Raw genomic sequence first — 53794 nt, 5'->3', positions numbered from 1 at the left:
TCCGTTTCGGGGTCCGGAATTCGGAAATTTGGTTCGGGTCTAATTCAAATATCGATACGGACCTAAATATGTGAAAATATCCATATGGTTTTCGGACTCAAATTTGAACGAAATTTGGGTACCCTAGGAGAACCCCCCGAAAACCTCGTTTGGCAAATCTGCTCCGTTTCGGGGTCCGGAATTCCGGAAATTTGGTTCGGGTCTAATTCAAATATCGATACGGACCTAAATATGTGAAAATATCCATATGGTTTTTCGGACTCAAAATTTGAACGAAATTTGGGTACCCTAGGAGAACCCCCCGAAAACCTCGTTTTGGCAAATCTGCTCCGTTTCGGGTCCGGAATTCGCGAAATTTGGTTCGGGTCTAATTCAAATATCGATACGGACCTAAATATGTGAAAATATCCATATGGTTTTCGGACTCAAAATTTGAACGAAATTTGGGTACCCTAGGAGAACCCCCCGAAAACCTCGTTTTGGCAAATCTGCTCGTTTCCGGGGCGGGAATGGTCGTGAAATTTGGTTCGGGTCTAAATTCAAATATCGATACGACCTAAATATGTGAAGATATCCATATGGTTTTCGGACTCAAAATTTAACGAAATTTGGGTACCCTAGGAAGAACCCCCCGAAACCTCGTTTTGGGCAATCTGCTCTTGCTTCCGTTTCGGGGTCCGGAATTCTGGAAAATGGTTAGTTCGGGTCTAATTCAAATATATATCGATACGGACCTAAAGATGTGAAAATTCCATATGGTTTTTCGGACTAAAATTTGAACGAAAGTTGGGTGACTTCTCTGCGAACCCCCATAAAAATCGTTTTGGCAAATCGTGCTCTCACTTCCGATCGTCCTGAAATTCGTGATGTGGTTCGGGTCTAATCTAATATCGAGACGGCCCTAAATATGTGAAAATATCCATATGGTTTCGGACTCAAAATTTGAACGAAATTTGGGTACCCTAGGAGAACCCCCGAAAACCTCGTTTTGGCAAATCTGCTCCTTTCCGGGGTCCGGAATTCGCGAAATTTGGTTCGGGTCTAATTCAAATATTGATACGGACCTAAATATGTGAAAATATCCATATGGTGTTCGGACTCAAAATTTGAACGAAATTTGGGTACCCTAGGAGAACCCCCCGAAAACCTCGATTTGGCAAATCTGCAACGTTTCCGGTCCGGAATTCGCGAAATTTGGTTCGGGTCTAATTCAAATATTGATACGGGCCTAAATATGTGAAATATCCATATGGTTTTCGGACTCAAATTTGAACGAAATTTGGGTACCCTAGGAGAACCCCCCGAAAACCTCGTTTTGGCAAATCTGCTCCGTTTCGGGGTCCGGAATTCGCGAAATTTGGTTCGGGTCTAATTCAAATATCGATACGGACCTAAATATGTGAAAATATCCATATGGTTTTCGAGACTCAAAATTTGAACGAAATTTGGGTACCCTAGGAGAACCCCCGAAAACCTCGTTTTGGCAAATCTGCTCCGTTTCGGGTCTGGAATTCGCGAAATTTGGTTCGGGTCTAATTCAAATATCGATACGGACCTAAATATGCGAATATATATCCATATGGTTTTCGGACTCAAAATTTGAACGAAATTTGGGTACCCTAGGAGAACCCCCCGAAAACCTCGTTTTGGCAAATCTGCTCCGTTTCGGGTCCGGAATTCGCGAAATTTGTTCGGGTCTAATTCAAATATTGATACGGACCTAAATATGTGAAAATATCCATATGGTTTTCGGACTTAAAATTTGAACGAAATTGGGTACCCTAGGAGAACCCCCCGAAAACCTCGTTTTGGCAAATCTGCTCCGTTTCGGGGTCCGGAATTCGCGAAATTTAGTTCGGGTCTAATTCAAATATCGATACGGACCTAAATATGTGAAATATATCCATATTGTTTTCGGACTCAAAATTTGAACGAAATTTGGGTACCCTAGGAGAACCCCCCGAAAACCTCGATTTGGCAAATCTGCAACGTTTCCGGTCCGAATTCGCGAAATTTGTTCGGGTCTAATTCAAATATTGATACGGGCCTAAATATGTGAAAATATCCATATGGTTTTCGGACTTAAAATTTGAACGAAATTTGGGTACCCTAGGAGAACCCCCCGAAAACCTCGTTTTGGCAAATCTGCTCCGTTTCGGGGTCCGGAATTCCGGAAATTTAGTTCGGGTCTAATTCAAATATCGATACGGACCTAAATATGTGAAAATATCCATATGGTTTTCGGACTAAAAATTTGAACGAAATTTGGGTACCCTAGGAGAACCCCCATAAAACTCGTTTTGGCAAATCTGCTCCGTTTCGGGTCCGAAATTCGTGAAATTTGGTTCGGGTCTAATTCTAATATCGATACGGACCTAAATATGTGAATATATATCCATATGGTTTTCGGACTCAAAATTTGAACGAAATTTGGGTACCCTAGGAGAACCCCCCGAAAACCTCGTTTTGGCAAATCTGCTCCGTTTCGGGGTCCGGAATTCGCGAAATTTGTTCGGGTCTAATTCAATATCGATACGGACCTAAATATGTGAAAATATCCATATGGTTTTCGGACTCAAAATTTGAACGAAATTTGGGTACCCTAGGAGAACCCCCGAAAACCTCGTTTTGGCAAATCTGCTCCGTTTCGGGTCCGGAATTCGCGAAATTTGGTTCGGGTCTAATTCAAATATTGATACGGACCTAAATATGTGAAATATCCATATGGTTTTCGGACTCAAAATTTGAACGAAATTTGGGTACCCTAGGAGAACCCCCCGAAAACCTCGATTTGGCAAATCTGCAACGTTTCCGGTCCAGAATTCGCGAAATTTGGTTCGGGTCTAATTCAAATATTGATACGGGCCTAAATATGTGAAAATATCCATATGGTTTTCGGACTTAAAATTTGAACGAAATTTGGGTACCCTAGGAGAACCCCCGAAAACCTCGTTTTGGCAAATCTGCTCCGTTTCGGGGTCCGGAATTCCGGAAATTTAGTTCGGGTCTAATTCAAATATCGATACGGACCTAAATATGTGAAAATATCCATATGGTTTTCGGACTCAAAATTTGAACGAAATTTGGGTACCCTAGGAGAACCCCCCGAAAACCTCGTTTTGGCAAATCTGCTCCGTTTCGGGTCCGGAATTCGCGAAATTTGGTTCGGGTCTAATTCTAATATCGATACGGACCTAAATATGTGAAAATATCCATATGGTTTTCGGACTCAAAATTTGAACGAAATTTGGGTACCCTAGGAGAACCCCCCGAAAACCTCGTTTTGGCAAATCTGCTCCGTTTCGGGGTCCGGAATTCGCGAAATTTGGTTCGGGTCTAATTCAAATATCGATACGGACCTAAATATGTGAAATATCCATATGGTTTTCGGACTCAAAATTTGAACGAAATTTGGGTACCCTAGGAGAACCCCCCGAAAACCTCGATTTGGCAAATCTGCTACGTTTCCGGTCCGGAATTCGCGAAATTTGGTTCGGGTCTAATTCAAATATTGATACGGGCCTAAATATGTGAAAATATCCATATGGTTTTCGGACTTAAAATTTGAACGAAATTTGGGTACCCTAGGAGAACCCCCCGAAAACCTCGTTTTGGCAAATCTGCTCCGTTTCGGGGTCCGGAATTCCGGAAATTTAGTTCGGGTCTAATTCAAATATCGATACGGACCTAAATATGTGAAAATATCCATATAGTTTTCGGACTAAAAATTTGAACGAAATTTGGGTACCCTAGGAGAACCCCCCGAAAACCTCGATTTGGCAAATCTGCAACGTTTCGGTCCGGAATTCGCGAAATTTGGTTCGGGTCTAATTCAAATATTGATACGGCCTAAATATGTGAAAATATCCATATGGTTTTCGGACTTAAAATTTGAACGAAATTTGGGTACCCTAGGAGAACCCCCGAAAACCTCGTTTTGGCAAATCTGCTCCGTTTCGGGGTCCGGAATTCCGGAAATTTAGTTCGGGTCTAATTCAAATATCGATACGGACCTAAATATGTGAAAATATCCATATGGTTTTCGGACTCAAAATTTGAACGAAATTTGGGTACCCTAGGAGAACCCCCTAAAACTCGTTTTGGCAAATCTGCTCCGTTTCGGGTCCGAATTCGTGAAATTTGGTTCGGGTCTAATTCTAATATTGATACGGACCTAAATATGTGAAAATATCCATATGGTTTTCGGACTCAAAATTTGAACGAAATTTGGGTACCCTAGGAGAACCCCCCGAAAACCTCGTTTTGGCAAATCTGCTCCGTTTCGGGGTCCGGAATTCGCGAAATTTGGTTCGGGTCTAATTCTAATATCGATACGGACCTAAATATGTGAAAATATCCATATGGTTTTCGGACTCAAAATTTGAACGAAATTTGGGTACCCTAGGAGAACCCCCCGAAAACCTCGTTTTGGCAAATCTGCTCCGTTTCGGGTCTGGAATTCGCGAAATTTGGTTCGGGTCTAATTCAAATATCGATACGGACCTAAATATGTGAATATATCCATATGGTTTTCGGACTCAAAATTTGAACGAAATTTGGGTACCCTAGGAGAACCCCCGAAAACCTCGATTTGGCAAATCTGCAACGTTTCCGGTCCAGAATTCGCGAAATTTGTTCGGGTCTAATTCAAATATTGATACGGGCCTAAATATGTGAAAATATCCATATGGTTTTCGGACTTAAAATTTGAACGAAATTTGGGTACCCTAGGAGAACCCCCGAAAACCTCGTTTTGGCAAATCTGCTCCGTTTCGGGTCCGGAATTCCGGAAATTTAGTTCGGGTCTAATTCAAATATCGATACGGACCTAAATATGTGAAAATATCCATATGGTTTTCGGACTCAAAATTTGAACGAAATTTGGGTACCCTAGGAGAACCCCCCGAAAACCTCGTGTTGGCAAATCTGCTCCGTTTCGGGTTCCGAAATTCGCGAAATTTGGTTCGGGTCTAATTCTAATATCGATACGGACCTAAATATGTGAAAATATCCATATGGTTTTCGGACTCAAAATTTGAACGAAATTTGGGTACCCTAGGAGAACCCCCGAAAACCTCGTTTTGGCAAATCTGCTCCGTTTCGGGGTCCGGAATTCCGGAAATTTGGTTCGGGTCTAATTCAAATATCGATACGGACCTAAATATGTGAAAATATCCATATGGTTTTCGGACTTAAAATTTGAACGAAATTTGGGTACCCTAGGAGAACCCCCCGAAAACCTCGATTTGGCAAATCTGCTACGTTTCGGGTCCGGAATTCGCGAAATTTGTTCGGGTCTAATTCAATATTGATACGGACCTAAATATGTGAAAATATCCATATGGTTTTCGGACTTAAAATTTGAACGAAATTTGGGTACCCTAGGAGAACCCCCGAAAACCTCGTTTTGGCAAATCTGCTCCGTTTCGGGGTCCGGAATTCGCGAAATTTAGTTCGGGTCTAATTCAAATATCGATACGGACCTAAATATGTGAAAATATCCATATAGGTTTTCGGACTCAAAATTTGAACGAAATTTGGGTACCCTAGGAGAACCCCCCGAAAACCTCGATTTGGCAAATCTGCAACGTTTCCGGTCCGGAATTCGCGAAATTTGGTTCGGGTCTAATTCAAATATTGATACGGGCCTAAATATGTGAAAATATCCATATGGTTTTCGGACTTAAAATTTGAACGAAATTTGGGTACCCTAGGAGAACCCCCCGAAAACCTCGTTTTGGCAAATCTGCTCCGTTTCGGGGTCCGGAATTCCGGAAATTTAGTTCGGGTCTAATTCAAATATCGATACGGACCTAAATATGTGAAATATCCATATGGTTTTCGGACTAAAAATTTGAACGAAATTTGGGTACCCTAGGAGAACCCCCATAAAACTCGTTTTGGCAAATCTGCTCCGTTTCGGGTCCGAAATTCGTGAAATTTGGTTCGGGTCTAATTCTAATATCGATACGGACCTAAATATGTGAAAATATCCATATGGTTTTCGGACTCAAAATTTGAACGAAATTTGGGTACCCTAGGAGAACCCCCCGAAAACCTCGTTTTGGCAAATCTGCTCCGTTTCGGGTCCGGAATTCGCGAAATTTGGTTCGGGTCTAATTCAAATATCGATACGGACCTAAATATGTGAAAATATCCATATGGTTTTCGGACTCAAAATTTGAACGAAATTTGGGTACCCTAGGAGAACCCCCCGAAAACCTCGTTTGGCAAATCTGCTCCGTTTCGGGTCCGGAATTCGCGAAATTTGGTTCGGGTCTAATTCAAATATTGATACGGGCCTAAATATGTGAAAATATCCATATGGTTTTCGGACTTAAAATTTGAACGAAATTTGGGTACCCTAGGAGAACCCCCGAAAACCTCGTTTTGGCAAATCTGCTCCGTTTCGGGTCCGGAATTCGGAAATTTAGTTCGGGTCTAATTCAAATATCGATACGGACCTAAATATGTGAAAATATCCATATGGTTTTCGGACTCAAAATTTGAACGAAATTTGGGTACCCTAGGAGAACCCCCCGAAAACCTCGTTTGGCAAATCTGCTCCGTTTCGGGTCCGGAATTCGCGAAATTTGGTTCGGGTCTAATTCAAATATCGATACGGACCTAAATATGTGAAAATATCCATATGGTTTTCGGACTCAAAATTTGAACGAAATTTGGGTACCCTAGGAGAACCCCCGAAAACCTCGTTTTGGCAAATCTGCTCCGTTTCGGGGTCCGGAATTCGCGAAATTTGGTTCGGGTCTAATTCAAATATCGATACGGACCTAAATATGTGAAAATATCCATATGGTTTTCGGACTCAAAATTTGAACGAAATTTGGGTACCCTAGGAGAACCCCCCGAAAACCTCGATTTGGCAAATCTGCAACGTTTCCGGTCCGGAATTCGCGAAATTTGGTTCGGGTCTAATTCAAATATTGATACGGACCTAAATATGTGAAAATATCCATATGGTTTTCGGACTAAAAATTTGAACGAAATTTGGGTACCCTAGGAGAACCCCCGAAAACCTCGTTTGGCAAATCTGCTCCGTTTCGGGTCCGGAATTCGCGAAATTTGTTCGGGTCTAATTCAAATATCGATACGGACCTAAATATGTGAAAATATCCATATGGTTTTCGGACTAAAATTTGAACGAAATTTGGGTACCCTAGGAGAACCCCCCGAAAACCTCGTTTTGGCAAATCTGCTCCGTTTCGGGTCCGGAATTCGCGAAATTTGGTTCGGGTCTAATTCAAATATCGATACGGACCTAAATATGTGAAAATATCCATATGGTTTTCGGACTCAAAATTTGAACGAAATTTGGGTACCCTAGGAGAACCCCCCGAAAACCTCGTTTTGGCAAATCTGCTCCGTTTCGGGGTCCGGAATTCGCGAAATTTAGTTCGGGTCTAATTCAAATATCGATACGGACCTAAATATGTGAAAATATCCATATGGTTTTCGGACTCAAAATTTGAACGAAATTTGGGTACCCTAGGAGAACCCCCCGAAAACCTCGTTTTGGCAAATCTGCTCCGTTTCGGGGTCCGGAATTCGCGAAATTTGGTTCGGGTCTAATTCAAATATCGATACGGACCTAAATATGTGAAAATATCCATATGGTTTTCGGACTCAAAATTTGAACGAAATTTGGGTACCCTAGGAGAACCCCCGAAAACCTCGTTTTGGCAAATCTGCTCCGTTTCGGGGTCCGGAATTCGCGAAATTTGGTTCGGGTCTAATTCAAATATCGATACGGACCTAAATATGTGAAAATATCCATATGGTTTTCGGACTCAAAATTTGAACGAAATTTGGGTACCCTAGGAGAACCCCCCGAAAACCTCGATTTGGCAAATCTGCTACCGTTTCCGGTCCGGAATTCGCGAAATTTGTTCGGGTCTAATTCAAATATTGATACGGACCTAAATATGTGAAAATATCCATATGGTTTTCGGACTTAAAATTTGAACGAAATTTGGGTACCCTAGGAGAACCCCCCGAAAACCTCGTTTGGCAAATCTGCACGTTTCGGGTCCGGAATTCGCGAAATTTGTTCGGGTCTAATTCAAATATTGATACGGACCTAAATATGTGAAAATATCCATATGGTTTTCGGACTTAAAATTTGAACGAAATTTGGGTACCCTAGGAGAACCCCCGAAAACCTCGTTTTGGCAAATCTGCTCCGTTTCGGGGTCCGGAATTCGGAAATTTGTTCGGGTCTAATTCAAATATCGATACGGACCTAAATATGTGAAAATATCCATATGGTTTTCGGACTAAAAATTTGAACGAAATTTGGGTACCCTAGGAGAACCCCCATAAAACTCGTTTGGCAAATCTGCTCCGTTTCGGGTCCGAAATTCGTGAAATTTGGTTCGGGTCTAATTCTAATATCGATACGGACCTAAATATGTGAAAATATCCATATGGTTTTCGGACTCAAAATTTGAACGAAATTTGGGTACCCTAGGAGAACCCCCTGAAAACCTCGTTTTGGCAAATCTGCTCCGTTTCGGGGTCCGGAATTCGCGAAATTTGGTTCGGGTCTAATTCAAATATCGATACGGACCTAAATATGTGAATATATCCATATGGTTTTCGGACTTAAAATTTGAACGAAATTTGGGTACCCTAGGAGAACCCCCCGAAAACCTCGATTTGGCAAATCTGCAACGTTTCCGGTCATGCATTCGCGAAATTTTGTTCGGGTCTAATTCAAATATTGATACGGGCCTAAATATGTGAAAATATCCATATGGTTTTCGGACTTAAAATTTGAACGAAATTTGGGTACCCTAGGAGAACCCCCCGAAAACCTCGTTTTGGCAAATCTGCTCCGTTTCGGGGTCCGGAATTCCGAAATTTAGTTCGGGTCTAATTCAAATATCGATACGGACCTAAATATGTGAAAATATCCATATAGTTTTCGGACTAAAAATTTGAACGAAATTTGGGTACCCTAGGAGAACCCCCCGAAAACCTCGATTTGGCAAATCTGCAACGTTTCCGGTCCGGAATTCGCGAAATTTGGTTCGGGTCTAATTCAAATATTGATACGGGCCTAAATATGTGAAAATATCCATATGGTTTTCGGACTTAAAATTTGAACGAAATTTGGGTACCCTAGGAGAACCCCCCGAAAACCTCGTTTTGGCAAATCTGCTCCGTTTCGGGGTCCGGAATTCCGGAAATTTAGTTCGGGTCTAATTCAAATATCGATACGGACCTAAATATGTGAAAATATCCATATGGTTTTCGGACTAAAAATTTGAACGAAATTTGGGTACCCTAGGAGAACCCCCATAAAACTCGTTTTGGCAAATCTGCTCCGTTTCGGGTCCGAAATTCGTGAAATTTGGTTCGGGTCTAATTCTAATATCGATACGGACCTAAATATGTGAAAATATCCATATGGTTTTCGGACTCAAAATTTGAACGAAATTTGGGTACCCTAGGAGAACCCCCCGAAAACCTCGTTTTGGCAAATCTGCTCCGTTTCGGGTCCGGAATTCGCGAAATTTGGTTCGGGTCTAATTCTAATATCGATACGGACCTAAATATGTGAAAATATCCATATGGTTTTCGGACTCAAAATTTGAACGAAATTTGGGTACCCTAGGGGAACCCCCCCGAAAACTCGTTTTGGCAAATCTGCTCCGTTTCGGGTCTGGAATTCGCGAAATTTGTTTCGGGTCTAATTCTAATATCGATACGGACCTAAATATGTGAAAATATCCATATGGTTTTCGGACTCAAAATTTGAACGAAATTTGGGTACCCTAGGAGAACCCCCCGAAAACCTCGATTTGGCAAATCTGCTACGTTTCGGGTCCGGAATTCGCGAAATTTGGTTCGGGTCTAATTCAAATATCGATACGGACCTAAATATGTGAAAATATCCATATGGTTTTCGGACTCAAATTTGAACGAAATTTGGGTACCCTAGGAGAACCCCCGAAAACCTCGTTTGGCAAATCTGCTCCGTTTCGGGTCCGAATTCGGAAATTTAGTTCGGGTCTAATTCAAATATCGATACGGACCTAAATATGTGAAAATATCCATATGGTTTTCAGACTCAAAATTTGAACGAAATTTGGGTACCCTAGGAGAACCCCCCGAAAACCTCGTTTTGGCAAATCTGCTCCGTTTCGGGTCCGAATTCGCGAAATTTGGTTCGGGTCTAATTCTAATATCGATACGGACCTAAATATGTGAAAATATCCATATGGTTTTCGGACTCAAAATTTGAACGAAATTTGGGTACCCTAGGAGAACCCCCCGAAAACCTCGTTTTGGCAAATCTGCTCCGTTTCGGGTCCGGAATTCGCGAAATTTGGTTCGGGTCTAATTCAAATATCGATACGGACCTAAATATGTGAAAATATCCATATGGTTTTCGGACTCAAAATTTGAACGAAATTTGGGTACCCTAGGAGAACCCCCCGAAAACCTCGATTTGGCAAATCTGCAACGTTTCCGGTCCGGAATTCGCGAAATTTGGTTCGGGTCTAATTCAAATATCGATACGGACCTATATATGTGAAAGTATCCATATGGGTTTCGGACTCAAAATTTGAACGAAATTTGGGTACCCTAGGAGAACCCCGAAAACCTCGTTTTGGCAAATCTGCTCCGTTTCGGGGTCCGGAATTCGCGAAATTTGGTTTGGGTCTAATTCAAATATTGATACGGACCTAAATATGTGAAAATATCCATATGGTTTTCGGACTTAAAATTTCAACGAAATTTGGGTACCCTAGGAGAACCCCCCGAAAACCTCGTTTTGGCAAATCTGCTCCGTTTCGGGGTCCGGAATTCCGGAAATTTAGTTCGCGTCTAATTCAAATATCAATACGGACCTAAATATGTGAAAATATCCATATGGTTTTCGGACTTAAAATTTGAACGAAATTTGGGTACCCTAGGAGAACCCCCCGAAAACCTCGTTTTGGCAAATCTGCTCCGTTTCGGGGTCCGAAATTCGCGAAATTTGGTTCGGGTCTAATTCTAATATCGATACGGACCTAAATATGTGAAAATATCCATATGGTTTTCGGACTCAAAATTTGAACGAAATTTGGGTACCCTAGGAGAACCCCCCGAAAACCTCGATTTGGCAAATCTGCAACGTTTCCGGTCCAGAATTCGCGAAATTTGTTCGGGTCTAATTCAAATATTGATACGGGCCTAAATATGTGAAAATATCCATATGGTTTTCGGACTTAAAATTTGAACGAAATTTGGGTACCCTAGGAGAACCCCCCGAAAACCTCGTTTTGGCAAATCTGCTCCGTATCGGGGTCCGGAATTCCGGAAATTTAGTTCGGGTCTAATTCAAATATCGATACGGACCTAAATATGTGAAAATATCCATATGGTTTTCGGACTAAAAATTTGAACGAAATTTGGGTACCCTAGGAGAACCCCCATAAAACTCGTTTTGGCAAATCTGCTCCGTTTCGGGTCCGAAATTCGTGAAATTTGGTTCGGGTCTAATTCTAATATCGATACGGACCTAAATATGTGAAAATATCCATATGGTTTTCGGACTCAAAATTTGAACGAAATTTGGGTACCCTAGGAGAACCCCCTGAAAACCTCGTTTTGGCAAATCTGCTCCGTTTCGGGGTCCGGAATTCGCGAAATTTGGTTCGGGTCTAATTCAAATATCGATACGGACCTAAATATGTGAATATATCCATATGGTTTTCGGACTCAAAATTTGAACGAAATTTGGGTACCCTAGGAGAACCCCCCGAAAACCTCGATTTGGCAAATCTGCAACGTTTCCGGTCATGCATTCGCGAAATTTTGTTCGGGTCTAATTCAAATATTGATACGGGCCTAAATATGTGAAAATATCCATATGGTTTTCGGACTTAAAATTTGAACGAAATTTGGGTACCCTAGGAGAACCCCCCGAAAACCTCGTTTTGGCAAATCTGCTCCGTTTCGGGGTCCGGAATTCCGGAAATTTAGTTCGGGTCTAATTCAAATATCGATACGGACCTAAATATGTGAAAATATCCATATAGTTTTCGGACTAAAAATTTGAACGAAATTTGGGTACCCTAGGAGAACCCCCCGAAAACCTCGATTTGGCAAATCTGCAACGTTTCCGGTCCGGAATTCGCGAAATTTGGTTCGGGTCTAATTCAAATATTGATACGGGCCTAAATATGTGAAAATATCCATATGGTTTTCGGACTTAAAATTTGAACGAAATTTGGGTACCCTAGGAGATCCCCCCGAAAACCTCGTTTTAGCAAATCTGCTCCGTTTCGGGGTCCGGAATTCCGGAAATTTAGTTCGGGTCTAATTCAAATATCGATACGGACCTAAATATGTGAAAATATCCATATGGTTTTCAGACTCAAAATTTGAACGAAATTTGGGTACCCTAGGAGAACCCCCATAAAACTCGTTTTGGCAAATCTGCTCCGTTTCGGGTCCGAAATTCGTGAAATTTGGTTCGGGTCTAATTCTAATATCGATACGGACCTAAATATGTTAAAATATCCATATGGTTTTCGGACTCAAAATTTGAACGAAATTTGGGTACCCTAGGAGAACCCCCCGAAAACCTCGTTTTGGCAAATCTGCTCCGTTTCGGGGTCCGGAATTCGCGAAATTTGGTTCGGGTCTAATTCTAATATCGATACGGACCTAAATATGTGAAAATATCCATATGGTTTTCGGACTCAAAATTTGAACGAAATTTGGGTACCCTAGGGGAACCCCCTGAAAACTCGTTTTGGCAAATCTGCTCCGTTTCGGGTCTGGAATTCGCGAAATTTGTTTCGGGTCTAATTCTAATATCGATACGGACCTAAATATGTGAATATATCCATATGGTTTTCGGACTCAAAATTTGAACGAAATTTGGGTACCCTAGGAGAACCCCCCGAAAACCTCGATTTGGCAAATCTGCAAGGTTTCCGGTCCAGAATTCGCGAAATTTGGTTCGGGTCTAATTCAAATATATACGGGCCTAAATATGTGAAAATATCCATATGGTTTTCGGACTTCAAATTTGAATGAAATTTGGGTACCCTGGGAGAACCCCCCGAAAACCTCGTTTTGGCAAATCTGCTCCGTTTCGGGGTCCGAAATTCCGGAAATTTTGTTCGGGTCTAATTCAAATATCGATACGGACCTAAATATGTGAAAATATCCATATGGTTTTCAGACTCAAAATTTGAACGAAATTTGGGTACCCTAGGAGAACCCCCAGAAAACTCGTTTTGGCAAATCTGCTCCGTTTCGGGTCCGAAATTCGTGAAATTTGGTTCGGGTCTAATTCTAATATCGATACGGACCTAAATATGTGAAAATATCCATATGGTTTTCGGACTCAAAATTTGAACGAAATTTGGGTACCCTAGAGAATCCCCCGAAAATCTCGTTTTGGCAAATCTGCTCCGTTTCGGGGTCCGGAATTAGCGAAATTTGGTTCGGGTCTAATTCAAATATCGATAGGGACCTAAATATGTGAAAATATAATCATATGGTTTTCGGACTCAAAATTTGAACGAAATTTGGGTACCCTAGGAGAACCCCCCGAAAACCTCGATTTGGCAAATCTGCAACGTTTCCGGTCCGGAATTCGCGAAATTTGGTTCGGGTCTAATTCAAATATCGATACGGACCTATATATGTGAAAGTATCCATATGGGTTTCGGACTCAAAATTTGAACGAAATTTGGGTACCCTAGGAGACCCCCCCGAAAACCTCGTTTTGGCAAATCTGCTCCGTTTCGGGGTCCGGAATTCTCGAAATTTGGTTCGGGTCTAATTCAAATATTGATACGGGCCTAAATATGTGAAAATATCCATATGGTTTTCGGACTTAAAATTTGAACGAAATTTGGGTACCCTAGGAGAACCCCCCGAAAACCTCGTTTTGGCAAATCTACTCCGTTTCGGGGTTCGGAATTCCGGAAATTTAGTTCGTGTCTAATTCAAATATCGATACGGACCTAAATATGTGAAAATATTCATATGGGTTTCGGACTCAAAATTTGAACGAAATTTGGGTACCCTAGGAGAACCCCCCGAAAACCTCGTTTTGGCAAATCTGCTCCGATTCGGGGTCCGGAATTCGCGAAATTTGGTTCTGGTCTAATTCTAATATCGATACGGACCTAAATATGTGAAAATATCCATATGGTTTTCGGACTCAAAATTTGAACGAAATTGGGGTACCCTAGGAGAACCCCCCGAAAACCTCGTTCTGGCAAATCTGCTCCGTTTCGGGTCTGGAATTCGCGAAATTTGGTTTGGGTCTAATTCAAATATCGATACGGACCTAAATATGTGAATATATCCATATGGTTTTCGGACTCAAAATTTGAACGAAATTTGGGTACCCTAGGAGAACCCCCCGAAAACCTCGATTTGGCAAATCGGCAACGTTTCCGGTCCAGAATTCGCGAAATTTGTTCGCGTCTAATTCAAATATTGATACAGGCCTAAATATGTGAAAATATCCATATGGTTTTCGGACTTCAAATTTGAACGAAATTTGGGTACCCTAGGAGAACCCCCCGAAAACCTCGTTTTGGCAAATCTGCTCCGTTTCGGGGTCCGGAATTCCGGAAATTTATTTCGGTTCTAATTCAAATATCGATACGGACCTAAATATGTGCAAATATCCATATGGTTTTCGGACTAAAAATTTGAACGAAATTTGGGTACCCTAGGAGAACCTCCCGAAAACCTCGTTTTGGCAAATCTGCTCCGTTCCGGGGTCCGGAATTCGTGAAATTTGGTTCGGGTCTAATTCAAATATCGATACGGACCTAAATATGTGAATATATCCATATGGTTTTCGGACTCAAAATTTGAACGAAATTTGGGTACCCTAGGAGAACCCCCCGAAAACCTCGATTTGGCAAATCTGCAACGTTTCCGGTCCAGCATTCGCGAAATTTGTTTCGGGTCTAATTCAAATATTGATACGGGCCTAAATATGTGAAAATATCCATATGGTTTTCGGACTTAAAATTTGAACGAAATTTGGGTACCCTAGGAGAACCCCCCGAAAACCTCGTTTTGGCAAATCTGCTCCGTTTCGGGGTCCGGAATTCCGGAAATTTAGTTCGGGTCTAATTCAAATATCGATACGGACCTAAATATGTGAAAATATCCATATAGTTTTCGGACTAAAAATTTGAACGAAATTTGGGTACCCTAGGAGAACCCCCCGAAAACCTCGATTTGGCAAATCTGCAACGTTTCTGGTCCGGAATTCGCGAAATTTGGTTCGGGTCTAATTCAAATATTGATACGGGCCTAAATATGTGAAAATATCAATATGGTTTTCGGACTTAAAATTTGAACGAAATTTGGGTACCCGAGGAGAACCCCCCGAAAACCTCGTTTATGCAAATCTGCTCCGTTTCGGGGTCCGGAATTCCGGAAATTTAGTTCGGGTCTAATTCAAATATCGATACGGACCTAAATATGTGAAAATATCCATATGGTTTTCAGACTCAAAATTTGAACGAAATTTGGGTACCCTAGGAGAACCCCTATAAAACTCGTTTTGGCAAATCTGCTCCGTTTCGGGTCCGAAATTCGTGAAATTTGGTTCGGGTCTAATTCTAATATCGATACGGACCTAAATATGTTAAAATATCCATATGGTTTTCGGACTCAAAATTTGAACGAAATTTGGGTACCTAGGAGAACCACTCGAAAACCTCGTTTTGGCAAACCTGCTCCGTTTCGGGGTCCGGAATTCGCGAAATTTGGTTCGGGTCTAATTCTAATATCGATACGGACCTAAATATGTGAAAATATCCATATGGTTTTCGGACTCAAAATTTGAACGAAATTTGGGTACCCTAGGGGAACCCCCCGAAAACTCGTTTTGGCAAATCTGCTCCGTTTCGGGTCTGGAATTCGCGAAATTTGTTTCGGGTCTAATTCTAATATCGATACGGACCTAAATATGTGAAAATATCCATATGGTTTTCGGATTTCAAATTTGAACGAAATTTGGGTACCCTAGGAGAACCCCCCGAAAACCTCGTTTTGGCAAATCTGCTCCGTTTCGGGGTCCGAAATTCCGGAAATTTAGTTCAGGTCTAATTCAAATATCGATACGGACCTAAATATGTGAAAATATCCATATGGTTTTCAGACTCAAAATTTGAACGAAATTTGGGTACCCTAGGAGAACCCCCAGAAAACTCGTTTTGGCAAATCTGCTCCGTTTCGGGTCCGAAATTCGTGAAATTTGGTTCGGGTCTAATTCTAATATCGATACGGACCTAAATATGTGAAAATATCCATATGGTTTTCAGACTCAAAATTTGAACGAAATTTGGGTACCCTAGAGAATCCCCCGAAAATCTCGTTTTGGCAAATCTGCTCCGTTTCGGGGTCCGGAATTCGCGTAATTTGGTTCGGGTCTAATTCAAATATCGATAGGGACCTAAATATGTGAAAATATAATCATATGGTTTTCGGACTCAAAATTTGAACGAAATTTGGGTACCCTAGGAGAACCCCCCGAAAACCTCGATTTGGCAAATCTGCAACGTTTCCGGTCCGGAATTCGCGAAATTTGGTTCGGGTCTAATTCAAATATCGATACGGACCTATATATGTGAAAGTATCCATATGGGTTTCGGACTCAAAATTTGAACGAAATTTGGGTACCCTAAACCCTAAACCCGAAACCTGAAACCCGAAACCCGCAAGCCGAAACCCGCAACCCGAAATCCGTAACCGAAACCCGGAACCCGAAACCCCGGAACCCGAAACCCCTAAACCCCGAAACCCCTAAACCCCGAAACCCCTAAACCCCGAAACCCCTAACCCGAAACCCCTAACCCTAAACCCCGAAACCTAAACCCCGAAACCCCTAAACCCCGAAACCCCTAAACCCGAAACCCCTAACCCGAAACCCCTAACCCGAAACCCTTAACCCCTAAACCCCGAAACCCCTAAACCCCGAAACCCCTAAACCCATAAACCCCTAACCCTAAACCCCAAACCCGAAACCCCAAACCCCAAACCCCAAACCCCAAACCCCAACCCCTAAACCCCTAAACCTAAACCCTAAACCCTAAACCCTAAACCCTAAACCCTAAACCCAAAACCCAAAACCCAAAACCCAAAACCCCAAAACCCCAAAACCCCAAAACCCCAAAACCCCCAAACCCCAAACCCCAAACCCCAAACCCCAAACCCCAAACCGAAAACCCCAAACCCGAAACCCCAAACCCTAACCCCTAAACCCTAACCCCTAACCCCTAACCCCTGAGCCGTGAGCCCAAACCCTAAACCCTAACCCTAAACCCTAAACCCTAAACCCTAAACCCTGAGCCGTGAGCCCAAACCCCTCACCCACACCCCGAAACCCTGAACCCTGAACCCCAAAATCGCGAAACCCCAAACCCCCGAAAACCCCTAAGCCCCCGGAACCCCCAACCACGAACCCCCAACCCCAAACCCCCGAACCCCCCAAACCCCCCAAACCCCCTAACCCCCTAAACCCTCAACCCTAAACCCCCGGACCCCCGACCCCCCGATCCCGAACCCCGAAACCCCGAACCCCAAACCCTAAAACCCCCAAACCCTCAACCCCTAAAACCCTCAACCCCGAAACCTCAAACCCTGAAAACCTGAACCCTTATTAGGAGTGCCCTCGATCATGTTGACTTGATGTTTTGGAGCGGCTTTGAGGCGAATACTGGCTTGAACAGGTTGGGTTTTCTTATAGAAACATTGAGGAGCAAGATGATTTGTTTTCCCACAAACATAACAATATCATTGATTGTTCTAGGAACCACTATTAGACTTATAAGAGTTTTGATTTCGATTATGGGAATGTTTTGAGGGGCCTTTATTATGAGATTTATTCCCAGTATTCTTGAAATGTCTATATTTGGGTTTAAAAAAACTCTTGTGGCGATTTGGATTTTTGGATTCTTTATTGAGATTGCCTTCATTTTTGGACTTCTCGTTTTGCCTATGTTCATTTTCAATACTGACTTTCACAGTAGCATTATTAAGAATGAGATTTGAAATTAATCCTTAAATATATGTCGCGCCTAATAAGTTGAACTTAAATGTTCACTATGTTCCTTTACAAAGTGAATTTCTATTAGTACTAAGTTGCTGGGATATTTAAATTCCACGATAGAAATGTGCTTTAACAGCTTACTAATTTTACATAGAAATGTGCTTTAGGAATTTACTAATTTTACAACAAACAATAATTAAAAATACTTAAAAATAAATGATAAAAATATATATTATTTTTATTACTAATTTACAGAAAACAAATACGAATCATCGTAAGGCCATTTGGCTAAACTTATTTTTTTGAAATAAGTGCTTATATTTGGATAAAATTACATAAAACTTACTTTTTTAAAAAATAAATTTTTATTTCTTTGTCAAATAATGAATATGAAACACCTCTTTATCATTTATATCCGAAAAAATAATTAAAAGAATCATTTTCTAAATAAAAAATAAGTGTTTTTTTATTATTAGTTGTGCCAAACAGGCACACTAACAACTAGGGCTGAGCATTCGGTCGGTTCGGTCCATAAGGGGACCGAACCGAAAGAACCGAAAACCGAAATTATACTTTTTTCCGAACTGAACCGAACCGAAATTAGCATATGGACCGAACCAGAACCGAACCGAAATTCGGTTCTTTCACTAAGAACCGAATTTTTTTATCAAAAATATGAAAAACATAAACTCTGCTTCCGTTGATCACTTCCTACACATCCAGCATAGTTTTTTTTCAAGCATAAAAGTAACAATATGCCGAACCTGGCCACCAACAAAAAACTCCAGATCAAACACAGAGTGACAAAACAATATTCAAATAAACAGAGCTAGCTTCCTGCAAGATTTGGGTCTCGAATCTCTACTTATGATTAGCGGTATGAATCTTTAATTCTGATTACTGATTAGGGTTTGGGTTTGTGAGGAGCGGCGGAAAGAACTGGGGTACTGATAAAGCTGTATAGGTTGTAGTCTCAACTCTCATGTCTGTAATTAACAGTAAAGCTATATAATATACAAAAGATATTTAATATATCAAATTATTAATATAAATATTTCGGTCTGGAACCGAAATTTTTTCAAAGGACCGGACTGAACCGAAATTTAATTCGGTCCAGACCGAAAAACCGAAAAAACCGAAATTCTGAAAAATTGGAATCGAACCGGACCGAATTTTCACAGTTCGGTTCGGTTCTTCGGTTCCGGTTCGGTTTTGCTCAGCCCTACTAACAACAATATTGAAAATGTTGAAAGTATAAATATTAATTATAAATTATTGATTATATATAATCTGTTTAAATATATTAGTTTTTCGATATCGTCTATAAAATGAAATATTTTTAAAAAATAAGAGTAAATTTCAAGAGTGTGGCTACATTTTACACCAATTCGCATTTTTGTGGCTGAACTTTAAAAATAGCAAAACTGTGGCTCGAGTTCTCCTCCGCCTTTTAAAAATGTGGCTGCCGTCAAGTCCACACTAACAGATCTAATGGAGGGAGGGGTATTTCTGGGTTTTTTTTAATTTTCTGCAACGATCAGAACAGTATCATCAGAGAATACTAGTCATCAGTTTGTAGACTCAAACAGTGAACAACCAAAGCACGTTAGTCACTGAACAAACAATGAACCCCAATTTTTCTGGGTGAGTTTATACACACACAATACATACGACCACGGCAGCGGCGGCGATAATCAGCCAGCACGGCGTTGTTTTAAGCCTCTCGCACCTTCTGTACTCTCTTCTTTTCTCGGCCTCTAATTTCACTTTGATTAACTGTATATACAACTATGTGCTTTTCCTGTGTATATAAGTTTGTAGGTTGGTAAAACTATCATCTTCATTTGATTAGGTTGTGATTGAGGCCTAATTATTATAGAATCTCGATAAATGAATGATCTTGATAAATTGTTTCGCATCTTTTCTCAGCAAATTAATAGAAGGTTTGTGGGTGTGTATTAGACCTTGATGAATGAATTAAATTTTCCGGGCGTGAGATTGTTTATTATAGAGGTTTAACTTATGGGGTTAGAATTTTTCTCACTGTTGGTTTGTTTTTTTTTCTTTTCTTTTTTATTCTAAGTTTCTTTTAATCTCATAAATACCTCTCCCTCTGTTAGATTCGTTAGTGTGGACTTGACGGCAGCCACATTTTACATTTTAAAAAGGCGGAGGAGAACTCGAGGCACGTTTTTGCTATTTTTAAAATTCAGTCACAAAAATGCGAATTGGTGTAAAATGTAGCCACATCCTTGAAATTTACTCAAAAAATAATGAAAGGAGGAGTTTAGGTATTTTCAAAACCCTGACTGTTATCAATCCATACAGATAACCTCCCATCAGAAGATAAAATCGCCATGGCGGCTGCTGCCGCTGCGATTTCTTCATTGCGAATTGCCTTTTGTCCGGCAAAAACAAGCCCTAAGCACTTCCGATGCCGGAGCCATAAACTCGCAATGTGTTGTTTTTCATCTTCCTCCTCTTCTGCCTCTGAACTCGACAACCTCCCGGCTCCGTATTATCTCCCCAATACCAAATGGGATCCCTTCCGCAAGAAAAAGGTTGTAATGCGCGTCGGCTACATCGGCACCGATTATAGAGGTATGTTTTTTTGTCTTCATCTCTGTGTATATTTGACTGTATTCTTATTTCTGATTACTATGTTGTAGGCTTGCAAAAGCAACCGGATCAGCCCTCTCTATCAAGTAAGTTCGGTTTTCATAATAAATGAACCACCTCCCATCTATAAACCATTTCTCCATATATTTCTCTACGATTTTGCTACAATTACCTCGATTTTCTTATAATCTCAATTGTGATAGTATTATTTTGTAATTGTCGGGTTACATACTCCCACTATCCAAAAACAAAAATAATGAGAACAAATCACATCTGGGACAGACCGTTGGCTTAGTATATATAGCTGATAACTATTGCTTCATATCCACTTCATTTGTGAGCACTATTGACTATCAACCTGCTTGTGGATCATTCACTACTTTCTATTTCTTCGATTTCCTCTCATATCGATTCACTGTCAGATAGCTGCTCTTCACTTTTATTGACTGTCATGTATGTAAATTGTTTTTCCTGACTTCTTATTTATGCTGTTTTAAATCTTCTGCCTACCTATTGTACCTTTCAAATCTTTTTTAATTTACTTATTTAAATGTGAATCCATGGAATTTTGATGGCAAAGATTATGAAATGTACTTACTATTCCAATTTATTTGATCTTCATTTCAAACTTGTCAAGTTGCCAATTCAAGCTTCATGGACTGAATTTATATATAAATAAACTAATATGTAGATGGAGAAAGTAACATCTAGTAAGACATTATAGCATTGACAAATCTAATAAAGCGTCTCAATTTTGGAATGTAGCTATAGAAGGAGAACTGGAAATTGCTCTCTATAAAGCTGGTGGAATTCGAGATAGTAACTTTGGTAATTTGCACAAAATTGGATGGGGTAGAAGTAGCCGTACAGATAAAGGAGTAAGTTTTTGTTTGAAGTTTTGATTTACTGCAAGAACACGTGTCTACTTGAGTACTGGGACAGTATAGAACTAGGTTATATTGAAATAATTCTATATATTTCTTAAGTTTTGGGGTTGGTGACTTGGAAATGTGACATTTTAAATGTGATTGCATTAGAATGAATGCTAGGACCTGGAAATTTTAGCAAAAGCGCCGTGAATTAGCATCTGTTTGGTGTTGAGACGAAACAACATAAGCATCATCCTATGAGTGAGGATCAAGCATGAAATCTAAGCTAGGGTGCTACTTAATTCAATTTTCCACTATTACATATGTTGACTAGTATACTGACCGTGTGCGACCATTATGCATAGCGACAACAATTTAACAGTACTTGATCATGTAGTAATCTTAATTTTAATATTCTTTTCAGGTTCATTCCTTGGCAACCATGATATCACTTAAAATGGAAATCCCTGTATATGCATGGAAGGAAGACCCCAATGGCATCTCTCTTGCAAATCACATTAATTCTTACCTTCCTCGTAGTATCAGAGTTTTTAGTGTTTTACCTTCACAAAGGTGAGATTTAAGGATAGGTAGAGTACTTCCATGTTTCTGGAATAGAAAATATTCGAAAATCTTATAATCTTATAATTTTGATAAATTAATAAAATTTGCCTATACCGAGCATATTAATATATAGAGATTCCGGTGCATATAATAGTTAATTGCTTCATGTCAAGTTTTGAAAACATGAAATGCCTCTTTTATGAAAATAGAGGACAAGTTTGTGCACATCAAGAAGGTCCCCAATTAATTGGAAAGTCTCGTGCATATGGTGCAGCTTTTGTTTCCCTTTCTTTTGTGATTTTTCGAGTTTTTATATGTTGTCTCATAAATTAAATTTATATAACAAGGAGCATCTTGATCACTTTCCTATTAATTTTGTACACTTATATTAATGGGAGAGGAGAATAGTTGGTGTGATGGGTTGCGGACACATATCCAATTGTCCTATTTTCTTGCCATCCCCCCATATTGTTTTGTTTTGTAATGATTTTCTTAATAAATTTTTCAGGAGCTTTGATGCTAGAAGGGAATGTAATATCCGCAAATATTCTTATCTCCTACCGGCTGAAATAATTGGAATTAAAGATACCTTAAGTGCAGCTGAAATAGATTGTCACTTGACCGAGTTTACCAATATTTTAAGCTCTTTTGAGGTACGCTTTAATTGCAAAATCTTATACCGCCTCCGTTTCAAATTAGATGTCCACTTTCAAAAAATCACACAGAAAAGTGGATGTTCACAAATTAATTGCAATATATGAGCATAATATGTGGAATGAGGTTGATCTAGGAAATATAAATAAGAGATATGTGGAGTAGAATTGACTCTGGAAATATGATTTTGCATTGAAAGTTGAAGTGGACAACTAATTTGAAACAAAGTATTTTTTGAAAGTGGACATGTAAATTTAAATGGAGGGAGTATTTTTTTTTGTTATCGGCACTCAGTTTCCTTTTAGCATTTGTGATTAAACTCGTATCTAGGTTGTTTATCTTGATGCAAAGCAATTTCTCCACATTTAAGTGTTTAGAAGATCAAAAGGAACATTTTTTATACTATTCATCTTGATTTTTTAGTCCTAATTTCTTTTTACTTTTTAGTCGCAAAATAGTTGGCTATATTAAGTTAATATGGTAAATTCTAAAAAATAATACAAAATTTTGGCACATATAATTTCTTTTAATACGATTGAATAGGATTTTAGTTTTGGCAAGAGGACAAGAAAAACAGGACGGAGTGAGTATTTTAAGGTCCCCCAGCTGTACGCCCACCGTCGTTGTCCTACCTTTTCAAACATATTGTTGCCCGCTCCACCCCTCTGCTCATGGCTTCCTCTTTCTCTCTTCATCTCCGTTCATCTTCTCTAGTAGCCTCTCCGTTGACCTTCATCTCTTTTCCCCATCTCTAGATCTATTCAATATTTTAACAAATATATGCTCTTTTTGTTGTATTCTTAAATAACTTATTGCCCCTGTTTGTAGTAAATCGATGAGTTTGGTGGTTGCCAGAATCAATGATGGTGGCTGGAATTAATGGTGGTGGTGATGAGGGGAGAGTAATGTGTATATATGTATTTGTTTGATTGAAGAAAATGACATAATCACTAAATATAACTGTTCTAATCACTGTTTGTAGGTTTGTATATACACATACATATACATACATATATATATATATAGGGGGAAGATCCTAAGAAAACCGAGCTTATCAAGAAAACCGAAGAACCCTGCTAATCACCGTCGATCATGTATGTGTGTTTAATGATATACTGTGTTGTACTGTATTGCAATAATTAATTATGTCAATCAAATCTAGCGTATATTAGGTAATTTTGTAACATAAATATATACCGAATCATTCCCACATTAATATCATCTTTAAATAGATTCTCAATCATTTAATGTATATTCAATTTGAATTTCAAATATCAAATTGTTAGAGATTCACCTTTAAAAAAAAAATACTATTTTACACTTAACATATAATATTTATAGTAAATTATCTTAGTGAATCTTGTACATAATATATATATAGGGGGAAGATCCTAAGAAAACCGAGCTTATCAAGAAAACCGAAGAACCCTGCTATCACCGTCGATCATGTATGTGTGTTTAATGATATACTGTGTTGTACTGTATTGCAATAATTAATTATGTCAATCAAATCTAGCGTATATTAGGTAATTTTGTAACATAAATATATACCGAATCATTCCCACATTAATATCATCTTTAAATAGATTCTCAATCATTTAATGTATATTCAATTTGAATTTCAAATATCAAATTGTTAGAGATTCACCTTTAAAAAAAAAATACTATTTTACACTTAACATATAATATTTATAGTAAATTATCTTAGTGAATCTTGTATATATATATTAGAAAAAATCTTGGTACAAAATGACAGAATATCTTATAAATCCTCGTACCCTTCATTATATTAATAATTTTAAGATTCTATTAAGTGTTTCACCTATAATTTTTAACATTTGAAGGATTCTTGAAGTGTTCTTTCTAAAATTATTATAATTTTTAAATTAGGATTCTTTAATATTAATTAGTTTGAAATTCTTTAAAATAATATTAATTTAAAAATATTTGAAGTGTCAAAAGGATATTATAGGGTGAATAATTTATACAAGAAAAATTAAGCATTCTAAAAGAATCTTGCACATTATTACTAGAAATAATAAAATATTTTAGAGAATCTTCTATATATGTTAATAATATTAAGATTCTATTAAGTGTTTCACCTATAATATAATAATATTTTACATTTAACATATAATATTTATAATTAAATATCTTAGTGAATCTTGTATATATATATTTTAAAAAATCTTGGTACAAAATGACAGAATATCTTATAAATCCTCGTACCCTTCATTATATTAATAATATTAAGATTCCATTAAGTGTTTCACCTATAACTTTTAACATTTGAAGGATTCTTGAAGTGTTCTTTCTAAAATTATTATAATTTTTAAATTAGGATTCTTTAATATTAATTAGTTTGAACAAGATAATAATAATTTTAAAATATTTGAAGAGTCAAAAGAATATTATAGGGTAAATAATTTATACAAGAAAAATTAAATATTCCAAAGGAATCTTTCACATTATTATTACTACAAATAAATAAAATATTTTAGTGAATCTTCTATATATATTAATAATATTAAGATTCTATTAAGTGTTTTACCTATAATTTAATATAAATTTTAGCTAATTTTATTAGTTTTATGATTAAATTTAATTTTATTATTACTTTTATTATAAAACTTATTTAATAAATAAACTAAGATTCTGCTAGAAGTTTATTTTGTATTTTAATAGTATGTGTGTTTAATGATATACTGTTTTAGTACTATATTGTAATAATTAATTATGTCAATCAAAACTAGTGTATATAAGGTAATTTTGTAACATAAATTTATACCAAATCATTCATACATTAATATCATCTTTAAATAGATTCTCAATCATTTAATATATATTCAATTTGAATTTCAAATTTCAAATTCTAAAAGACTACTATTTACACTAAAATTCTCTTAGCGAAGCTTATATCTATATATATATTAATATATATATAATATATATCTTAGCGAATCTTATATATATATATATATATATATATATATATATATATATTTTAAAAAAATCTTGGTACAAAATGACAGAATATCTTATAGATTTTCATACCCTTCATTATATTAATAATATTAAGATTCTATTAAGTGTTTCACCTATAAGGCTATAACTTTTAACATGTAAAGGATTCTTAAAATTATTATAATTTTTAAATTAGGATTCTTTGATATTACTTAGTTTGAAATTCTTCAAAATAATATTAATTTAAAAATATTTGAAAAGTCAAAAGAATATATAGGGTGAATAATTTATACAAGAAAATTTTAATATTCCAAAAGAATCTTTCACATTATTACTAGAAATAATAAAATATTTTAGAGAATCTTCTTTGTATATTAATAATATTAAGATTCTATTAAGTGTTTACTTATAATTTAATATAAATTTTAGCTAATTTTATTAGTTTCATGATTAAATATAATTTTATCATTAATTTTATTATTAAACTTATTTAATAAATAAACTATGATTCTTCTAGAAGTTTATTATATTAAAATTGTAGAAATCTAATGTCATTAATGAATTACTTAGTAGAATCTAAATAATATTGATATGAAACTTTGTAGAATATTAAAAAAAATTAATAGAATCGTAATGTATTTTATTAGTATGACGTTTAGTAAAATTTTATTTCTGTTAAATTTATTATTTAGTTGATTCCACTAAGTGTTTTATTAGAAGTTAATATATTTAATAAGATATGTGCAAAATCAAATTAATTGATTGAATTTTGGAAATGTAATTCACATTAATTGATACAGAAATTGAATTTTGGAAACACCATAAATAGAAGATATGTAATTATACACAAGATTCTGTCCATGATTACCCTTATATTTATGATTGCAATTAAAAAAGGAATACCGTATAATGTACGTAATTAATACGGGTTTTCTCGGTTTTCTTGATACTTGGGTTTTCTCTGGAACCTCACTCACTCTCTCTCTCTCTCTCTCTCTCTCTCTCTCTCTCTCTCTATATATATATATATATATATATATATATATATATATATATATATATTAACGGGAGAAAGTGGTTAAGAACAAATGTGGGAACTTGCTTGAATGTAGGAAGAACGTTGCGAAGAACACGGGACGGAGAGTAATGGAGATTGTAGTTGATGTTGTATTTGATCCTTGAGCAAATGAGAGAAAGTGTTCTCTAGTGTTCTCAGCAAGAATCAAGTTAGTGATACAAGAGGCCTACATACCTTATTTATAGGGGTTAGGATTTGTTCTGGTCCGTCAAGGCCCAATATTTTGATGATAGACTTAATCTAACAACCTTTGTCGATTGGTTGTTTGCGGAGTGAAATACGTTATAACTATAAAAAGATATTGTTTATATTTAATTTAGAAAATATAGATAAAAGGTAAATTTAGGAATGACCAAAAATATGTGACCAAATCAAATTTTAGTACTATATAGTTCGAATTTGTTATTTATAATTTAATTTTTATATGTGAGAACATCTTATTAAAACTCAAATATATAATCTCATTAATTATGTTGTATGACTATGATAATTTTTTTGTTGTGAGACTCATTTAAATAATTAATGAGATTATGATTGTATTTTAATTAAAAGAATGAACATATATAAGTTTGAATAAATTAAAGTGATTAAGGATATAATTAGAAAGTGGATAGTTACGATTAGTAGCAGTTGTAATATAAAAATAAATAGATTATTAAATTCAATACTTCATCAGTGGAACTGGTATATTTACTTGCTTTGTATGAACATATTTTTTGAAGGTAATTGAAAAAATATAAAATATGAATGTAATTTGAAAAAGACAATTATTACCTAAATTCATTATTAGATTAATTAAGGGCATTTTAGTAATTTTCAAATATCTAATATTAGCATGAATTATAATATTAATAGATTAATAGATAAATTTATGAAGTGTCTTGTATAGTAGGAGGCTTTTTTATATATATAAACTATTTGAAATTCTGATTGAGAGAACTTCCACAGAAGGCTTATTCTTCTTTTCGCCATGTCTAGGTCAAAAGAACTCTCATTAATCACAGTTATTAGTGTTTTTTACGACCCATCATTTGTGTGTGTGGTTATTTGTGCATGCATGTGTGTGAGTATCCTAAAATAGGAAATTCTGTTTAGTTACATGCATATCCTGATGTCATTTTTGAAAGTCGTAAGTTTAAGTAGTCACCTATAAAGCATGGGTGCGGGTGTGCGTCGTGTAGTTTGAAAATACAGAGATTCGGGTGCTGCGGGATATGACAAATAAAATAATATTTATATATATATTATATGTATATTCTTAAAAAATTAATATTTTTCATCAAAAAAATATTTTCTATTCAAACAAATATTATAGAACTAATATATTACTGTAACTAAAAATTAATAATATTACTAAAAATTAATTTTTCATTAAAAAATTAATATTTTCTATTTCCACAAACATATCACCTTATGCCTATTCAGTTTACTAGTGTTTTTGCCCGCGCTCCGCGCACGGGCTTCAAATTTTTATTGAATTTTGTTATTATTATTTCACAAATATATTTAATAAATAATTATATTTGAATTTTCAAATAAAGTATAAAATAGGAAGAAAAAAATTATATTAGACATAACTCTCTTATACTTAAGTTTGTTATATATCAAGAAAATTCAAGTGAAATTATATGTCAAACAATATTAAACTAAAATTATATATCAAACAAAACATTATGTTAATAAGAACATCAAAATTATACGTCAAATCGAATAAATAGATTTGAATGACTATCCACTATAATGATAGTTATACTACATTCTTGTTTCCTGAGGTATTGGGCAGTCACAATTCTACCCGACCCGAGTCTAACTCGTACCGAGCGGACTGTGTTTTACCAAACCCAAATTATTGGGTTTCGGATAAAAATTTGTTTTTAAACCTGAATAATTTTCGGGCTAGGATCGGGTTTAATTCGAACCCGACCTGAAAACCCGGAACTCATTTCGAACCCGAACCCGAATATATATATACATATATACTTACATACATACATACATACATATATACATAATATCTTTTATAATATATTTATGATTTAATATATAATAAAATTAAAACAAAATTAAGATATTTATATTTAATATTTTATATATATTTAATATTATTTGTTGAATAAATAATAATTACTCGTGCAATATCCTTCAAGTTCAGGTTAAAGATTCCTAAAATTTTCAAGTTTGGGTTCAATTTTGGTATTTGCGAAACCAATTTCGACCGACCCGATTGCTATCTGTAACAGTGATACATATCTACTATGATCAAGGTGACCTATATAAAATGTTTAATACGTACTATTAATGACGTAATATTAAAATTTATAAAAATACTTTTTATAATATCTATATCACTATGTTAGAAACTTTAATATATATTATTCCCAAAATTAAAAATTGATATATTTGTGACATAGCTAAACATTAGACGACTCCCGGAAATTAAATATATTATAAAAATATAATTATAAATTTCAATTTTAATTTTTAAACACTTAATTTATATATAAATTAATATAATTAACGCTTAGTTATATGATACATGATAAGCTTAAAAATTGTGACAGTATATTCAATATAATTATCTTCTTCAAATCTCATTAGTTGTGTACAAATTCAAAATTCAAAAAATGCTATGATACATGGAATGTAGTTATTGCATTACCATTCAAAATTTAATATAGTTGTCAGTCATTGATTACGCCTAATTTTAGGATTTTTAGGACATGTGATTGGTCTAAAATAAATATGTAATATGATATGACACGTCAAAATTTAAAATAGGTGTTTTTGTCGTGGACTTTTTTTTGAAATATGTGGCATTGATGATTTGGCACTGTTCAGGATATATAATATAATTTGGGTTCGATTTTGGTATTTGTGAAACCCGTTTCGACCGACCCATTGATTACGCACAATTTTAGGAATCTTAGGACATCTGATTGGTCTAAAATAAATATGGAATATTATATGACATGGCAAAATTTAAAATAGATGCCATTGACTTGGACTTTTTTTTTTTGAAATATGTGACATTGATGATTTGGCATTGTTCAAGATTTATAATATAGTTTGGATTCGATTTTGGAATTTGCGAAACCCGTTTCGATCGACCCGATTGTTGTCTCTAAGTAATAGTACATATCTACTATGATTAAGTTGACCTACATAAAATGCTTAATACATACTACTTAATGACGTAATATTTTTCTAAAAATACTTTTTATAATACTTATATCACCGTGTTAGAAAATGTAATATATATTATTCCGAAAATTAAAAAGCAACATATTTGTAACATAGCTAAATTTTAGACGACTTCCGGATATTAAATATTAAATAAAAATATAATTATAAATTTAAATTTTTAAGCACTTCATTTATTTATATATAAGTTAATATACTTAAAGCGTAGTTATATGATACATGATAAGCTTAACAATTGTGGCAGTATATTCAATATAATTATCTTTTTCAATTTTAATTAGTTCCGTAAAATTTAACATTCAAAAAATGCTATGATTATGACATGTAGTTATTGCATTACCATTCAAAATTTAATATAATTGTCAGTCATTGATTACGCTCAATTTTAGAAATTCAAAGATATGTGATTGATTATTCTAATACGCTTAAATAAATAAGGGAAATTATAATGACATGGCAAAATCTAAAATATGTGGCATTGAGGTGGACCTTTTTTTGAAATATGTGGCATTGATGACGTGACACTGTTCAGGATTTATAATATACATAGATACATAGATTTGGGTTCGATTTTGGTATTTGTGAAACTTGTTTCGACCGACCCATTGATTACGCACAATTTTAGGAATCTTAGGACATCTGATTGGTCTAAAATAAATATGGAATATTATATGACATGGCAAAATTTAAAATAGATGCCATTGACTTGGACTTTTTTTTTTTGAAATATGTGACATTGATGATTTGGCATTGTTCAAGATTTATAATATAGTTTGGATTCGATTTTGGAATTTGCGAAACCCGTTTCGATCGACCCGATTGCTGTCTCTAAGTAATAGTACATATCTATTATGATTAAGTTGACCTACATAAAATGCTTAATACAAACTACTTAATGACGTAATATTTTTATAAAAATACTTTTTATAATGTTTATATCACTGTGTTAGAAAATGTAATATATATTATTCTGAAAATTAAAAAGCAACATATTTGTAACATAGCTAAATTTTAGACGACTTCCGGATATTAAATATTAAATAAAAATATAATTATAAATTTAAATTTTTAAGCACTTCATTTATTTATATATAAGTTAATATACTTAAAGCGTAGTTATATGATACATGATAAGCTTAACAATTGTGGCAGTATATTCAATATAATTATCTTCTTCAATTTTAATTAGTTCCGTAAAATTTAACATTCAAAAAATGCTATGATTATGGCATGTAGTTATTGCATTACCATTCAAAATTTAATATAATTGTCAGTCATTGATTACGCTCAATTTTAGAAATTCAAAGATATGTGATTGATTATTCTAATACGCTTAAATAAATAAGGGAAATTATAATGACATGGCAAAATCTAAAATATGTGGCATTGAGGTGGACCTTTTTTTGAAATATGTGGCATTGATGACGTGACACTGTTCAGGATTTATAATATACATAGATTTGGGTTCGATTTTGGTATTTGTGAAACCCGTTTCGACCGACCCATTGATTACGCACAATTTTAGGAATCTTAGGACATCTGATTGGTCTAAAATAAATATGGAATATTATATGACATGGCAAAATTTAAAATAGATGCCATTGACTTGGACTTTTTTTTTTTGAAATATGTGACATTGATGATTTGGCATTGTTCAAGATTTATAATATAGTTTGGATTCGATTTTGGAATTTGCGAAACCCGTTTCGATCGACCCGATTGCTGTCTCTAAGTAATAGTACATATCTACTATAAAATGCTTAATACATAAAATGCTTAATACAAACTACTTAATGACGTAATATTTTTATAAAAATACTTTTTATAATGTTTATATCACTGTGTTAGAAAATGTAATATATATTATTCCGAAAATTAAAAAGCAACATATTTGTAACATAGCTAAATTTTAGACGACTTCCGGATATTAAATATTAAATAAAAATATAATTATAAATTTAAATTTTTAAGCACTTCATTTATTTATATATAAGTTAATATAATTAAAGCGTAGTTATATGATACATGATAAGCTTAACAATTGTGGCAGTATATTCAATATAATTATCTTCTTCAATTTTAATTAGTTCCGTACAAATTTAACATTCAAAAAATGCTATGATTATGACATGTAGTTATTGCATTACCATTCAAAATTTAATATAATTGTCAGTCATTGATTACGCTCAATTTTAGAAATTCAAAGATATGTGATTAATTATTCTGATACGCTTAAATAAATAAGGGAAATTATAATGACATGACAAAATCTAAAATATGTGGCATTGAGGTGGACTTTTTTTTGAAATATGTGGCATTGATGACGTGGCACTGTTCAGGATTTATAATATACATAGATTATAATAATATTACTGTAACTAAAAATGTGTGCCCATGTTAATATGTACAATTAGCATTTTTCTTTATTGAAGCTTCTCCCAACTACTGATATACATACATATATTGAAATATATTATAGACAACAACCATCAAGTGCAAAAACAAAGACACGATGTCGGAGAAAGAGCCGACGAAATAGTAACCAGATATTCATATGCGAATTAGAGCTTTAAAAGAAAAACGACACCCCATCAATTAATCTATGCTTTCTAGATAGTCACTAAAGAGAAGATAACGGAAATCAAATATTAATTATTTAAAACTATTAAATTTAGACTATGAAATACTTTAAATCATACTCCTTCGTTCCAAAAAACCCGACTTGTTACGCGAACTAATAGTCAAACATTAGAACTCATCAAATATCAAACATCAAACACTAATTAATAATCATTGTGAGAAATAAAAATATGAAAAATATATCATTAGAAAATATATTTGATTTACAATCAGCTTTAATTGTTAAAGATGTAAAAATATAAATCAATAATATTTAATGACGATATTATAAATGAAGTTTGTTTCATTTCAAGGATATAGAGCCTCAGCCCACTGATTTGCGAGTATTTTTATTTTTGCTATGGCCTGTGTTAGACATTTAAAGAATGATCAAGTGAAAGAATCTATGTAAATGTGAATTGAACTGTGCAGTATTGAAAGATTAATTTCAACTTCTAAAAGTGGCACACTGCATGCAGGGAGAGCATCCTTTTCATAACTATACAATACGGTCCAAGTACAGGAAACCAAGTAGTGCAAGAGATTCTTCTAAAACTGGTAGTGGGTCAAAGATAGCGAGGTTATCTAATGAGGTATTGGACCCTGAAAAGGAAGACTATGATGAAGAAAAAGAAGCAACAAACTTTGATGTTGAGGAGGGCGGCAAAGAAATTAATACCCAAAAAAGTGATGCATTAGCAACAGATGTTGAAGGAATGAACTCCAAGTTTTCTAGGTTTAACAAACCTGGTAAACTTATATCGGGCTTGTGTGATTCTCCTAATAATGATTCACATGACCAATATCCACTTTCGGCTTGTCAAGCAAGATGGCTATATGAACCTGACAAGAAAGACAAACTAAGTGCTTCTCATTTTAGAAAGATTTTTCACTGTTCTTGTGGAAAGCTGGAGCGAATTCTTGATATAAGTTACGTGGAGATATCCATATATGGAGAATCATTCATGTTGCATCAGGTAAGTCTTTTTGAGTTGCGATTCCATTATTATCATTTATCAAATTCTTGTAACCATATGGGTTTATGTGTAAGAATTAATGTGTTTTTGTTTTTAATCTTAGTAATGATTTCATGTGAGTCTCAGCGGAGCCATGTGTGCGTGACTATATACTTTTTTTATAATGACCATGATCCATGAATAAGATATTATTCCATGAATGGTCTTGGATAAAATTTTGAAGATGCATGTCTTGTTTTTGTGAAGGTAAGAACTTAATATCCATTTCACCAAAAAGAAAAGTTGATATCAATTAGCCGAAAAACAAACATTAATACCCTATTATGCCTTCATGACCATGGCCCTGTTACTGGGGTTGCGAATTTGATCCCAGTCAGTCCAGAACAGACCTTGACGTAAGGAAATTAAGTGGTGGGCTTCTGTTCAGAAACACTTTGTTCCTCCTTATAAGAATTGAGCAATAGTATAAATATGATTGTTTCTTTTATAATAATATTGGAATAAAACAAACCTCATACTTTCTTATTGGATATGTTAACTTGAGTACAACAACAGTTTTTCCACCATCGTCCTACACCCATATTTTTATTATTGCCTGATCCGTGACACCCATAAACCAGTATCCTTGCTTCTTAGCTTACAAGAATTTATATCACTTCCTATGTCTTAGATGCTATTTAAAATCCTTACTGAAACACAAACTAATACAATATAAAAATATATTTGTTACTCCCTCCGCCCCCCTAAGTTGTATACGCGGGGGGGACGGCACGCACTTTAATGCTTCTATAAAATATGATCCTAAAACTTATTTTTAAAATTTTCTTTTTCGGAATAAAGATTTAACTATTAAATTTTAATTCAGAAAAAGAAAATCTCAAAAATAAGTTATAGAACCATATTTTATAGAATCATGAAAGTGTGTGCCAAATAGTGAACGTATAGAATAAATGGGACGAAGGGAGTACTATGATTGTATTAAAAACCTCCTTTTACGACTCTAATCATAAATTTTAAATATTCCCATCGATCTACTAATCTAATATACCTGAACTCAATTATTCACTAAAGATATTTTTGTTCCCGAGCAAGACATATAGTGCTTGTTTGGCTACTGAGGAGAAGTAGTTCTTTTTCAAAGAAGTTGACTTTGAAGCACTTTTTAGCTAGCTTTTCTCTCAGAGCTTCTACTTATTTCCCAAACATTTTAATCACTTATAAGTCTTAACTTGTTTCTAGCTTCTACTTCACATTTTTACTTTAATCAAAAAGCACTTATTTTAATCTCACCCAAACGGCCCCATAGTATATACTTGCAACTTGAGCTTTATATTCTTTCTCCACATCATTCTCGAAATCAGCAATCTTAGAATAAATATGTTTTGGAATATTCCCTGAGTCCTACCTTCCGAAATATGTTCCTCGTAAGTCGTAAGCAGGGAAGAGCTAGATATCAAGTTCATGCTGGGTTAAAATAAACTAGCTTTGAGTATTTGTCTTGATAAAAATCATAAGATTTTTTTGAAGTTAATTGGGCAATATTTGATAATTAGAAAATAAATATATTATTCAGTATTATTTGGTTTACATGCTTTGATTTATGTCTCTAGTTACAGTTAATTTTTGAAAAATTCATTATATATATCTTTCCTAGAAGTTTGTTATATTAATAAATGTAGCAATTTCATGAAGTTACTCCACAATGTAAGTGTGCAAGTTACCTTTCAAGGAGTGCAATCAATAATAGAGAAGCTAAGAAATATATAACCCAAGTAGAGAATTAATTAAAACAAAACCAAAGTAGCCATGTATAACAGTAATATAACAAGCACTAGCTGAAAGTTTGTTGCAGTGAAATTACGTAAAGTTCGTTCTCAGGGTAGAACTGAATACAATATCAAATTAAGTATATTACTCCTTTCTATTTAGAAGTTTAGAGAATAATTGTGGTTTTTTACTATCAACTAAATTAAACTAATGAGCAAGTAAAAGGATGAATTAACGACGGTAAAAAGCAATCCAAGAATTAGGTTTCTTTGCTGCCTACAATGAATGTCAATCAATCGTGATATGCAAGTCTCCACTCTGCTAAAAACAATCCTTCTATTAATTATAATGTTCTCTCCCTAAGATACAAAATAATACTTATAATTTAACCTTGAAGTCACTCCCATGATCAATCAAAACCAAATTTTAAGCTATCACGAACCAAAGATTTTCTGTTTCACAACTTGCCTAATAATCTCCCGATTAATTGATTGAGTTATGTTTGTCATATCATGTACAAGAAATATAAATCCTCTCCCGATTCATAATAAATCCTACAGATACAATTACAGGTTCGCGACTCCTATAACTGTGTTAAGCGCTCAATGACAGATTAGCATACATAGAGAAATCACAATATTAGATCAAACAAACATATTAAGCCAACAGATACTCCCCAATCCTCGAATTAGAGGATTAGTTACCCATAACAATTAAATAGAACACGAATATATATATATTACTGAAATCATGTCACAACAGTACAGGAGTAAAGAAAATACAACTTGACGAAATCTCTCGAACTTGGACTGAATCCCTTCAATCTTCGCTCAAGTAATCTCCCAAAGCTTTCTCTACCTCTCTCTCTCTCTCAATACACACAATATTCGATATATCTCTAATGATACAAACTCTAATAATAATAGTGTTTTTAATCGTTTCCTTGAAAAACAAATCCAATTTCCTAAAACAATTTGGATTTTGAAAAGAAATTCGTAGGCTGACTTTCAGGCCTGATTCCGAGCTGATCCATTTGTCTTTAGATAGCTGGACTACTTTAAACTTGTAGAAAATGCCGATATCTTCGTGTGGGTTGTTCAATCGCTCAATTCTGACGTCCAGAGCTCAAGTTATGGCCCAAACAAGATTTGTTGTGCAGGTAGCCCGTAAAATCCGAATTTTCATTTGATTAAGCCCAATTAAGCTTGATTTAATCCAACTTTAGGAATATTTATTTTCCTGCCATTAAAAACTTAAAAATCAATTAGTAATAACCCGATTATTTACAAAATACTAATATTATGGGAATAAAATCATATAAAAACATATATAAATATATGCTTTATCAAAGTTCAGGTTGAGTGGTAGCACACCTTGGCCCAAGGGTGGCTCTGCCCCTGTTCGTTAGGAAATTTGAGACATTGGAAGATTTGAAGATATTATCATAACAAAATTGGCATGTATCGCCAAATTATCTTCATAGTTGTCCTTCAAATAATTGTGCTCCAAATTTGATACTTCCCTTTCATTATTTGTCTCTAAATTTTTTCAGTTCATATTTTTCTTGAAGTCTGCAAATTCATTATTTAAAGCAGTATCCTATTTGTAAACTTGTTGCAGTACGCTAACGGCATGATTTGCCTCATTTTTCTAGTACTGATCTTGCATACATACACTCTAACCTTGCCATCAAATCATTGTCATTTTTCATATAATATCTTTTTATTATTGTCATATGCCCCATGATAACCATGATTATGTTCGGGTGGTAAAATTAGACCCAACCCGGCACAAGTTTGATCCGTAAAGTACAAATTCAGTGAGTGAGTTTTGAGTTTGGGTTGACCCACATTAACCTAAAAAAGTGGATCATTTTTTAATCAAATTCAAGTTAACCGAAACTGACCCGAAAGTATGTATGTATAATATTAAATTTATATTTTACTAAAATACATATATTTTATACTCCCTCCTGCAGGTTTACGTTCATTGTTTGCACGCATTTTGAGGCTCCTATAAAGTATAGTTCCATAACGTTTTTTTTTTTAATAAAAGTTATAAACGTCAAACTTTTATTCGGGGAAAATAAATAAAATATATATATATATATATATATATATATATATGTAGAACTATACTTTATAAGAGTCTTAAAATGTGTGCCAAAAAGTAACGTAAAGAACCTGTTGGGACAGAGGGGGTATTATTTTTGTATTATTAATTATTTAAATTTAATTAATATTTTTTTTAATATAATATAAATGAATTTATAAGATCTTAATGACATTTATTTACTATTTGAAATATATTTATTAGAACAAAGTTCTATGTAGTCCACATATTTACTGTAGTACTGTAGACCACGTATGTTCTGCAACTATAGAACGGCATAAAAACATTGCAAAATATGTTATTTTGCAAATCATGTTCCATAAACATCATTATTTTGTTAAAAATTTTGACAATCTTAAACATTGTACAAGTTAAATAGTGAAAAACACATTATTCTGCAAAACATGTTAAGTTTGCAGAACATATTTACATATTACAGAACATATGTGTTATACTTGTCGAACATAAATGTTTTTCAATATTTTTCATGAAATAGTGATATTTATATGTTAGGTCCTGTTAACTCACTATATAATATGATATAGTGATCACAATCTGTAACACAGTATGACAATATGAGAGATTGAAAGCAATAAACTGTTATATTCACAAAGCTTTGATGGTTACAAAAACTCTCTCAGTGATTTATATTGTATCACTAAGAGCTGCTAGGGTTCTTAACAATGTACTCGATAACTCAACTCATATAGAGTAACCCTAATCTGTGTTTATATAGACACAGTTACAAAATCAATCTCTGATTTGATATCCTATAAATCAGCTATGTATTCTATCAATCAAAGATTGCTCCAGTTTTCTGTTTAGTTTCCATAGTCAGCAAATCACTCCTCCGCTTCTATCCTTCCTTGAAGTATATCCGCTTCTGAGCTCTTTCCACGTGTAAACTCTGACGAGTCTTGACTATGTAAACTCTGATCAGACTTTATCAAACTCTGGTCAGACTTTACTAAACTCTGATCAGCTTCTAGCTTAAACTCTGATGACTCCTGTTCTAAAACAAACTTTAAGAACATTAGTAATCATCAATTATATCTAACAATCTCCCCCAACTTGTGCATAAATATATTATGTGCAAGTTAACAGATAATTGATGATGTCAAAACATTTAAGTCAAATGCAACAGAGTTTAACTATATAACAGAAAACTTTTAAAACTTACAAAAACTTTACTCCCTAACTTCATAGACACCATGAGCAGTCTTTAAATATCCTCTGAGGAGTTCTTTTTCTGCTTCTTCAAGAGCTGCTACCATCTGTCTCTTTACATCTCTTAGCTCTGGATCTGAAACTCCAGTTTGATAAATTGCAGCTCTGAGATCATAGATCTTGTTCTTCTTCATGTCCTTATTCAGCATAATGTGGCCTTTGTCAGACTCTTCATTGAAACTCAGAGCACTGACTCCAGCTACTGTCTCTATTTTAGCTGAATTTTTCTTCATCTCAACCAGCTGTCCTTGACTGTTGAAGTATTTTGGAATAAAGGGTCCAGCATTTTTGTTTCCTGTAATACCCATTTTTCTTCTGATTTGATCTTTAAGCAGGTTGGAGATGTGTTGACATGACTTGTTTTTCACTTGAAATATGTGTGATACATATCTCAATTCCTCCCAGTGTTTAGCATAGAGATCTGCTTCAAGTACTCTAAACACTGTTCCATCAGACATGAAGTAGATAAGAATATTATCTTCTCTGTCATTCTTCACCAACTGGACTGAATCAAGTTTGTCCATTTTTTCTTGCAATACTCCAGTCTTGGGAGCACAGAGAGATGAGGGGTCATCTGGTCTTGATCCTATACTCTGATCAAAATTTTCATATTTGGATCCCAGCCCTCCTTTATCTCTTCCTGCTTTACGATGAGAGATTGGTTGAATTGAGCCCTTTTCAAAGCTTATCTCAGTCATCAGACTAGGCTTTGCAAATCCAGCTAATGGAGTAGTTGTTGGTTTGAACACAGCTTGAGCTTTGTCAGAGGTTGTGTCTTTCTTTGCATCCTTATTAACTTGAGCTATGTCAGAGGTTAATCTTTCTTTTTGAGGTTCTGCAACATGAGCTTTGTCAGAGATTGCAGCTTCTGTTTTCTTTTCCTTTACAACTTGATCCTTGTCAGAGGTTGTAGACTTCTTCTTATCCCAGCCTTTCTCTAGATGTTCATCTACTTTGCTTTTGCCCTTGGAAGTATATTCATCTTCAGAGTATACCTTTTTGACTGGTAAACTCTGATCAGCAACAGTAGCTTCCTTGATCAATATCCCTTTTTCTTTTGGCTTGGTAGTTGACTTTGCAGGCTTTTGGATCTTTCCAGAGTTTATGGCTTCAATATGTTCCTTTTTCAGCTCAGCTTCCTCTGCAGCAATCAACTCCAAATCCAATTTGGCTTCTGGATTTTCTTGTTCAAAAACCAATCTAGCAAGCTCTTCATCAGTCATGGGTTTATCTGATCCAGTCACTGGTCTTTGCTTAGATCCAGATGTGATATTATGAGTTGGAGCAGACTTTGTGCTTTGCCTAGACTGTTTTTGACTGTCAGAGTTTGAAACTCTTCCACCAGTCCCTGCTGCAAATCTCTTGTGCTTTGTGAAGTCATCAACATCATCATCATCATCCTTCTTCTTTCTCTTCAGAGTTTGAGTAGTAGACTTGCATTTGACTTTAGCTACTCTCTCCCCCTTTTTGACATCATCCTCATCAGGAATCAGAATTGATGTGATCAGAGAGAGTGAAGATTGGATGGCTTCAAGCTGCTTGGACATCTTCTCTTGAGTTGATTCAATGATGGTCATCCTCTTGTCCAGAGATTCATGTGCAGACACCAGCTTCTGAACATTATCTCTCAGAGGTAGTAGAGTCCTTTTCTTCTCCATGTCATTTGTCTCCTTGATATTAGCCATTTCTGTTCTTAGACCATCTATTGATTTAGATGTCTGGGCATGAGCAGGATGAAATGTCTTCAGATAGAGAATTGTGCCTTTGAGGCTTGACATAACATCAGAGTTTGAAATTTTATTCTCTGCCATAGATAAGAATTCTTCAGCTTTAGTTGGCTCCAGAGAATGCTGGTGGCTCAGCCAGAGTTTATCCCATACTTTATTTGGAGGATCAACCTGAAGATCCCTGGGAAGTGGCTCAGAATTTGTGTTCAGAGTCTGCAGCCTGTCATGATATTGACTGGTAGACTCCTACTTTTGTTGTAGATGTGACAAAGGAGCTTCATCATCATTGTCATCATCTGAATTGTCATCATCCTCAGTATCATCTTGTGTAGATTTCTCAGCATCTTGAACAGGATCAGGAACAGACTTTGCTTTATCTGACTCAGTAATGGGAGCAACAGAGTTTGGCTTAACAGATTCTGCACCAGTCATTGCAAGGGACTGTAGTGCTTCCATTGCAACCTTGTCAGATTCCTCAACTACAGTATCTGATCTGTAGTTTTCAGGAGCTGTATCATGAACAATGGCATCCTCAGGAATCTTCATTGGAGATTGAGGAATTGGAGTTGGGGTTCCATGATCAGATATGGGAGATTTGGGATCAGACACTGCTGTTTCAGCTTCAGCTGTAGCTTGCTCCTTGCAAACAATTTCTTCATCTACTTCAGATGAAGTAGAAGATGCTGTAGGAGATGTTAGAGGAACAGCTTGGATAGGAAGCACCATCAGAGCTTGAGAATGTTCAGCAACTGGAGTTGATGGTGTTTGCTCTTCCTCAACTGTGAAGTCTGTGATTTCAGTGATTGGGACTTTTGCCCTTGCAGGCTTTTGAGCCCTTCTTTTGAATCTGGCTGGCTTTTGCTGAGGACTGGTCTGAACAGGTTCAGAGGTTGTTGCAGGAGTAGGTTCCAGATCATCATATTCATATGCTGCAACAAGCCTCCTTCTTTTCTGCTTTGGAGGAGAAGCAGCTTCAGTGTTTACTGGAATCTCAGAGTTTGCTTGGGAATCAGAGTTTACTTGAGCCTCAGAGTTTAAATGAGCCTCAGAGTTTACTGGCTCATCAGTTTTTGTCTGCTCATCAGAGTTTGATTTCAGAACATGTGTAGCAACAGAGGTTCTTGTTCTTTTGGCAGTGGAGGGGGCTGCATCAGACTTTGCAGTCCTCTTGGACTTGGATGCAGATGTCCTGGCTGCTTGCGAAGAGACTGGAGATTGTTGATTTGCTGGAAGCATGTTCAGTCTATCTCTTATTTGAGCTGGAACTTGTAATGGCCTGAGAACTGGCCTCTTTTCATCTTTAGAGATGAGATCTTTGAAAGCCCTTTTATGCAGCTTAAAAGGTTTGATCTCATCATCAAATGCTACCTCTCCAACAGATGCATTGAACAATAATTGGCAAAAGCGTGAAAAATAGACAACTTGACGATTTTCATGCATTCTTTCACCAATATTTCTAATAACTAATCTACCATAATCGAAATTAGTAGAATAGATCAGAGAATACCCAATTTGCAGCATATCCATGGGTATTGCATCCCAGTTGGTAGATTTCTTCTGGAAGGCTCTGGTTATGCAGTCGAAGAAGAAACTCCATTCCTTCCTGAGTCCAGGACGCTTCAATTGACCCAATTTGTCCAGAGAATCATAGTAGCCCAAGTCAGTCATCATGGCTCTTAGATTTGCATCGCCATTTGTGATGTAATAGGAATGTTCAGGTAGGTTAAGAGCTTGACGGACTGTGCCTGGAGTGACAGCATACTCCTCCCCTTCATAAGAGAATATAATGGATGGAGATCCATTTGTACCACCATTATCATAGTGACCCGTCCTCCAAAAATTGATAATTTGGCTTCCAGAGAGTCTGGCAGGAGCTGTAAGGGCTGTGGCTAGAGCACTCTGTGCCAAGAAGCGCTGGAAGGGATGAAAATCCCTTGGGGCTTCAGTAGTGTCAAGAGTGGCTGCATAGTTGTTGGGGACAAAGTCCACACCTGCATGGGTAAATGTAGTAGTTGCCATTAGAACAGAGATTGTGAGTAGAGAAATATGTTTGAGAAAATGTGTAGGAGAAAATTTGAATTTCAGAGAGAAGAGAGTAAGAGTTTGTGAAGAGAATGTGTGTAAGGATTAAGTGTATAAGTGAATAATAAGCAATAAAATCTGATGGAATAAACTCTTCAGATTTTGTGTAGCTGTACACGCATGGCTCTTTGTTCACTTGGACACCTGTCAGATTTTAACTGGTAAATGATCGTTAGTGGGATGGAGAAAAGAGAGTAATAATCATGAGCGCAGTAAAACATGTGCAGTTATAAATGCTGATTACACGTTCTCCTATTAAAATGTTTTTGATGTAAACCCACTAACAATACACCCGTTTGGAATACTCCCTTCATATTCTCTGAAAAATTGAACTCCTGAAATGTATAAGAGTTTAGAAAATCAAGATCAAATCTCTCGAATTTTAAACTCTGAGATGTAAATTAAAGAAAATAAATTCTTAATACCTCAGAATAAAGACATAATATCCAAGAGATTCATCAAAAATCAATGTTTGTCATAAAATCCATAACTCAATAATGTGCCTTGTGAAAATTTGTGTGTGCATACAAATTGAATCAGAGACTATGAAATTTCACAATTTCGTAATTATAAGGTAGACAGAGTTAATTTATTCAAACTCTCAAAACATAGACAAAGTGCATACTCTGATGAAGAATTAAGAAATAAGAACTACCCCCAATTTTTTTTTTTTTTTTTTTCATCAAGGACGCTTCTCAGTGTAAGTGAGGCACGACCTTCAAATATTATTTTGCATCAGTATTTCTCCAGTAATCAGAGATTGTGGCTGGTCACCATAGATCAGAATATCTAGGCACTTGCTTAATACCAGCAAGGGTTTGGGTCTTTCCAGTCACTGTCATATTTCTAAGATCTCAAAGGAGTACTGTGCTTATTCTAAAGGGGGTGTTGTCTTGTATAGGGTTCATCAGAGTTTATAAACACTCTCTATTTAAATGAGAGAAAATGCAAATTAATCAGTCTCACTTATAATTAAGATATGTGAGGTAATATAGGCTCAATGATAATATGTATCTGGTGTAAAGGAATAGCACAAAATTGAGATCAAGATTAAAGAGCTCAACTGAGAATTATGATTACTGATCTTAAATCATGCTCCATAGAATCTTCATAGGTAATGTGTCTCAGAGAAAAAAATTAAGATCATCTATCAAGATTCAGAGTTTACAAACATCAGAGAATATCGTCAGAGAATGACGTCAGAGAATGTCAATCAGAGTATAACAAACAGAGTATATCATCAGATTTTAACAATCAGAGTATATCATGGCAAATTTGTGAGCAATACATATGGTAATTTGACAATTGAAATTTGAAAGATCTGACCAGTATGTTTACTCAGTTCCTGATATCATTCCTAGCTCATTCACCAGCCTAGTAAAAGTTGCTTCACTGAGTGGTTTGGTGAATATGTCTGCTAGCTGCTGTTCAGTAGGAACAAAGTGAAGTTCAATGGTTCCTTCCTCCACATGCTCCCTTATAAAATGATATCTTATACTGATGTGCTTTGTCAGAGAATGTTGAACTGGGTTTCCTGTCATAGCAATAGCACTTTGGTTATCACAATAAATAGGAATTTTAGAAAAGGATAACCCATAGTCCAACAGTTGATTCTTCATCCAAAGAATTTGAGCACAGCAGCTGCCTGCAGCTATATACTCTGATTCTGCTGTTGATGTTGAGATTGACTTTTGTTTCTTGCTGTACCAAGAAACAAGTCTTCCACCCAGAAATTGACAACTCCCACTTGTGCTTTTCCTGTCAATTTTGCAACCTGCAAAATCTGCATCAGAGTATCCAATTAGACTAAAATCTGATTCTCTAGGATACCATAATCCCAATGATGTGGTTCCCTTGAGATATCTGAATATCCTCTTTACTGCAATCAGATGAGGCTCTCTTGGATCTGCTTGAAATCTTGCACATAGACATGTAGCATACATTATGTCTGGTCTACTTGCAGTAAGATAAAGCAAAGATCCAATCATTCCTCTATAGTTTGTGATATCCACTGATGCACCAGTATCTTTGTCTAATTTGGTTGCTGTTGCCATAGGAGTAGTTGCAGCTGAACTGTCTTGCATACCAAATTTCTTCAAGAGATTTCTGGTATACTTGGCTTGATTTATGAAAATCCCATCTTCAGTCTGTTTAACTTGTAAACCCAAAAAGTAACTGAGTTCTCCCATCATGCTCATTTGGTACCTAGACTGCATGAGCTTGGCAAATCTTTGACAGAGTTTAGCATTAGTGGAACCAAAAATGATATCATCAACATAGATTTGAACTAAAAGCAGATCATTACCATGATTCAAGTAAAATATGGTACCTCTAGTAAATCCACTTTCAAGAAGAAATTGAGCTAGAGTTTCATACCATGCCCTTGGAGCCTGCTTTAGTCCATAAAGTGCTTTGTCCAATCTGTAAACATAGTCTGGATGCTTTGGATCCACAAAGCCTGGAGGTTGTTCAACATATACCTCCTCATCCAGTTTCCCATTTAGAAAGGCACTTTTGACATCCATCTGAAATACCTTGAATTTCTTGTGAGCAGCATAGGCCAGAAAGATTCTAATTGCCTCCAATCTTGCAACTGGAGCAAATGTCTCATCATAATCAATACCTTCCTGTTGTGAATACCCTTTTGCCACAAGCCTTGCTTTATTCCTTGTAATGACACCCTCACTATCAGTTTTGTTTCTGAACACCCATTTTGTACCAACTATGGATCTGTCTTTAGGTCTTGGTACTAGGGTCCATACTTTGTTTCTCTCAAACTCATTTAGCTCCTCTTGCATTGCTTGAATCCAGTCAGCATCTTGAAGAGCTTCCTCCACTTTCTTAGGTTCAGTTTGTGACAGAAAGCAATGATGTAGACACTCATTTGCTGTAGCTGTCCTTGTTTGCACACCTGCTTCTGGATTGCCAATTATTAAATCAGGTGTGTGAGATTTTGTCCACTTCCTAGCATGTGGAAGTTGACCATTTTCATCATTGGATCCTCCCCCTTGATCCATGCTCTCCTGATTCTGTTGATTATTCTCTGTAGCTCCCCCTAAATTTGTGCTATCAGAGTTTGAATCAGTATTCTCTGATGAGTTTGAGTCAGCATTCTCTGATGAGTCTTGGGTAGAGTCTGAAACATTCTGATGCTCCCCCTCAACAATTGCTTCATTATCATGAACTTGTAAATTTTCACCAGAGTTTGCTGTATTTTGTTCACAGTCAGAGTTTAACTGTTCATCAGAGTTTGTTGAATCAGAGAATATTTCTTCATTTTCAAAATGCAGTTCTTCATGATCATCCATATCTGCTAATCCCATGATTCTTTTGTCATCAAATGACACATGTATAGATTCCATGATCACCTTGGTTCTGAGGTTGTAGACTCTGAAGGCCTTTGTTGTCAGAGGATAACCTACAAAAATGCCTTCATCAGCTTTTAAATCAAACTTGGTAAGCTGTTCTGGATGAGTCTTCAATACAAAGCATTTGCACCCAAATATGTGAAAGTACTTCAGATTTGGCTTCTTTTTCTTCACCATCTCATATGGGGTCTTGCCATGCTTATTAATCAAGGTTGCATTTTGAGTGAAACAAGCTGTTTGAACAGCTTCTGCCCAGAAATAAGTAGGTAGTTTAGCCTCATCAAGCATAGTTCTGGCAGCTTCTATAAGAGTCCTGTTTTTCCTTTCAACTACACCATTTTGCTGTGGTGTACCAGGTGCAGAAAATTGTTGCACTACACCTCTTTCTTTGCAGAACTCTTCCATTGTTGAATTTCTGAACTCAGTTCCATTATCACTTCTAATGATCTTCACTTTGTCTTCAGATCCATGATCCAGTTGCTTCACATGATCCATCAAATGCAAGGCTGTTTCATCTTTAGAGTGAGGAAAATATACCCAAGTGTATCTTGTATACTCATCAACAATGACAAGAGCATATTTCTTCCTTGCAATGGATGGTACATTAACCGGTCCAAATAGATCAACATGTAGAAGATGATATGGTTTCTTTATTGAGAATTCAGTCTTACTCTTGAAGGATGTCTTTCTCTGCTTGGCCTTTTGACATGAGTCACATAATCCATCAGATGTTAGGAGTGATTCAGGGAGTCCTCTCACAAGCCTTTTCTTTATAAGCTCATTTATTGAGTTGAAATTCAGGTGTGAGAGCTTCTTGTGCCACTTCCAACTTTCTTCTGCAGAGATTCTTGTAGATAAGCAAATTGCTTTTCCTTCAGAGTTTGTAGGCAAGTGGATTTCATAAATATTCCCATGTCTGTGAGCAATTACTGCCACTTTGCCTGTTGACTTGCTTACTATCTCACTGTGTTCTTCATAGAAATCAACATGATATCCTCTGTCACAGATCTGACTGACAGAGAGTAAATTGTGTTTTAGCCCTTGTACAAGAGCTACATTTGATATGATGACATTTCCAAGATTGATGTTGCCATATCCCAGAGTCCTTCCTATGTTGCCATCTCCATAAGAAACACTTGGGCCAGCCTTCTCCACAAACTCTGACAGCAGGGCCTTATTTCCAGTCATGTGTCCTGAACATCCACTGTCCAAGACTAGAATATTCTTCCTGTTGCCCTGCAATCACAAAGACCACTAATTGTTAGTTTTAAGGACCCAGACTTGCTTGGATCCCTTGGCCTTATTAAGTTTGTTAGCTTTTGCAGCGGAATAATTATTATTTTCAGAGTTTGAGCTAACAGACTTTGCAACAGAGTTTGTACTAGAAACAAAGTTTGTACTTGCAGAGTTTTTATTAACCTTTAAAGAAGGTTTCAATTGATAATAATCATAATACAAACTATGATATTCTTTGCAAGTATAAATAGAATGCCATAAACTACCACAATGAAAACATGGATCTTGTGGTTTATATCTAAATACTATTTTTTCTAACTCCAGACTTTGTAGGTAAAGAGTTAATGTCCTTGTTCTTCCTGCAAAAATTAGCAAGATGATTAGTATTTCCACAGTTATGGCATGTCTTCCTAGGTGCATTTGGAATAGGCATGTAGTTATTACTCTTGTCTATTCCAATCTTGCCATTTCTATTTTTCCTAGGCTCCCTGTTTTTGTCATCAGACTTTACCTCTTTAAGCTTATGTTTAAGCTGTTTCTGAGTCATCAGTCCTATGTTAACCTGTTTGTGCTTATCAGATTTTAAATTGTTGTTAATCTCTGATTTTGATCTATTCTGTTTAGACTTAGAGGATTCAGCAACAAATTTAACAGGTTTAACCTTAGGTTTTTGAGTTTTAACAAACTCTGTTTTTGATGACTCAGCTTCTGAGTTATCAGTGTAACCTAGTCCCTTCTTCCAGTTTCCACTACCTAAGATATCCTGAGTAGTTTTGCCTGAATTAGTCCATGTCTTAATGATCTCCCTTTCCTTAGCAAGTTCTGATTGAAGAGATGCATACCTCTTTAATAATTCATCTTTGATAATGACAGCATCATCTCTTTCTTTCTGAACTTCCAACATTTGAACTAATTCTTTTTCTAGATAATCATTCCTTCTCTTCACACTTAGAGTTTCAGATTTTAATCTTTCATTTTCTAAAGTCTGATCTCTAAAGCTGGTATGCAAAGTTTTAAGGAACAGTCTTAACTCAGTTATATCTTCAGTATCAAAGGCAAGAGAAGAATGAGGTACCTTTGCAGTAGATTCAGAGTTGTTGTTAGTGTTTGCCATCAGAGCATAATTGACTTCTTCTTCTGAATCAGATGTATCTGTCCAGTTTCCCTTCTTGGTGATAAAGGCTTTTTCTTTTTCTTTCTTGGCTTTCTTGCATTCAGATGCAAAGTGACCCTTTTCACCACAGTTGAAACAGGTATACTTGTCAGCTTTTCCAGCTTTCCCTTCCTTGCTCTCATTCTTTCTAAAGTTCTTCTTATCATAAACTCTGTCAGAGTTTCTGTCTTTCCTTGAAAAACTTTTGCCTTTGTTAAACTTCTTGTAGGCCAGCTTCTTGAAGCTTTTCACCATCAATGCTGCTAACTGCATCATCTCATCATCACTTTCTTCAGAGTCTGAGGGAACATCAGAGTTTGAGTCATCAGAGTTTGATGACTCAATGTCAGACTTTGTGACATGAGCTTTTCCCTTGCTTTTAGCAGCCTCCTCTTGAACTTTTAGAGCAACAGACTTTGATTTTCCTCCTTGACGTTTGCTCCTTTGCTCCATCTCAAGTTCATGAGTCTTCAGTCTTCCATAAACATCATCAAGAGACATTTCTCCAAGATCAAGATTGTCTCTTATTGTGGTGACTTTCAAATCCCATTTTTCAGGAAGAGCTAGAAGGAATTTGAGGTTTGAGTCTTCAAGATCATATTCCTTGTTCACCAGAGATAAGTCATTCAACAGTTTGACAAATCTGTCATACAGATCTGTCAAGGACTCACCAGATTTTGAGTCAAAGTGCTCATACTCCTGTGTAAGGATTGTTTTTCTGTTTTTCTTAATGGCCTGAGTTCCTTGACATCTGGTTTCCAGAGCATCCCAGATTTGTTTAGCAGTTTTGCACCCAATCACCCTATTAGACATTGCATTATCAAGGGCACTGTGCAGAAGGTGTTTCACTTTAGAGTCTTTACCAATTGACAAGATGTCCTCAGGGGTATAATCTTTCTTTTCTTTTGGAACCATCTTCTGAGGTTCATCTGCAAGCCCAACAGAGAGCTTGGTGGGCATATGTGGTCCATCATAGATCCTGTCAAGGTATTCTGGATCAACAGAGTCTAAGAATATGATCATTCTTTCTTTCCAGACTGGATATTCAGATGCCTTAAGGATTGGAACTCTAAAGGATGAAGCTTGTGATTTTTCAGACATGATTGTGATTAAGATCTCACTGTAGTAATCTTAACAGAGCTGGCTCTGATACCACTTGTTAGGTCCTGTTAACTCACTATATAATATGATATAGTGATCACAATCTGTAACACAGTATGACAATATGAGAGATTGAAAGCAATAAACTGTTATATTCACAAAGCTTTGATGGTTACAAAAACTCTCTCAGTGATTTATATTGTATCACTAAGAGCTGCTAGGGTTCTTAACAATGTACTCGATAACTCAACTCATATAGAGTAACCCTAATCTGTGTTTATATAGACACAGTTACAAAATCAATCTCTGATTTGATATCCTATAAATCAGCTATGTATTCTATCAATCAAAGATTGCTCCAGTTTTCTGTTTAGTTTCCATAGTCAGCAAATCACTCCTCCGCTTCTATCCTTCCTTGAAGTATATCCGCTTCTGAGCTCTTTCCACGTGTAAACTCTGACGAGTCTTGACTATGTAAACTCTGATCAGACTTTATCAAACTCTGGTCAGACTTTACTAAACTCTGATCAGCTTCTAGCTTAAACTCTGATGACTCCTGTTCTAAAACAAACTTTAAGAACATTAGTAATCATCAATTATATCTAACATTATAGAATGTATTTCACAAAATAACAAGTTTCATACATTTTGCAATGTTTTTTATGTCATTCTATAGTTGCAGAACATACGTGGTCTACGGTACTACAGTAAATATGTGGACTACATGGAACTTAACTCATATTTATTAATAAAAAATTATGGGTCGGGTTCGGGTTACCCATGGGTTGTGTGGGTCGAGGTCGGGTCTTTAATCCTGGCCCAATAAAATTTAAGGTCGGGTTTTGGATTGGTCAAATTATTGATCCTAGTCTGTCAACCTGGCCAAATACCCAAAAGTGCATGCCTTGTGATTATGCCATTATGGTGTACCATCGCCCGATCCAACAAATGACACTAAACAAGGGTATGAAGATTGAGAGGACAACTTGGCTTTATTTAATTCATCACTTATGTTTTAATTTGTCTGACTAATATTTAGAATTTGGTATTTGGATGTTATTATGTGGTAACTATGCTTAATCTGAACTTATTATTCTGGTATTTTTAATTAAAACTATGAAATTGATGTGTTTTGTTTTATAATATATAAATCTAGTAAATATATGCATATGAATAATTTTTTCAACTTTTTACAACCAGACAACCAGTCTTTTGAAGGTATTCAGATGTCGAGGCTTGACTTGGTACCATGATTAGCACGATCTTATAATCGTGACTATGGAAGAGAGAATGATAACGAATATGATATTTCTGTAAACTCAAGATATCTGGAATTAACTCTGGTAGGCGTTCTTTTTGGAGACATCTTTTGTTATTTGGGAGTCCAGACTGAATTTACCTGTTCTAAAAGTATGTTTGGAGAAATATAAAATTGCTAAAACAATTAAATAGATCTGAGACTAGGCAACAAGGATTCATGCTGCAGCCCGTGGTTCCATCTGATCTCTATTGGACTTTGACGATTGAGTTTTGTCTCTTGAAGGTTATACCTTTCGCGGTAGAACAAGGTTAAGAAAGAGTTGAAATTAAGTCTGCAAAGAATCAATAGGGGCACACATCAATCCTTATATTTATCAAAGATATATTAATTCATGATATTCAGATCTCTGATTTACAATGAGTACTGATACATATATCAACTAATTGATCTTTTAGTTCCTTGATCCCCATCAGAACCCTTCAGACAGTTGTTTTTCTTTGAAGTGCAACATCGATTGTCTTGTACCTCATTCTGTATTGGCTTCCTCAGATTCGCAAAATGGTTGGAACAGCTGTGGCGGTGAAGCGCGATTTACTCCCACGCGACATACTTATGTTGTCACTGAACAAATTCTCACGGATTGTCCTACCCCTCGCTCCATCTGAACCCTTGATTTTAAGGGGAAATGACTTTGTTTTGAGAAACCAATCTGGCAATGTGACTAGACCTGAATTGCAGACGCTAGTGGAATCAGAGGAAATTCTGAAGTTGGTTGATGATTTTTATATGTCATTAGTCGTACCAGAAGTTTCGAATTTCTTAAATATTTCAAAATCTCCTTGGAGGGAATGGGTAGCATTACTGGATGCAAACACTGGTATTCCGGATTCACAGTTGGATGAAGTCAGAAATGCTTGGCAACTTTGGAAGGAAACTTTTCAACACAGAACCAATGATATGTCAAGATAATCATTTGTACGCATAAAAGGTAGTCACTTGACAATGTTAAAGTATCGTCTCAGCCTTTACTTTGTCGATATTGGGTTATAAGGCCCTCGTGTCTTCTTTCTTTTTCTTTCTGTCTTGGTAAAGTCATCTGAGTGCTGTATGTCAGAAACAAAAAAAGATTGCCAACTGTTTCAGATCCCGGCATATAAGTTATTATAACCTTGATATAACAATACTCTACAGTCTGAACTTGGGATTAATATATGAAGATTCCCGTGTGATATATTGATTTGATACCTCGTAATTCGTCATTACTGTATATATGTACTCTACTCGGGAGGTATTATCAAAATCAGGTTACAATGTCATTTGTTTTTTCTTAAAAGTGATGACTTTCGTCATTAATTTTTGATGCAACTTATTTAGGGAGTTAAGAAGTTTTAGCAAACTTTTCTTTTATTGCAAGAGAAATTTTAGCATCAGGATTGTTGAGAGGTTGCAAGAGACGAACTTAGTTTTTTGGTCATAAAAAAGTGTTTTTTTTAATAATTTATTTTCCTAATTACGTATGTGTATCTGTCATCGCTTTTTCTTTACTTAGTTGACTTAAGAAACCATGGTGTATATTTTGTGTTTATCATATTATTTTTGTTTTACAATCTTTTTTGTAGTTCTTTTGTTTGACTAATTAATGTTTGCCAACTATTTAATACATTAAATGCAACTATATCTGATGCAAAAGTGCAGAGGTTGATAAACTACTTTAATAGATAAACAACTCTAATGAACTAAAGAACTTGTCGAGGTCTAATAAGTGCATGAAAACATTTCAGTTTAACTTTTTGATTGTGTTGTCAATTTATTTGTATTAATGCTATGAGAGCATTGCTTGTTAGTGCTTTTGTGATTACTTACAATGATTTCAGTGAGCAGGAAGAGTACAAAGCCATGCTTCTAGGATGCAAGAATGCTAGAGGGCTAGTTATCCTACTAGCGGTAGAAATAAGGAAGCACTGGGATGTAGTACATACTAAAGTCACCCAACTAGAAAGCTGGTGGCCAACTATTACATAGGAAAGTTTATGCATCACGAGTCATAGAAGGTGGGAGTAGCTTTTAGGACGACAGTTTGAAATTTAGTATTTCCTTGTGTAAATGAGATGGTGTCACCCTTCTCCTTTTTGGTTTGTTGGGAAGTGAAACTCGCAGCTAGCAAATCGATTACAAGTTACTTTAAAGGTATCCAGACATGGAATTGAAAATTTGGAATATATGGGCCATTGCATTGTTTGCTCTAATGATGGGCACGTCCTAGACTATTCTACTCTACAGACTTGAGTAGGTAGCAAATCAACTACAAGTTAGTTAAAAAGTATGCAGACATAATATAGAAGTATACATGACTGTAAAGTGTAACCGCAAAAATAAGTTAAATGGTTGCTAATTAGCCGAGGAGTCGTATACTAGTTACTTGTAGGGTGATTTACAAGATCCTGAATGCTGGCTGCCATTGGTGCTGATATTATAAACAGATACTAACAGTAATGAACTATTGTTAATGTAGTGAAGGCCAGTAGTGACTCACTGCTGGCTGGCATGATAACCATGGTGGCAATCCTTGAGATGTAGACTCTCTGTTGGTTGCAGCTGGTGTGGAACATTGAGGAGATAGCAGATGATGGTGGGCTTGTGACTGCATACCCAACTTCAGCGAGGAAGATGGCACTATTTCACCCGTAGTAAATCTTAGCCTTTCCACTTCTCCCATCATTGCTTCTGTTATATCTGTTTACGTATGTGTTGTATAACATATTAATATGTTAAAAAGGAAAATAGATTCCAAACATGTTCGGTTGGACATATATGACAATACTATGAATATATCCTTTTATCTTTTCATTTCCCCCACACTCCATTCCTAGAAACCTTAATTACAGGTCAACCTCTCTACTTTGAAATTAGTACTATATTCTTTCTTTCTTTTTTTGATAATTCTACTTCATTCTTTCTCGTTCTCATTTTTTATCAATTCTTCCTTCACACCTTGATTGTTTCTCTCCTTCAAATAAATTCAATGGACAACTTATTGGATATGATAAGTTGTAGAAACTAAGAACTGGTATTAAAAAGACAACCAAATTTTGTTAACACGTATAACTTTTTCACGTGATTTCATATGTTTTGTAGAGGTTAAAAAGAAAATCACATGTAA

General features: G+C 35.8%; 1 protein-coding gene across 8 annotated transcripts; it reads left to right on the top strand.

The window, feature by feature from the left end:
- The first annotated feature begins 20332 nt into the window (after positions 1 to 20332).
- Positions 20333 to 53485, top strand: LOC108214724 (putative tRNA pseudouridine synthase). 8 transcript variants are annotated; one of them, XR_001805764.2, is made up of 9 exons: positions 20333 to 20656; positions 20725 to 20760; positions 21440 to 21552; positions 21968 to 22116; positions 22616 to 22760; positions 33103 to 33600; positions 51184 to 51622; positions 52516 to 52685; positions 53147 to 53485. XR_001805764.2 is itself a non-coding variant. In XM_017386882.2 (8 exons), exons 1-7 carry the CDS (start codon positions 20413 to 20415, stop codon positions 51601 to 51603), a joined length of 1605 nt encoding a protein of 534 aa, XP_017242371.1. In that variant the 5' UTR covers positions 20333 to 20412; the 3' UTR covers positions 51604 to 51622; positions 53152 to 53485. The 8 variants fall into 8 exon arrangements, 4 of the variants coding, with proteins under 4 accessions (XP_017242371.1, XP_017242370.1, XP_063946405.1 ...); XR_001805763.2 differs by having other exon boundaries at positions 52509 to 52685; positions 53152 to 53485; XR_001805762.2 differs by having other exon boundaries at positions 52509 to 52685.
- The last annotated feature ends 309 nt before the right edge of the window (positions 53486 to 53794 follow it).

Source organism: Daucus carota, chromosome 3 (genome assembly GCF_001625215.2).
Source record: "Daucus carota subsp. sativus chromosome 3, DH1 v3.0, whole genome shotgun sequence".
NCBI lineage: Eukaryota > Viridiplantae > Streptophyta > Magnoliopsida > Apiales > Apiaceae > Daucus > Daucus carota.
Note: the sequence above shows the minus strand (reverse complement) of the source record. Positions and strands in the feature narration are given on the sequence as shown.

Bases quoted from the DNA above. Each gene is read 5' to 3' on its own strand.
- LOC108214724 (XM_017386882.2), top strand. From the start codon at position 20,413: ATGGCGGCTGCTGCCGCTGCGATTTCTTCATTGCGAATTGCCTTTTGT. The intron at 21,553-21,967 runs GTAAGTTTTTGT...TATTCTTTTCAG, and splicing joins GTAGCCGTACAGATAAAGGA to GTTCATTCCTTGGCAACCAT. The intron at 22,761-33,102 runs GTACGCTTTAAT...CACTGCATGCAG, and splicing joins ATATTTTAAGCTCTTTTGAG to GGAGAGCATCCTTTTCATAA.